The sequence below is a fragment of the Manis javanica genome, chromosome X (genome assembly GCF_040802235.1).
Source record: "Manis javanica isolate MJ-LG chromosome X, MJ_LKY, whole genome shotgun sequence".
Lineage (NCBI taxonomy): Eukaryota > Metazoa > Chordata > Mammalia > Pholidota > Manidae > Manis > Manis javanica.
Window position 1 is genome coordinate 4318793 of NC_133174.1, and position 72089 is coordinate 4390881.

Below are 72089 nucleotides of genomic sequence, written 5' to 3' on the forward strand. Positions count from 1 at the left end.
CTGCTCCAGACAGACGCATGATCAGCAAAGCAATTCACACGCAGGAGAAGGAACAGTTCTTTGAGCTTCTATCTAAAAGGAGAAAAAAAACAAAAGTCCTCTAAGAAATCCTATTCATGCTCTGCACTTTGTGAAGGGATGGCTGTTGTACTTGGTTGGGTACAATTTCAAAGCTTTCTGGTGTGTGACGTACAGTCTTGAATGGTTAAACCATTAACCTCTATCCCCCATGGGGTACATCACTTGAAAAAAAAAGAGTTGCTACCCTGGAAATGTGACTCTTAAGAAAATCTCTAATTTCAAACAGACTCTTCTCTGACTGTAAGGAGGGTAAATAAGAGGAATTAAAAATACAAACCAAGGTTAATGTGTACAGTCTCCAGTCCTATTAGCTATGCATTTATAACCGTTAGGTGTGGACCCGCATGAAATATGCATTAGATTCATTCTGTGTGGATAGGGATGTTTAACAGGAGAGCCCCACTATCACCGACTTAATTCTCCCTGGGTTTATCAGGTAGTCAGGAGACGCAGGAGATCCTCTGGATCTGAAGGAAGCGCAGTTTGGACTGAACCCCAGCAGCGGTAAGGAGGGACGGCAGGGAATAGGGGGCAACATGTGGGAAGGCGTCGCCCTTCCTTAGTGAGCATCAGCCCTCCAGGCAGGGACAGAGCAAACCCCACGTCCCCACCCAGGTTTTTGTCTTAAGGAATCTAAAAAAGATTTTTGATGAGAAACTGCCATTTTCTTCTAACACTGTTGAAAGTAGGAGGTCATTTAAAAAGTGAATATATTGCAAGCAAATTTAGACTTAGTGCTTTAAAAATACTGCATCATGTTGCATTGGATAATATCACCCCAAAATGCATGGCTGCTGGGACCTATGAGTGTGATCTTATTTGGAAACAAGATGTCCACGGACATAGTCAAGTTCAGGTGAGGGCTTGGTGGGCTATGGTGGGCCCCAATCCAGTGCCTGGTGTGTTTGTAAGAAGAGGGAAACGTGGACAGTCACCAGAGGAGGCAGCCAGGTGACACCAGAGACAGAGGCCAGAGGGGTGCCTGTGCCCGCCGAGGACCGCGGAGCATTGCCAGCAGCAGCAGAATCAGGTGCGCGTCCTCTCCTTTCTGAACAGCTTCCTGTAATGAAGAGCGCGCATGAGCACACGGCCCGCTGAAGCCTGTAAACGGACACACATGGGGAGCTGGCCTCCAGAACACGGGGCTGCTCCCACTGCCCCATCCCTTCCTCCATCCCTTCCTGGTGCAACACCGTTTCCCTGTCTAAAGGTCACACCGTCTCAGGGTGAATTGCTGACCCCTATTAGCCCACAGAGTCTGGCTTCATTTCCTGCTAATTCCTTTTGTTCAATGGTAAAACCAAACCAGCCCCTGAGTGCCCAGACTGGTCCCTAGGCCTCTCCCCTCTCTGCCCCTCTCTCCACCCCTGCAGCACACCCTGCTGTCATTCTTGGCAATTCCTGTGATGGCTTGACTTTTTTTTTCTTCTCTTCTTTTGCTACCATTAATGTACACTTACATGAACAACACCGTGGTTACTGGATTTCCCCCCATTATCAAGTCCCCCCCACATGCCACATTACAGTCACTGTCCGTCAGCGTAGTAAGATGCTACAGAGTCACTACTTGTCTTCTTTGTGCTGTACTGCCTTCCCCGTGCCTTCCTGCTGCATTATGTGTGCTAATCGTAATGCCCCTTACTCCCCTTCTCCCTCCCTTCCCACCCCCACCCCCTACCCCCAGTCCCTTTCCCGTTGGCAACTGTCAGTCCATTCTTGGGTTCTGTGAGTCTGCTGCTGTTTTATTCCTTCAGTTTTTCCTCTGTTCTTATATTCTACATGAGTGAAATGATTTGGTACTTGTCTTTTTCCACCTGGCTCATTTCACTGAGCATAATACCCTCTAGCTCCGTCCATGTGGTAGCAAATGGTAGGATTTGTTTTCTTCTTCTTATGGCTGAGTAGTATTCCATTGTGTATATGTACCACATCTTCTTTATCCATTCATCTACTGATGGACACTTAGGTTGCTTCCATTTCTTGGCTATTATAAATAGTGCTGCAATAAATATAGGGGTGCATATGCCTTTTCGAGATTGGCTCCTGCATTCTTGGAGTAAATTCCTAGGAGTGGAATTCCTGGGTCAAATGGTATTTCTATTTTGAGCATTCTGAGGAACCTCCATACTGCTTTCCACAATGGTTGAACTAATTTACATTCCCACCAGCAGTGTAGGAGGGCTCCCCTTTCTCCACAGCCTCGCCAACATTTGTTGTTGTTTGTCTTTTGGATGGTGGCCATCCTTACTGGTGTGAGGTGATATCTCACTGTGGTTTTAATTTGCATTTCCCTGATGATTAGTGATGCGGAGCATCTTTTCATGTGTCTGTTGACCATCTGAACTCCTTCTTTGGAGAAGTGTCTGTGCAGATCCTCTGCCCATGTTTTAACTGGATTATTTGCTTTTTGTTTGTTGAGGTGCATGAGCTCTTTATATACTTTGGATGTCAACCCCTTATTGGATATGTCATTTATGAATATATTCTCCCATACTGTAGGGTACCTTTTTGTTCTATTGATGGTGTCCTTTGCTGTACAGAAGCCTTTCAGCTTGATATAGTCCCACTTGTTCATTTTTGCTTTTGTTTCCCTTGCCCGGGGAGATATGTTCATGAAGAAGTTGCTCATGTTTATGTCCAAGAGAGTTTGTCCTATGTTCTCTTCTAAGTTTTATGGTTTCATGACTTACATTCAGGGCTTTGATCCATTTGGAGTTTACTTATGTGTATGGGGTTAGACAGTGATCCAGTTTCATTCTCTTGCATGTAGCTGTCCAGTTTTACTAACACCAGCTGTTGAAGAGGCTGTCGTTTCCCCATTGTATGTCCATGGCTCCTTTATCATATATTAACCAACCATATATGCTTGGGGTAATATCTGGGCTCTCTATTCTGTTCCACTGGTCTGTGGCTCTGTTCTTGTGCCAGTACCAAATTGTCTTGATTAGTGTGGCTTTGTAGTCGAGCGTGAAGTTGGGAACCTTTGATGGCTTTTCAAAGACAAGGTTTGTGTGGTTTTGTTAGCCTCCAGCGTCTGGCAGCATACAGACCAGAGAACGATATATATTCGTGTATGCATATACCCAAGAAGGTATCACATATCACATTCTCTAACTATATAAAATGCTAAACATAAATATAGGACTCTGCATAGGAATGTGTCCGTCCTTGTGGAGTGAATCAATGGAACATAGACGAAGGTCTCAGTTTTGACTGCCCGCGTCACCCTAACGTGCCAAGATTATGAGTGTGAAGTACAGCTTCCAAGTCGTGCTTCTTCTTGGTACTTACCAGTTGGGCAGCAGCGTCCAGAGCTCTGTGCATAAAGAAATATCCAGGCTGAAAACGGTGCTAGTGATTCAGCGTGCCACACAGGTTGAGGGCTGTGACTGCCCATCTTCCTTGCATCAAGACACCCACCCAGTGGCAGGAGCTGGTGCATGGCTGGTCTGCGGCTTAGCATGCCAAAGACTTTGCTGGACATGAGCAGCTGCCTCGCACAAATGGCCTTCAGTCCCCGCCACGGCCTCCTACTAGTCAGTCGCTGTGGGTGCCACCTTGGCACGCCTGATTTCTTACAACCCCATTGGCTGGTGCCCTGGGGCACCCTGCAGGGTGGTAAGGTTCTCCTGCAGCCTCTGCGTGCACTCGTGGGGCATCCCCGGGCTGCACCGATGCCCTACACACCTTATGCATCCCCTGCACCGTGTGCGGCTGATCCTCGAGCCTCTGGGCACCCCCGCTGGCCTGGCCGCTGTGCCCTGCCCCCCAGCACCGGGATTGGTTCCTGGCCGGAGACTAGGGCGTCTGGATCTCAGCCCGCAGCCTGCCGCGGACGCAACAGATGGGCGCGTTCTGTTGCATGAGGCCTGCCTGCGCCGGTAACAGAGACCCAAGGGATGGGACAGAGGTGACCTCCGTTCTGTGGGGCCTGCGCAGGTAACCGAGACCTGGGGACAGGACAGACAAGTGTGCTCTGTCCGTGGGGCCCACGCAGGTAACTGAGACCTGGGAACGGGACAGACAGGTGCACTCTGTCCGTGGAGCCCGTGCAGGTAACTGAGACCTGGGGATGGGACAGATGGGTGTGCCCTGTCCGTGGGGTCTGCGCAGGTTTCGGAGACCTGGGGACAGGACAGACAGGTGCGCTCTGTTGTGGGGCCTGCGCAGGTAACCGAGACCCGGGGACGGGATAGACGGGTGTAGTCTGTCCGTGGGGCATGCGCAGGTCACGGAGTCCTGGGCAGCACTTCCCCCACAGGCAGGGGCCTCGCCTGCTCTGCGCAGCTGCGGGCTGTGCCCTGGCTTACCGTGGTGACCCCAGAACACCCGTGCCTACCTCCTGTGCTTGGTGCTCACTGGGGCTCAAAAAGTAATTATTTAAACACGTACATGGGTACAAAACAGGATAAAGATAGTAGCTGAAGGATAAGCAGATGCAGCCATGTGAAGAGTTGGAGGGAAAGCAGTCGGAGGAGAGGTGAACAGTGTCCCTGGAAGCCAACTCTGGCTGCCTGTTGGGTTGCAGGAGGAGGGCCGGGCGAAGGAGCCCTACTGGACGTCCTTAAAATACTCTATGAGCACACACTCCTTCCTTCACCACTCGTACGTTCATTTGGCTTCATCTACAATGACATATCCTTAAAAGAGTCTGATACAAAGACATCTGCTTAAAAGGCTTCTCTCTTGTGTCCTAATTTTTTTTCACTGAGAGATGAAGAAATTTTCAATTTTCCTCCCACCCGTAAAATTGTATATGACAAGGATTTCTGCCTTGCTTTTGGCCAAGAAAAGACAGTGAATATTTTTGTAAAACTCCTCTATGTCAGGCACAGACAGGAATGATTTCTGTGGGCTTTATCAAACTAACCTCAGAAATCATTGTTCAAACTTCGGGCAAACTGTGTTTCTTAAAACCAGAAATAGTTTGTCCTGATGTGTGTGTGTGTGTGTGTGTGTGTGTGTGTAAACTATACATGCAAAATTCTAAAGAAGGCAGGAGATTCATCTTGTGTATGTCCCTGTGCATGAATAATAGTTTGATTTGACAGGGTCTTGTTTGCTGTAATAGTGAACTCACATGATGTTTCAATCCACTGTAAATTAATGTCCCCGGGGAATTAGGACTGTATCACCCGTGGGAGCGGACTGTGTTCTGAGTTCTCAAAGCCACCCAGTCAATCCTTCAGCATACCTCGAGCTTAGACATATCACCAAATTTGATATTACCCTCTTCTGTATGAGTGTCATGTGAGTACATTCATTAAAAGATTTTTTTTTTAATTACCTCTGGCATTTGAACAATTAAGAATCTGGGAAGTTGTAATTCTCTGTTTCAACCAGTTTTTCCCATATACTCTTCCTTTTCACCAAGCGCTTCAGACAAACTCCGTGATGTATGGTGACTACTGGTACCGATTTGCGTGTTGGCTGAATAATTAATTCATCCCTCAGTCATCTGTTTTATCCTTCAGTGTGGACGCATGCAAGGGAAACCCCGAGCTTTGAAGGGGGCATTTGTGCTGCACAGACTCAGGACCACATGTGTGGTTCTCATCCCTAATTCATCGTGAGAAGGCACGGCCTGCCCCCGGGCACATCGGGGCACGGCAACCTGCTCACACAAGATCAGACAAGGTTGTTAAGTCACAGTTTGTTTTTCTGAGAACCGGAATCATCCCCCGGGCTCTCCAGGCTGCCGTGTGTTTATTTGTGCCTTCAACATCTAAGCCTCCAACTTGGGGAAATAGTAAAGCTGCTGGTGAACTCCAAAGTATGAAATTAGTTTAGTTGAATAGAGAAAAAAAAGCAGCGCTGGAAATCGAAGAGTCTTTCATCACAGGAAATATTTCTGTGATTATTACTGTGTAATGGGAACATAAACACAAGGGTGAAACTGAACTAAATCCTGAGGATTGACGATGAGGGTACCAGCTGGGAGAGTTTAGGCAGGGCCAGACTCCAGCCACAAGAGTCGCCCCTGCGTCCCTGGCTTTGTGCCAGCTTCTGCAGCATTGTGAGGAGTGCTGGACGGTCGTCCGGGAAATCAGGGTACCCATCCTGGCCACGACCCTGATTGGGTGAATGTAGGAGAGTCTCCATTACCTGGAACTCAGGGGCAATGCCCATGAAATGAGAAGTCCACTTAGGAGCTCTGCAAAGTCCTGTTCAGTCCTACAAGTCTCCGGTTTCTGTGCCCTTCCCCTCTCCAGAGCAGGCGTCTCCGAGCCTGGGAGTCTTCCCTGTCCCAGACTTCAGCTCATCTTCCATTGCAGGCTCATCGCCATGATGTTGTCCCTTGCTCACTGGCTGGATCTCCTCTGCTTGAGTCAGTACGTACCTGCGGGCTGCCCACAATGGGCACCACGGAAAAGGAGCTGAGGAAATGTGCCGTAACCATATGGAGGCCCGCCTCTCTGTACCACAGACCCGGTCCTGATGCAGGATGCATGCTGCATCCCCCCTAGACTCTCCTGCCTAGGAAGTGACCAGAGGCCTCCACACAAGCACCTGGCCAGCACGTAAAGTGAGGGCTTTCCTGCACCGACAGCACGGTTTCTGTGATCAAGGCGGCAGCTGCCTTCCAAGCAGCCATCTCCACCTTCCACCCACTGTTGGTATCATAAACCTTGATGGGTGCAGAGGGCACTGTGGAAACTTCTAGGCGAAACCCCTATATCGGGGCCTTGCTCCTCAAAGTGTGGTCCCTAGACCAGCAGCATCATCCCCGCCAGGAGCTTCTCAGCGCCTCCTGCCTGGCAGGTTCCATTTTACACCAGCTGCTGCCGGAAAGGTAGGGTCAGTGCCTGGCTTCCAACCAAGCCTGCAATCAATTTTTGTGATTTTAATTGTTTGAGGATCAACTTTCAGAAATTTCTCAGGCCAGCTCTCCCTTCTGCTTTCTTTGGAGGAGAGTAACTGCGTGGGAAGGGCGATTGTGTGGGTGGGTGGGTGTAGGCGTGCATTTGGAACCAGAGAGGCTTTGGGGAGTAACTGGTTCTTACAGGAACCGGACAGCTTTAGGGTCCGTTTGCAAAGGTGCTGGCTTGCCCCCCGCCCTCCTTCAGCAGACACGTCAGGGAGCCCAGCTCCCACGTGCAGGTGGGCTGGCTGGCAGACCCACAGGTCACAGTGCCCATGCAGCACCAGGCAGGAATACATACACTACCAGGGGCCCCACTTTCCTGGGGGCTTCTGTGCAGGAAAACCCACTGCCTTCCGCATACTTGTGCTCAGGAATGCCTTGCTCAGTCACAGTAAACGCACTTACAGGGTGCTACCGTATGAACCTATGCAAACTATTTTAATGACCGAGTATTTAGAGACAAGAGGAAGCCTTTTCTGGTACCCACAAAAAGGATATAGGTCCCTGTTAAATATGCACACAAATACCAAGTGCCTACTTTTTAATTTCATCTTTCTTCCACATTAAAAAAAAATCTTGCAATTATCTTTCTATGTTCCTATTTTGTCTACTAGATGATGAAGTCTGGAAAGGCAGTGATCATGTCTGCTTCTCTTTCCAGGTGTCGCATTACCAGATTTAGCAAATAAAAAGCACAGGACTCCCATAAATCAGAAGGTCAGAAAACCAATGATTTGATTTGACTTTAGTAGATGTATGTACCATGCAACATTGAAATCATGCTTATATTAAAAAGAAAACAAACACTTATTATCTCTGACCTGGACATCTAACTCAGCATCTTGCATTTTATGGTCACCCTACCTGGACCTTAGCCCTCCAGTTAGGACCCAGTGCAGATCATATGTTCAGTAAATTTTGAACATTCACCTAACGAGTCAGAGAACCAAATATGCAGATGAGTGGAAAAGAGCGTTGGGCCATGAGCAGGCAGAACCCAGCTTGGTTAACCAAGTGGGCCACCTTCAGGAGTAGCTTTTCAAGCATGAAGGGCGCGTTGCTTCAGGGAGGAAGGGGAGCGTTGCCCCCGGGCTGCTGACTGTGGCTCTGCGCCCATCCATGCACCGGACTGCAGGGATGTGCCAGTACCAGACGGAGCACAGATTAGCTCGGGAAGTACTTGCTGGCTGCTTAGGTGACAATGAAATCGTTCAGTGGCAGTAGCGGGAGACACTAATTCCATGTGTACCTGTTTCTTTGGTGAGCCCAGGAAAGTTAGGCTTAAAAGGAGGGAAAGTTGAGACAGAATTAAAGTTTAAAAAAAAAACAGAAAGGCAACCATCCGATCGTGTGTAATTATTTCTTCTTCAAGCCACGTGTTGTGGATTGCATCATCGTCCCCCATTCCTCACCCTGCTTCCCGTGTTGATCGTGTCACTGCCTGGCACCTTCTCCTGTGGTCAGGGGGTTCCTCCCCACCCCGGACTCTGGTCTCACCCACGTGACTTGCTTTGACCCATGTGATGTAATCAGACTTGAAGCAAAGGGAAGACCAGGAAATGCCCACCTGGCTGAGCCCCACTGACGTCAGACGTGTGTAATAAACGTGTGTCCTTACCCACCTCTGGGGCTGTGGTTGTCGTGACGCAGTGATATCCTGGCAGGACGTCACTGATGCAGGAACCATAGCAGCCTGTAAAGGAGTTCAGGAACCCAAGAACAATTACAGAGTCTTCTTTTTCTGGTCGTTTCACGTCCCTTTCTGCAGGAAGTCTAGTTCCTGTCAAATATTACCCAATGGTTCTGGTGATCCCGAGTGTGCGTGCAGTGTCGGTAAATGAGTCCTGCCGTCGGAGCACTTGGAGCTGCTCTGACCCTCCTGCTTGAGGCCGCGGTGGTGAGGTTTCCTAAGGGAGACCCCGTACTCTCCTGGGATGGCACCATCATCCCTGCTGATTCGAATGCCCTTGGCCAAGCCGCCCCTCCGGGGTACTGGGTGCCCTGAGGCCACAGGGCCTGGCCTGCCAAGGGTCTCTGCATCCCTCCCAGGGTCCGGGAGTCCTCACAGAGCCGCTCAAGATTGCAAACAGCTATTTGTTTATAGTTTTCTCTTGAGAAAAACAAGAATGAAGTGGTCCGTTTCAAGTCCCTCCTTCATATGTGGCAGTCATTATACGGTCTGTGACCTTGTATCAGTTTCCAGCGGCTGCTGTAACAAATCCCCACACACTTGGTGGTGTAGAACAGGGCACACTTATTTTGTCACAGTTTCAGAGATGTCAAGTACAAAATCAGTACACTGAGTTGAAATGAAGGTGTGGGTCGGCATGGCTGCGCTCCCTCCGAAGGCTCTGGGGTGCAGCGCGTGTGGCCCCTCCAGATTCCTGCAGCTGCTGGTGACCCTCTGCTTGTGGCCCTGTTCCTCCACCCCTCTGCCATCATTGCCTTCTCCTCCCTGTACGTGTGCCAAATCTCTGCCTCTCTCTTATAAAGACACCAGTGACTGCCTGTAGGGCCCACCGGGATAATCCCCCACAACCTCCCCGACCCCAGGATCCCGAAGCACATCTGCAAAGTCTTTGTCATATGCTGGAACATTCAGGGCTCCGGGGTTAGGACATGAAGGCTTTGGGGGCCGTTGTTCAGGCCTCTCCGAGTCCTGATGGTGCATATGGTGTTTATTGCCCCCTTCCGTAGCTCCACCCAGGTTCACACTGCAGCTTAGGTTTCGCCTAATAATGTGCAGTTGAAATAACAAGATGCTCCTTGCATTGAGTGAACAATCAAATAAGGAACCTAAAAGAAGGCCACAGAAGGATCACGATTGATAGTTCTTTTGGATGAAGGGATATAATTAATCCAGATGAACTGGTATGATCCAAGAATATTTTCATCTTATCTGGTTTTACTGTTAACAAAATACCATCTCAAATGTACATTTCCATACTGCCTGGCTCATCTGTCAAACTGAATATAGTTAGTTGTACTTGTTTTGATTTCTGTTAGACCATACCAACTTCAGACAAAGTGACATAAAATGAATGGAAAGTCAGTTTTACCTGAGTCGTAACTAAGAATCTTTGATAAGCACATGCATTATGAAGATAAATACAGCATGAAAGTAAGTGATTAGCCAGTGAACCTGCCACACTGCAGGGTTGCATTCTGATACAAAATAGAGCCCACATGGCACTGTAATTTATCCTCATGACCCACTTTGTTTGGTGTGTACTGACCACTAGTCTTAAGGAGAAAAACTAAGAACCACCGATTAAATTATTAAAATAATTACATCATGTTTCCCAGCAGGACTTGTTTGTAAAACAATTCCTAAATGCCTCCTGCTACACCTCACAGTGCCATCAAATGAGCACAAGCTTTATGGATCAGTAAAAGCAGGCTTCGTGTCCCACCTACCCCCCTTATTTATTTGCTGAATTTGGGGGACCATTCTGTAAATTCAGTGTCCGCATGTGTAAAATGGTCATGAAGTTACCTATACCCATGGTGCTAGGCCTTAAGTGTGCATACAGGGCTTGTGCACTGCCCGGGGCCTCCACCCGGGGTCTGTGTGCACGGTCTGCAAGTGTGGACCACCTGTGAGAAGAGTTCTGAAGCCTGGATAGGGAGTCTTCTACCCCGGGGATGCTGGTCACATGGACCCGGAGTGGCTGCCAGGGCAGTGGGGTGTTATATTGTAGGCTGAAAAACCAGTTCTGCAGAAAGCTGTGGGCTTCCTGGGTGCTGATTTGCGTGACTCAGTCTGTGTTCTATTTCTTTGCACCTGCATTTGTTTTAATTCTACATTCATAGTTAACTATTTTAAGTACCAGAATGACCCTGAGGTAGTCAAACAGGTGTTTGCTTGCTTGTAGAGAGACTGCATACGTTTCAGCCTTAACTAAGTGACTTTAAGTCCCATCTCCCTGCAGAGTTCAGGCTGATTGTCTAGGTTAATGGACTGTCTTTTCCCACCTGTTGTCCCTGTGGGCCTACTTTATGGATCATTTCAGGGCTAGAGTTGGGTGAAGGTCGTCTGCAGACCTAAATAAAACCATTTATTGTGATTTGGGTTGGAGTTCTAGGATAAACCCTTTTTTATTTAAGACCTTATCTTTACAAATGTTTCACATTTATCATAAATGCAAGATTTGTGAGTCTGATCACCCTTTGCATAAGCATCAAATTGCACTCAAAATTTATGCAAATAGACAAACAGAGGGCTTCAGAACCAGAAAGAAACAAGCTTTCTCAACTATTACCCACTCTTAAAATTGTAAACAATTCTCTAAGGCTGGCCCAGTCCTATTTCCTTAAAATGTGAAGAAATCCTCAGCCTTAAGGGAATAAACAAAGATTTTGCACTACTTTTTGCATTAAAAAAAATTGGAAGGAGCCTTTTCTTGTCATCGATAATTATAGGAAGGGGATCTGGTTCTAAATGGTTTTCAAAGATACAATGCCTAGAATAGTAATTCAGCATGCTTTTTTTAGTTTTGGCTATTCAATGCAACCCCGAAAGAGTGGAGAGTCAGTAGGATTGAAAAAACAGAATAACAGGAAAAGAGGAAGATTGAAAACTTGGGGGAAAACCTAGCTTAGAGCTCAAGAGTTCTCAAAAATTATCTATTAACAGCCTTTTTTTTTTTAAACAGGTGAGAGGATTTGGGGAATCAAGGAAAGGGGTCCAATCTGGTCTTCCATGGACAAGATGGTCTTGTATTCCCATAGGAGAAATTCCTGCCTGTGATAGTGGACACCTTGAGAAGTTCTCACTGAATAATTGATTAGTTAATGCAGTTAACTAGCGGGCAGAAGTTAACGAGCAAAACGTGGCGGCAGAAAGTAGGTTCCACTTCCCATGGAGGACTCTGGGGTGGGGCCGTGGGCTGTGGGGCCATGCGTGCTGACGGACCAGAGAAGGCTGATGAGGTATTGACAGGAGTGGGGTGTCACGGATCTTCTAAGACAAGCTCTCAGGCCCCCTAGGCCAGTTCATTTAGAATAAAATATCAAGACAGGAGACCCTGGTGGCAGGCAGTCTGGTGAAGGCATGTGGGGCCAGTGTAGCCAAACAGGAACCTGACGGAGACCTCAGGGAATTGGACTGGGGCGTCTTGAATCCCCCAGGTGTGAAGTCTGAATTAGTACTATGCCCCAGGGCAGTGGACGTGCAGAGCGCTGTCCAGGCTTCAAACTGGAGGAGAGAAGAGTGTGGGCAGCTGGCAGGGCCACATGGACTTTCCGTATTGGATGTATTCTATAAAGAAGACATAAACCTCATGGGTCAAAGTGGCAGAAGTCAATATTAACTCAAAATACACAATCGCTTTCTTATATATTGGCTCATAAAATACTAATCTCCTCAAGCGGTAAGGCTATAATAACTTTTCATGTAAAAGAATTGCCAGACCACAAGCTCACAGCAGGAGTATACCACCTGAGGGGTCTCAGAGACCCTGGCAGTCCGCCTGTATATTTCAGCATGATCCGGGGACCAGGCCCAATACCCATCTCTACCATTTAGAGCAGCCTGCAGAGAAGCAGGGCTAATGTGAGAGGGGGGTACCCCCTACACCATGTTTCAGCAAGCCCCCCACATCATCTTGTTTACACTGGGGAAGGAGTTCATTGCCCAAGGGAAAATCAGAGCACTTTTAGGAAGACCTGAGGCAGGGGCAAGATGGAAACGGCAGCAGGAATGAACGTGCGTCCACAACCCACCAGCCTAAGGTGAGGTGTGCAGGCAGATGTCCTGGATTCTGTCACTTGATGTCCTAGCCATCAAAGACAGGCAATCGGAGGCCACCACCGCCATGCATCAGCAGCCAGGACCATCTACACACCTCTCTTGGCTGGGACTGATCCAACTATTTGTGGTTTAAAAGACCTGTGACCCAATTGTAGTCACCTAATGCCACGCCCATGGCCACCTGATTGCTGCAGACAGAATCAGCATCTAATTCGCAGAACGATTGACCTGTAACTAAAAAGATACAGTCTTGGGTGGCCAGGAAATGATTTTAAATGGAATGTATAGTTGATCATTAAGGCATTACTGGGGAATTTTGTATTAACATTGAAATGATTAGTATCACCATAGAACTTTATGTTTCATTAGAAGACAGAATGCAAAATTGTATTCTTTCCTAATGTTTGAGTGAATGAATCTTCCTAGGGAGTATTAAATCAATATTACTGGATTTGGTAATATTCATTGGATTTGGTGGCACAAAATTATTGTACTAAACATTCGAGTTCTGTGAGAGACCGAATCAAGTGACAAGAATTCCTTGAAATGAACAAATGGTAAAAAACAGGTTATACTATGTGCTGTACTTCAGTTGGATCATTTGTAAAAAGTGTTTACTCATATGAGCAAAGACAAGATGGGCATTTTTTTTTTATTTAAAAAAGGAATATATTACAGCGGAAAGACTGTGGGTGGATTTTTTTTCTCTCCAGAAGTCTTATGTTGTTGTTAGAATGACATTTTGGCAAATTTTAAAAGAAAATGTGTTTCTAAAATCAGTGGCTCACACCTAGTTTAGCAGCATCCACAGAGTTTGACACAAGGAGGGATGTAGTGACATGAAGGCACAGAAAGGAGAAACCTTTCCTCCACTCTGCGTCTGTCACCATATAGTGCATCTGCTTCCAGAACTTCCTTAGGAAACAGAGAAAACTCATCCAAAGGTGTACGCAGTGAGGAATAGCATAGACATGTCATCAGTGTGGCAAAATTGGGTTCCTTCCAATGTGGAGGAAACAGGCTGTTTTCTTCATATATATAAACGATTGTCCTTTGCTTGAGCTCCAAATTAATACATGGTGGCGTGTATTGTTCATCTCTTAAATGTATTCTTGGTACCAAATTCTTCTTCCTAAAGCAACTTTTCTCAAACTAAGAGGAGTGGGGAGAAGAGATCTCTCTATTTCAGGAACAGGACCAGATTCCCATCCTGCTTGTAACTCAACTGAAACTTTCCCAAGCAGAACAAAAATAGCCTCTATAGAATTTCAACAGATGAGAATCAAGCCCAGATGGTCCAGACTGAAAATGTTCAATCTGATGCTATTACTTTGGTCAAGTGAGATGATATATTTGCATTTTTCTAATTCTATTTATAATTAGTCTTTTTAGGATGCCCGTCTGCTTCACAATATCTTTCCCACTGCCCTGCCAGGGCATGAAGTTTCCATCTGAAGTCATGCGGCCGGGTTAAGGAACTGAATGTTTCCAAGTCCCTTGTGAACTGGTAAATGTGCCTGTCGAGTAGCTCTGACTGTCACCCCAAGATGCCCCCATACTCCATCCATATGCAGTGCCTATTGGCTGGCCAGGGCGTGCCGAGAGGTTGGTGTTTAGGGCAGTAGGTAGACTTGGGAAGCAGGGAAGAGAAAGCCTTCTCCACTGTGAAAGCATCAGTTTTCTGGGGTGGAATATCAGCTACATTCTGTCTCTGCTTCCTTCCCCACATCCAGGGTACCTCCTGAATCTATAAGGAGTCATCCTCCATTGCAGTAAAGCCTAGTGAGGTCACATCTCTGTGTAGGGCCAGTAATACGTCTTTCTCCAGTCTTTTCTTACTCTGAACCTAATTCTTGGCACTCCAGACAAGGATTCCATGTTCACATTGCAATGCCACTATTCAAATTTCCTTTAAAGAAGAGTCTCCCCGTTCTTCCTCGACTGAGGAATGGAGAGATGTAGATCCACATTTATTCACTGTTTTTCTTCTTCTCAGAACTTTTAGTGAATAAGATCTTTCTTTGGCTCTAGAGGCAGAAGGGTGAGTAGAAATAAAGTGAGTCTACTGCGGCCCAGGAGAGGTAGACCTCCTGTGGACATGGCAGAGTGCTGACCTGGACAGAGCTGGTCACGCCAGCAGCATGCACCTGTCCCCGCACACCCCACAGGAGACCGCCTCGTTAGCACAGGGACACTAATCATCCTCTGCACTTCCTGATTCATAACAGGTGATTGGCTTTGGAACACATTTGGGGTCTCACCTCCATTCGTCATGTGCTCTTCAGTCAGAAAATCAGCAGCCCGTATCTGTGTAGTGTCCAGAAGACTGAAGAGAATTACTTCAAATAGTTATTGACAGCTTGGCTAGCTCTAATAAGCTACTTTTGCAAAATGAAGAAACCCATTATGGAAAAAATTAGCAACAGACCACAGAGGTTTGATATCAGTAATTAAGTATAAGAATCCAGTAATGCTGAGCAGGGGGGATTTACCGTCTGTCTGTCCATGTCATCTCTCCCTGGGTGTCCGACCACACTGTTATAGTACTGAGACCACACACACTGGTGGGTATGAGTCTGGCTGGAGTTGAATGCATTGAAGAATGGTGCTGGGCTCAGTTGCTTGTAGCCACAGCCGACCTCCCTGTCCCCAGAAGGCATCCCAGGTGCTTGTCAGTAAGCATGAAGCTCTACTTCTGTCAGCTGGACACCGTGTCAAGACTAGACCCACAGGTCAGGGTTCCAGGACAGACAGGAGGCAGGAGATGGACCGATGCCCATCATCTCCCCGTGGGCCAAGCCCTCTGACTTCACAAACACCCTCAAAGCAAGCTAGAGATTGAGGAGTCTATTTTTAGTAAGTATTATTAGCTAATAGAGAAAATATTCACACAGATGAAGATGACTTGGTATAAATTAATACGCTGGGTCTAAAAACTTATGTACTGTAAATACCTACCCACTAAAAAAAAAAAGCAGTAACATCAAGAAAGAGAAAACAGAGCAAGCAGGGTTAGAATGGGAACTTAGGCCCACCGGGAGTGTGTGATCAAATGTAGGGTCACTGTGAAACTTAAAATCACTCCAGTTATCCAGGACCAGCTTATGCAGGATTCCAGACACTCATTAACCACATTGCTGCCCACGCTCTCTTGCTTGGGTTAAGAACAGCACAATATGGTGAACCCAGAAATGAAGCTAGGTCTCATCAAAGGTTTATTTTTGCCCCAGTGTGCAATAGTATTTCTTGGATAGCTCGACAGAGATATAGACACACCATAAAATTCACCTCTTTCATGGGTGCATTTCAGTCCACAGGGTTGTGCACCCTTCATCATCATGTCATTTTAGGGTGTTTTCATCACCCCAAAAGAAGGCCTTCCCTGTGAGCACACAGTCCCCGTCCCCCTCACCCCCGCCCAGGACTCTCTGTCTCTACGCATTTGCCTTTCTGGGTATTTTATGAAAATGGGGTCCTACACTCTGTGTGTTTTTTCGTGACGCCTGTTCCACCCCGCCTACCTTTGCATTTCATCCATACTGTGGAAGGCAGCAGCGGCACAATTTTTTATTTTTTATTGCAGGGTAGAGTTTTTGTCGGCCGTCAGTTTATTCCCACTCTGCACCGCCGAGGCGGCCCTCCGGAGGTGTTCTGTGAGGAATGTGGAATCCCACTGAGCGTGCGCCCCATTGAAGAGTTTGCTCAGTGTGGGGTGCTGGGGGGACATTGCAAGACGAAGAATTGCCCATGATTTCCAGTGCAGGTTGGGGGTGGGGGATAAGAAGAGTGGATGTGAGGCCTTCCAGGAAGGCGGCCCCAGCCTTCCGTGCAGGGTTCTGAGCAGCCCTGACATGGGGGTCTGGGAGCACTCTCCCAGCACTAGCAGCTCAGAAGCCAGTCCCCACAGAGGGCCACACACCAAGGGGTCATCTGCTGAAGTTCCCACACGGCCTTGGGCAGGGTGCTGACCACCTGCTCGCCACCTGCGTTCCCTGGGATGGCCTGCAGTTGGCCCGGCAGCTCCAGCCTGCTCAAACCCGCAGACACCTCCACGCTCCAGTCACAGGTCCACACGCCCTCCAGGAAGTTCTAAAACCCTTTTATAGTTTGTCCATCTGGGCCCTCTTCCTGAGGCCAAAGGTAGCATGCGGCATTTCCATACACCTTTACGGTTCCTCATTCATCACAGTTTCTACTTCTTTACATTGAACTTCCTGTTTCACCTACTGCACAGTTTCTGTCTCTGATGGGCCCAGACTGCTGCAGTATTTCACGGAATGCATGTGCCACATGTTGTTTTGCCGGTTCATCAACAGATGGGCATTTGAGCGGTTTCTGTTCGTGAATGCCGCCGTGAACATGCGTGTGCTGGACTTTGCGCGGACACGTTTCCATGTCTCCTGAGTAGCACCTAGGATCGCATGGCACACTGACCTTTGACTTTTCCAGGAACTGTCAAAATGCTGTCCACAGTGGCTGCACAATTTCCTTCCCACCAGCAATGTGTGAGGGCTCCGGTTTCTCTACATCCTCCTCGGCAGCGTTTCTTATCACCAATCCTTTTTGATTATGGCTATTCTAGTGTCTTTTACATTAGAAAATCAAGATATTAAAGACAAAAATGAAAATAGACTCAAACAATCAGAATTGTGTCCAGCATTCAGAAAGTAGTGAGGTCTTACCTGTTATTTTGTTCACGTGCTTACGAAAAGTTCAGGGCCCAGTTCCTTCTAGGCTGCGGCAGAGCAGATGAGAGTAAATTCACTTTGTTTTTGGAGCCAAACAGAACATTTTACTGTAAGAATGGCTAAACATAAGCTTGAATAAGAAGAATGTGAAGAAAAATTTGAGCCAAAAGACAATTTGATTTTTGTGTCTTGTTATGTGAGAGTAATTTTTTTCTTTCTTTTTTTATGGTGGGAGCTTTAAAACTAACTCGCCAGTTGGTCCAAAAACAACATTTAATCATTATTTTCGAGGCTGCACATTTAGGCCCAGGACAAATTCAAGGAATGGAGAAATGCTGTTTCCATTTGGAATTCAGAGAATCTCTCTGGCTGTGGGACAGACTTCTTCTTTTTGCTCAAGGATGGTTGAAATGTGGGCAGTTCAACGAGGTCCAAATTGCGAAATTATGTTAGAATAGCATTTGTATTCCAGAAGCCACTTCAGGCTTTGCATTCCCACCCAGTCCTTCTTGGCTTGAACCTCCATCCTCATCAGTCTGAAGAGATTTAAAGCTTTTCAACAAGACTAAGACGAAGGGAAGGTCGGGTTGAGAGAGAGAAACAGAGAAATTTTCCTGTTTCAGTTAGATTTTCCTCAGATGTTCAGGTCACATGTCATCTCTGCCCCTCTCCGGCGTGAGCTTCCCCTGAGTAAAATGTGCAGCTACCAGTTGACCGTAATCAATTAGGAGGGGTTGTAGACTAAAGAAACGCACATGTACATACTCTGGAAGCTGTTCCTTCAAGCCCACTGGATTTCTAGGTGGTCTAAATATTAGATGCCAAGTGTACATACCAAGACATGAAGTTTTGGGATGGTGGGAAGTACTCAAGGCACCACTATACGCATTCATTGGGCTGTTTGGACTTTAGCATGTACGCATGCCAATAGTATTTAAGGTCGTTTACAATATTATAATTCTTAACAAAGTACCTAGTGAGTTATTATAACCACATCTAGAGGTAGAACCATCAGATTCCAAAAAGTAATGGCATTTTATGTCACTAATTTGTCACTTAAAGTAAGTCCCTTGAAGAGGGTCTTGTAAGATATACGGTTTATTTGACATATTCCTATAAACAAAAGAAAATGTTAAATATGAAATGTGGATTTTAGTGGAAATAGTGTGCTGATCTGAAAACGGCGTGCTTCATTCAGATTAATTTCATGTACATAATGTACCTGAAAAACTCTGTGTAGGTATCACTGATGTTCAGTAAAAAAGTATTATCTTGAGTATTTTTTATTAGTTTCTACATTAAACAACTCAGGTGTTGGGGCAAAGGGTACACCACTGTTTGAATACAGGATTTTGGTTCAGTGGCCCATAAAATGGACACATTTGATGTATAATTGGCTGGTCTGGCAATGTGCATGTGTATTTTAAATAGTTCTCTTTCAAAACAGTATGGCTTCTGCAGGTTTTCATGTATTTTTCTAGGCAGAACGGTCTTTGGGAAAGTTGCGACGTCAGAGAGAGAGGAATGCAAGGACCCTGTTCAGAGACCAGTTTCTAAGCAGGGAGGAGTACCTCAGGCAGCATGCTTTTACCCATTTCCATGGTTTTCCATATGTCATTGCCAAATTGTATCATCTCCTCTTTATGAAAGCAGAAAATGAAAGATGCTCAGATTTCACGTGTTTTGTCCTTTGGGGCAAACAATATTATTATTGTAGGAGGAAGGTTTAGATCTAAAGCTCTAATGTAAACAAAACAAGGGTGTAGCAAGGAAGGCTCGGCTTCTGGGAAGCGGCCTGCCACTCATCAGGTGCCTTAGAGGTACTCTCATGTTTGGCTTACTGACCCCATATCTGGGAGTCGGGCCCTACTACACAATGAAAAGTGTACACCCAAGATGCAATGCAAAGATACCCTCTACATAACGACTTAGGTTTCTAAAACTTACGTCGAGAGAATTACTTAATATTATTCAGTTAATTAAGTAAATCATGGAAATAAGTTTACACAATGCTGTGAACTTTTAAGTACTAGGGAAATAAAACATTGCCAGGACAGAATTCATGTTAGTGTGTAGAGGCCCTCACTCCAGACTTGTTTCAGCACGGATACCAGAGTATGCAGCTAGACAGAGATGCAGGTAGAAATGTTTTTTAAGGATATAACCGTTAGTAAATGCATTTTTCCTGAATGGAGCTCTACAAAAGGAAATGGAAATGATACCCAAGGATTGGTGACTTTCAAATCTTCGACATGAAATGTCTGGGAACACAGTGGGGCATGGATCCTTAAAGGTGAGATGGGGTCAATTGCATGGATTTTGCATGTCATCAATCCACATATGTATCATTGGGAACACAATATTTTATAAAACCAACAGGCGCTTACCAAATGCAGTATGAACTTCAGTTAAAGTAGAAACTTTGCTGTCCTTCTGTCTATATCCATTCCCCTTCTGGTACCCCAAGTCCTAGGTATCTAACTATCCTGTCCCCTCAACTCATCCTCCCCTTACCTTGAAAACTATCTGGGAAGACGGAACAATCGACCGTTGTCAGCCCTCGTTCCGAGACGGGAGGACCAGACCAGACAGGACTAACTTTCCCGATTAGGTAAAGGGAGCTGCAGATGGCAGGGGCTGCCTGCCCATCAGCCAGAGAGACAAAAGGCCAAAGTCCAAGATGTGAAATGTATGCTTATTAAGACAAGCAAACAAGAACAAGCCTTCCATATGATTCATGGGATCCTGAAGTTCAGATCGATAACTGATGGTTAATTCTGGACATTCATTTGTGTTTATTCATCTTCATTGATGAGTTCAGTGTCCGTTCATAACTAATAATTTATCACAAAAACATTGGTGAATAAACTCTTCTTTACCAAGAAAGTTGTTTCCTGAAATAAAAATATTGGGAGCATTTCTCATATACTTTGAAATTCTTTAGGATAAAAAGAAGCAGTGAGGATCTTATTCCAAAAGTAACTTCATTAAAAGTTTTCCAAGCAAGTGGGATAGAAAGAGAAATGAAGGTAGCTGGGTCAGTCTCCTTCTGTTCTATGTAATGAGACTGTAGAGAAAAAAGCTGCGCCGATCCATTTGTTTTGAAATAAAATTTACAACGTCGTTACAGTAGGAAGCTGCCCTCCCAGCTGCACATTTGTGCAGCTAAATGCCCAGATGCCAGGACTCTGTTTCGGCTCTGTTACTGCCGTCGCCATTCGCCGGCCGCCCGTGGTCCCAGTGGAGATGTGACGGGCTGTATTTCCCTACTAACTTTTGTAAATGAGACCTCAGTGGAGCTCGTTTCAGTGACAGAACAAACTCAGTAAACCTTCCCCACTATTGCATCGCCAAGTAACAGGCTGTTCTAAGGAAATGCAAAAAAATATTCCACATGGCGCCGTCGCTTGGTGTATTCCAATTCTAACTTTGGGCAATAATTCCCGAGACAATGAATTTTTCCTTCGGTAGAGAGAGACAAAGTGGGAGAGTTAATGTGAAAACAAAAGGTAGAAACTGGTGGGACAGAAAAAGAAAGATGAAGGATAAAAATGATAAAGAAGGGGCCTCCCTGTGCTGTGGACACAACCCTCAATTCAGCATCAATACAGCACTACCCCGAATGTCAGCCTTGCTCCCACCTTGAAACTGAGAGGACTGTCCCTCAGCAGGTGACCTTTTCCAGAGCCGTATTTCGTGATGCCAGCATGAGCAGGAGGGGCTGAGAACGATCCAGGACCACACTGTCCGACAGAACATTCTTCAGTGGTGGTGATGCTCTGTTATCCTGCTCTGTCCACTACGGTGGCCACTAGCCTCACGTGGCTTCTGAGCCTTGCAAATGTGGCCAGTGTGACGGGGGAATGAGCTGCTCATTGTCTTTTGTTCTAATTAATTTGAGGGTAATGGTTGCCGGCGTGGGTACTCGCAGGGAAATGGACCAGAGTGCCAGTGGGTGCTGGGATATTCCACAGCTAAGCCCCTTCAGGGTCTCTCTGTCGCCACCAGAGGAGGGTTTATCTCCTCAGTCCTCGTGGTCTTCAAGAGGATGATCGCTAGAAAATACAAGAAAGATCAGGCACACACACAGATACACACACACACTTTCCAGGGGTCTGCAGTTGTTAAAGATGATGCAATCTAGATCCATGTTCAGGAAGAGAAAACTGTGTCCTAACTGGTGGTAACCTCCCTCCCCTTGAGGAGGTACCATGTACATTCTCAAACTACGCAGGCGTTCCTTGTAAGCCGTTACTCTTCACTTCTAGTCAGAGCAGAATTCCTGAGAGTTAGGCATTTCTTTCAGTTTATAATGATTCTGTTAGAGGAAAATATTTTGATCAAGCAAAGACAAAGCATGAACTGTTGCCCAGTGGCGTTGGAAACACATTAAAGTAGAATAAACTAAAACAAAAAAACCTCAAGTATAAAAAACAAAAATAAGACATTTTCCTTCCTCTGTTGGTTTTTTAGCAGTAGTGATATTGTATTAAGTGGTAATAGAACCTCTTGAGTAGTGTGCATACTAAATGTCTAATAAAAATTGAGTACCATGAATATATGTCAAATGTAGAAGAAAATACGTAGAGTTATAAAAAAAATTATAGGGTTAATAAGAGGTGAAAAAATCTGTTTTTCTGTTTGTGGTCAGATGGGAATGTTCAATGCTTCGCATCCTCTGTGAGAACGAGTCAGCGAGCAGGAACTGTTGTCAAAGCATGAAGAAACCTGCGGTAGAGTTTACTATTCTCAGAAAGCGCGGCACATGTTCCATGAAAAGCGGCTATCCTAGCTTATCTTCCCACATTCCCTCGGGATTGTGACCTGAGGCAGGTAACAGAGGAGACCATGCCTGTAAGTGCCATCAGAGGGACTGTGACTTCCTTCGCTCATCAAGGAAAACTAACCTTGTCTTACCCTTGTGTTTTGAGAGGAACAGAGACTTAAGTTAGACAGTCAGGCTCCGGTCCAAGCCAAGTGACTTACAACAGCTGTCAGAAAGTGTCGTGAGTGAAAACATAAAGAGTGAGTGAGCTTTGCTGGGCCCATTGGTCGTGACTGGATGACTGGATGGCCACTCAGCCAGGAGACAGCCGCGCAGTAGGGCAGACAAGGACATGAGTGTTGTAGCAAGAGGTGTTTGTGTTTCTGGAAGGGGACCGTTAGCACGTGCACCGGGCTCCCCTTCAGTGTCGCTGTGTTGACCAGTTGTCTCTGAGATCCATGCTTGGAGCACTGGCAGGGTGTCCCTGCAAGGCTTCCAGGAGTGGGGTGATGTGCCAGAACAAACCGGAGGGGAAATGCACGGAAAACAGCGAATTCTAAAATTATTTGACACACTCAGAATGCTAAAAAAAAAAAAAAAAAAAAAAAGGCATGGTAAAATAAGCCAAGAAAATTTGGTTTGAAAGATAAAGATTTTCATGTGTTGATTTTTTTCCTGTCTTTGGTTAGGAATTCACAGCCTCGGCACTGTCGGTATTTGGGAACCTGATCATTGTCTATTGTGGGGGTGTCCCATGCAGTGTAAGTGCTGGTCCCCGTCCTGACCTCTGCCCACTAGACGCCATTAGCATCCCCACCCTGTAGCTGTGACAGCAGGTCTTTCTCCAGCACTGCCGAATGTCCCCGGGGTGAGAGAGGAGGCAAATCTCCCCCAGCCCAGGCATTTAAAGGAGTGGAGGTGTATTTTACAGCAGAAACCATCCCCCAAACACATCATATATTAAGATACCATGATTTTACCTCGTGTCCATACGAGGCAACTTCCAACAGAGGATTCTGCCTTAGCCATCAAGTGCATAAGGGTCACAGAAGTAAGTGTAATTTCTGTAATGTTAACAAAAAATGAAGTCTCATGAAGCAAGGTGTGGGCAAGATTCCCAATAAAGGAAGCTCTGCCTGTGCGCAAGTGGCACCCTCCTTTGTGGAGAACGGTCGCCTGAGGTCTGCTGGGGGAGGTGACTTAGCTTGGCAATCTGTGTCACATGGAGTATATACTCTTTATAGGCTTATACTGTATATAGAGGCTGTATTAGCAGATGGAAACTCCCACTACAAGAAAGAAGTGAAATGAGATCCCTGTTTTCGATAGGTGAACATTTATACCCCATTTTAAAAATACAAATAAATGCTTGCTTTGGAAAGGTTCCGTCATTGGCTGTGAGGCTGACAAGCGTTGCAAAGGTAAGCAGGGTATTTCTGGCAGCCCTGCTGAGTTAGTTGTGACTACAGGACCATCACGGATTTGGGGAGGGAGAACAGAGGAGCAACACCCATCTATTTTATTTTTGGAAGTGCTGGAGTCAAAATCGCCAATGGTCAATATCCTGTGAATAAAAGATAGTCGTCTGACCCGTTTTCCCATGTATTCTTACATTTGACATCATGGATCTGCCGCTGTTTTTGTTTGCTTTAGGAGATTCTGCATCTCACGCTCAGGACCACCACAATGGAAGGATCTATACACTCCCGTGGTCACTGTGGGCCTTCTGAAACGTGTATTGAATTGACATAACGGAGGGAGTGAGGTGGAGAGACTGGGAGGGCATAAAGTGGATGTAGATCTCTGGGGATCGGAAACAAATGTGTTCCACAGGGTTCCTCGTCTAGCTGAGGCACTGGGAGGTGGGAGGACGCTCCCAAGATAATTCAATTAGGCAGAAACGTCTTTACATTCTTCTGAAATCATTCCTGTGTTGCAATTGTTCAACCAATTAACCAGATAGTTCCAGGAAAAACTGTGCTCCAAGAATTGCAAATCAAATCAGTTCATCCATCTAATGGGAAGCCAGAAATTTAAAAATCCACCAGGAAGAGGACCAAATTTTGATCATATGACTGTGTCCAACGATGAAGACGTGCAAAGTTCTTTCCGTCACTTACCCCAGCCACGCGTTCAGTGCCCTGAGCAGTCAGTCGCTTGTGCTGTGCACGCTGTTCTTTCGATCACCTGATGGCCTCTTAGAATTGCAAACTGGAATAATTCACACGATTTTGTTTAAAAAAAAAAATGCTTGAGACTCTGCTCTGACCGAAGCTACAAAAAACATGGAAACGGTATTTCTTTCTCAATACATTTTTGGTCAAAATTCTGTGTTTCTCCCTTTTCAGTGAGTGCAGGATAACAGAAAGAAATACGTGGGTGGGGTGGGAGATGAGATGAAGGCCTTGCAGAAGTGAAACAGGAGGTCTATGGAGGCACCTTTCCCGAGCTTCATCTCAGTCCTTGAGGTGGGAATGATGGGGTTCTGAGGGTCAGCAGGGAGGGGAGAAGGCGGACTGTGCAGAAGGTGCAACGGGCAGCAAGTCACAATCACAGGGCGCCTGCTGTTGAACGTGGGCCCCGGAGCCCCAAGATGACTGAGGCATGTTGAGCCCAGCTTACGGTGGGCGGGTGGACAGGAGGCGCTTACTGTCTACGATGGAGCCGTCTCCAGTGAGACGCTGCAGGGTTAGGGCCCGCGCTTCTGCAGCGGCAATGCTTAGCCCGGAACTTAAAATTCTGGTGGGATCTGTGTTTCATTTGTATCGAGATTTCGTAGGTACTTGTCGCCGTGGATCATGCCTGCCACAAATGTGTCCTGAGAGCCTCTTCTGGGCCTGGTACAGCTCTCGGCGGTCCCCAGCAGGTCCTTGGTCCCAGAAATTCCTCGGCTGGGGCAGAAACCAGCAAAGCTGTGATGTGTCTGGTGGTGATGAGAACCGCGCAGGCGAAGGCAGGCCGGCTAGATAGTGGAGGGGGTAGGGGTGCGGGCACTGAGGAATTTACAGTTTTCCAGGAATAGCAGAGGTGCGCCAGAGTGGAGGAGGTCCAGGCAGGAAAGAGACCACCGAGAGATGCATGCACGGCTTGCCCGGGGCAGGGTGCGGCCACTGTAAGGGCTTCGGCTTTCACACTAAGCTGGTTGAGAAGGTGGGAGGTGTGGAGCACAGAAAGAAAACGACTTGGCTTACATTTTAACAGGTTTGCTCTGACTTCAGGCCGGGGATGGCTGAGTGACGCAAGAATAATCGACCAGTCAAAAGACCTCTGTCTCACTCCAATGGAAAGGTAGGGATGGCCTGGACCCACCTCGATGGGAAGCCCTCCCAGTGGCACAGGAATTACCATGAGAGCCAGAAAAATCACATCAATCTGGATTAAGCTCTCTTGAGCATATTGCAAACACTGAGACAGAAAGCTTAGTTATTCCTAGTGTTGTATATTTTGGCTGTATCTCCTCTTATACAAATACAGTCACACACACACACACAGTTTAAACATAAACTATATTACTTTATATATAGATTAAATATAAACTCTCCAATAGCTTAAATATAAATTATGGAATGCAGCATGCCTACAAATGTCTTGAGTTCCATCGTTTTAATCCACTTAACTCTTTATTAACTGCCATACATCCTCTGGGTGGCTCTGAAAGGCAGCTATGCTCACCACTATCTGGGTGGCTTTTATGCTTCTGGAATACACTTGATTTCTCTCTTTGTATTAGGAGATACTGGAGATAAAGGTGCTGGAACACCACTTACAGGAAGTGACAGCTTTTTAGAACAAATGCCACCTCCAACCAGAGCCACATTCTTCTAGCTGAACTGCCCAGAGAGCATAATGTGAGCCGGGTGGGCATAGAAATATGGTTGCAGTTGGACCTGAGAGAGGCCATTCTTCCCATCCTCCCCAAGCCCTGTGCCCTGGCTGACACTGACCCCTTCCCACCTACAAATCTTAACGGTACAGCTCGTGATCCTGGCCGTAGTGGTTTGTCTTCATACACTTAAAGGAAAACATAGACAATGAGGCTGATTTTTGCAGGACAGGTAAAAGGAGGCAACCAAGAACTGTGCCCGTTAACCAAGAAGAACCTGAGTGTAGTCGTGTTCGTGCTGAGGCTGCTGGGGATGGGGAAACGCGGGCTTTACAGCCTGGAGATGAAGCCTGCTTCCCTCGCCACGGGGCCTCCCACCAGCTGTTCAGCCACTGGGAAGCTCAATTCTTCTGTGTCAGGTGCAGGTAACACGAGTACCCACATCATAGGCTCTTTGTGAGGCGTAACGGAAATAGTCCATGCCCAGCATGTAGCACGACCCGGATCCTGTGCGCACCTATTAAACAGCATCCCACTTGGTTTTCCTGAGGCAGTGCACACCCTTCCAGTTGTGTGCTCATTTGCAAGTTTTTAGGATAAACCCTCAAAGAAGAGAAGGCTGTACAGACTATCATATATGTTCATAGTAGGAAGCCACAAACATATCACTGCTTCTACCTAAGTATTAATATGTGAACCATTTTCTAATATTTAGCAAAATATCATCTTTTTAATGGAAAATAAGTTTCAACTATGAAATACAAATACTGGCGTCCCCTGCTTCATTGAGAGTTTATTTCCTGTCACAGATGCCACGTTTTTTACAAACGAAGGTTTGTGGCAGCCCCGTGTCGAACAAGTCTTTCAGCATTGTTTTTCCAACAGCATTTGCTGCCTTTGTGTCGGTGTCACATTTGGGTAATTCTGCAATATTTGAAACTTTTTCGCTATTGCATTTGTTGTAGGGATCTGTGATCAGTGATTAGGACTCACTGAAAACTCCAAGGATGGTTAGCATATTTTAGCAATAAAATATTTTTCAGTTAAGGTATGCACATTGTTTATTTAGACATTGTGCTGTTGTACTCTTCACAGACGATGGGAGAGTGTGAACGCAATGAGTGTATGCACTGGGAAACCAAAACACTTATTTGACTCACTTTATTGTGATATCGCAATGGTCTGGAACCGAACCCACAATGTTTCGGAGGTGTGCCTGTATGTGAAATGGTACAGTCTATCACTGCAAAAACTGTGACAGCGGAGGGTTCTTTTGTAAGGCATGCTGACATTCCTGAATAGTGTCTAGATCAGTGGTCCCTAAACTGCTGGCACGTTGGACACGTTGAGGGGTGTGTTCATGGCACAGCACCAGCCTCACCCCAGGGCTCCTGACTTCATGGAGCACAATCATCTTCATTTTTCAAAGGTCTCCAGGGCCACATGTTCAGAATCATTCATCTAAGGAAATGGTTCACTAGTATTACTACAGTATCAGTACGTGCAGTGATTAAAAACTAAACTTCATCAAGTACAAAAATGGTGTCGTTTGAACTGTACTTCCTCACTAATTCAGTTGTCTGCATTTCCTAAACTGCAAGAAGAAAAAATTAAAAAGCCAGAGAGACATTGGGAGCATCAGAAAAATAGTGCCCCTGATATCCAGGAAGTCCAGCCAGTACCACCACCGCCATCAGTCTTCAAGCGAACACGTAGGCCGACGTCAGCGGCACCCTGAAGGCTCAAGATGTGGGCAGGTCTCTAAGTTATGAAGTTCCCGTCTTGCGCAGAAGTGGATGAATGTCTGTTTTGAGGGCCATGCTTTATCCCTCTAAGCAGACATTAGAAATCACGAGATAACTGAGTACTATCCCTTTCGAGGTGATTTATTTTCCTCAATAAGTGGTGGGGTGGGAGAGGGGATCTCAACTGCCTGTCGATGTATTTGATGTTCTTTATTAAAGACAAGGCTTTAAGATTCCGGGAGGTATTAGCCAAACCGAGAAAGATTTAAACACATCTGCTCTAAGTTAAGGATCCTTCGTCTGTAGATAACCTTCTTGGTGACTGTTTACTTTGGAGGCAAGAAGAGTCCTCTACTGACAGAAAGGGAAGTGTTACCTAATTTGCTAAAAGTCCAGAAATTGGAAAATAATAGACAGCAAACAGGCTGAACTGAGGCCAGGACATTTTTATCCTGAGTTCTTCATTTTCACAGTTTCACGCATAGCCAAGGCCCGCGTGAGAGCGGATGATGAGGAAACCGTGTTCATTTAAACTGCTTTGTGACCTAATTCAGTTTTCTTCCCCCTGTTTTGTAGCATCTGCTGCTTCTGTGAGCTATTGCAATTCTACTGGAGTAAAGAGCAGTGAATGAATTCATGGACCTGAGAACTTTGGGTCTGAAAGAATTAAATGGTACCTTAAATGCGCTTAATGAAGTTGTACTTGTCTTGGGGAAAACATCTCCATTTTCCTCTATTAATCTCCTCAGACTGTTCACATGGAAGGAGACATTGTAACCTGTTATACATTACAAAGAAGCTAAACTACTGTAACAAACACATTGCAAAAACATTCAAAAGGTAAAAAGTAGCAATAGGAAAGGAAAGACGTTTTTCTCCCTTCTGTATCTCTTTGTCTCTCCTGCCTGTTCCCCCTCAATATGTGCCATTTTGAGAATCTTTTCACTGAAAATGTTTTATTCTTCCTCTTTTAGTCTCTGTGTTTAGCGATACCTTCTGTTTCATCTCTGAAAACCACACCATTTTATGAATGCCCTAATGTTATTTAGTCACAGCATTTCTGTTATTTCCAATGTTCAGTTATTACCACCAGCATGGATGTGGGAATACCAGAATGTACTCAGACAGCAAATTAATTCTGTAAAATAAAGTTAAAGAGGTGGACTAGCGTATTCCAAGTGTTTCACACATTTCAGTTTCTGATTGCTAGTTTTACATCACCCATCTGTGGAAAGAGAATTCCCACTTGACTCCTAGGGTGATGTCTGTATTCCAGTGGACATGGTACACTGCCTGATTTTTCTGTACAGAAATTACAGTCAGACTGATACATGTGTGGATATGCAAGTAATCCCTGCTGTACACGTTAAGGAAGGTTCATTAACATTTGAAGGGCCTTTATCAGGAAATCTCAATTCAGGGTGATTGGCAGTGAAAGCCGCCAGTTAGGAATCCCCAGTCCGGAGGTGGTTACTTAGCACCTAGATGTTGGTATTGTAAATCATTTCAAATTACACCAGTCCGTTTGTTAAATAGCATCCGGCATGACGGGGACAGTGATCGTGGTGCCTGGCTGAATGGTGTCACGGTGAATCTTTGAGGCAACGTGTTGCTTAGAGTTCCTAAAAGCAGAAAGTGGTGCCTCCCCCAGGCTATGAGAACAGCTTGGTGGATTTCATGTCCGCTCGCTAGAAAATGTGTGTATGTGTGGCAGACATTGGTCTAAAGCTTGTTTTTGTCTCACCGTATCCCGAAGGAGTGAAGTTATGAGGAGACACCCAGCTTCTTTCAGCCCCATGACTGTGAGAGGTGAACAACTGCACAATTGCCCAATTGCTAAGATCACTTACTAAAACTGAAAAGGGTTGAAATTATTGAATTTATGCAGGGCATGTGGTTATTCTGAAAGTTCTAGTACCTCGGTATATGTGGCAGCCAATGAACAAGCTACTTTATTTAAAATAAAGGGATGCTGACTAGATTCAGCTCTTTTCTCTTTTTTTTCCCCCTAAACCCCGGGAAAATTCTGCTACATGTAAGTTAATGTTAGAAAACTCATTCATTCGTGAGTTCCTGTCCACCAGTAGTTATGACTGTGTAATAGATTTCCCACTCTCTCTTCTTTTTTAAATATTTTTATTTTTAATGAATTATAATGGATATACAATATTCTACTCTCTGTCATTTTAATCCTCAATTCAGAAATAATATCAATCTACAGTAGCTTAGGAGGCAATTTCTATTAAAATAAAAACCACATCTCTGGGATTCATATTCTCACATTTTAAGTAAAGACTTCAAATGTAATTAAATATTTTCACACATCTTGTCATACATGTGTTACACTTATTGATGTGAGAAGAAAATTAAAAAGAAATGTGCTCACTTAAGAATATGTCCATTAAGGAACAGAAAATTAGTTCCATTCCAGAATAGTAAGTGAAGAGAGAATGGCTAGTTTATCTAAACCAAATCGTTCAAAAGACAACTCTTTTTGATGTTGCTTTTATTTCCTGCTTTGAAAATTTTTGAATACAACTCAAGATAAACCAAATCACTTAACATTTTTCTAACATTAAAGATGTTCACAGGAATAGTTGAGAATTAACGAGGAACTTTCATCAGTCCACAAAGGACCTGTAAAGATTCCCATGTTATATAGACATGAACGTAATAACAGTCCATCTTTATCAAGGTGCAGGCTTCTTACAGAATCAGAGCACAGAGAAACCTGAACTTCAGCTGCCCAGTTAGTGGCTGATTTTGGGATTGAAGAGAATAAGCCTCTTTACAAGGAGCACAATATGCTATTCCTGAAAACAATTAGTTCATCTGTCCGAAAGATAAAGTAGAATTCCCCTGAAGGACGCTCCAGAGAAATGAACCTTTTCAGTAGTGTGTCCATTCCCGGTTACAGCAGGCTGTTCCCCGTATGGATACACAACTGAAGTGCCCCTTTAAAATGTAAACACACTAAGAAAGCAAATGATGGGATCAGTATGCTCACTTCCGGCTCTGTTCCTTCCAAGTTACCTATGCAATTTAGAAGGCTTCTTGAGGTGAGATACATGTAGGAAATGCTTGTCTTTGGGAATCCTAGAAGTGCATGTCAAACCCTCACCTTTATCAGCTCCTCTGATCCCAGGCATGCTGGGTCAGTGCACTGTAACCGGGCTCAGAGAACAGAATTAATCTATTTGCTTAAAGAAAGCAGGGGTTCTCGGTGGGGGGTGATTTAGCACCCCTTCCTTGTGGACAATGTCTGGAGACATTTCTGCTTTTGAGGAGCGGGGGGGTTTCCTGGCATCTACTGGGTGGAGGCCTGCGCTACTATAAACACCCTGCAGGACACAGGACAGGCCCCCACATCAAGGAATGAGCCAACGTCAAATGTCATCAGTGCCAAGGACCAGAAACTCAAGACATGAGGTAGGCTGGTGTTTTACCTTCTAAAGCTTTGAATTTTTATTGGCAAGGCACTGCTCTGGCTGGGACTTGATCTCTCAACTTCCCAGGAAAAAATCTTGTCTGAGTCCAGACCTACCTGCTATTCAGCTTAATCATAACAAAAAAATGCCCAGCATGCTTCAGTGTAACCTGTGACTGATGTCGCGCCAACCGGCCCCATAAATCCGTGCCGGGAAGCCACCTGTGTGGGCCTCCTTTCTGCACACTGACCTGTTCCTGGGTTGTGGGCCTGTGTTTTCACTTAGGCCTTTATTTTAAAGCATTGGCCATTTGTGCAGTCCTGCCAAAAGATGGTAAACTACTTAGATGGATAGAAATGCAACCGTGTCTACTGTTACCATATAATTTTTATAGAGATATTGTTGCTAGCTAAACAAGTTTTCTGGGCAGGCCAGATTTGAGGATTTCTTTTTTTTAATGGGGATAGTTAAAGGTCTCTCCCAAAGTGACATGGGTGTTGGCAACGACGGTAAAACACACCCTAAATTTCTTGCAGTCTCTGCAGGAACCCCATCATGTTTCCGTGCAAGCACCCAGCGTGGTTTGTTAGATTATCTATAGCTGTGTGACCAATCACCACAAATTACTAGGAATTACTGAGCCTCATAGGTGATTAAGTAACCCACTAAGGATTTGGGATTTGAAGCTAGCTCTTCAGAGAGGAAATCTGTCTTTTCACATGGTCCGTATAGTAGGCAGAATCCCCAGGCCCTCTTGCAGATGCCCTGGGAAATCCCATTGTCTTGAGTAGGGTCAGGGCGTGGCCTGTGAGAAGATGACACTTCCTGTGGAAACTGAGTGGTAGTAAGTGTAGGTTCTTAGAAGCCACTAAATGATTCTGGTAATCTGTTGAGCCTCCGCTGCCCGGTGATGCCTGCCCCCAAAGGTTTCTGTGAGCATCGAGGGAGACGGTGCGTGAGAGCGCGGCATCGAGTGGCCACTCAGTACCTGCTAGCCCCTTGCTGTCTCCCCCGACCACAGTACCTGTTAATACTGTGTCCTTCCAGGGGGGCAGGGGGATGATAGTAACAATGTGACAGGAAAGCTCTGTCTCAAAATTCTGAATTGCAACATTGTGCATTAAGGTGTAATAAAATTGTTCCTGGATGCTAAACTGTCATGCAGTTGCCTAGGCAGATCATTCTTGCATTTTTTATTCATTTGTTTATTACATTATTGATTGATTACTTCCCTGGACTGTATCTGTAATGGGATTTAAAAAGCAAACAGTAATCACGTGCCCAGCATGCGGTCACGGAGCTCAGTCTGGGAAGGGCACTGGGCGAGTACGCAGCCCGGTGGAACGGGGTGGGCGTCAGACAGGTGGCCCAACGGGGAAGCCTTTCACGGGGCCAGAGTGGCTTGGGAAAGCTTCCTTGGTAAGGGGTGAGGTGCAGGGTTGCACTGGGCAGGAGGAAGGAGTGGAGAGGTAGGGTGAGGTGGAGGGCACCCAGGCGGAAGGACCACCCAGGGCAGAGCCCCAGGGGGACGCACAGATGGCCCTTCATTTGCAGCTGTAAGGAAACAGGTGGCTAGGTGATGAGAGGTTAGGAAAAGGGGGAGATGATGTAAGCAAGCAGGGGCCAGAATCGAGCAGGGGTCACATCATAGGTCTCTGGAGTTTGAACATCATCGTGACGATATGGAAATGTGTTGAGCTGTAAAGGTGTCTGCGAGGCGTGGGCAGGCAGGAACTCCGCAGGCAGGAACTCCAGCAGGGGCGCTTGAGTCGCTTTTGGACTAATGACTGTTCAAAACTGGTTGGAAGTCAGGATGTCCCCTGGAAGGTGTGTGCTCCCTGGAGGAGAGGCGGAGGCAGCCAGAGGGCGGGCAGACGTGGCAGGAGAGGAGGCTGTGCACCAACAAGGAGTCTCTGAGTGGCTTGGCGCTGGGCTTGATGAGGGTGAGAGACACCCCGGGGTGTCCTGCCTGGGGGACCTGAGTGGGTGGTGTGCCCTCTGCGAGGTCGGGATCCTGGGGGAGCTCAGACAGACAGCTGGGGTAGAAGGTGAGCTCAGCGTGGGGAATGAATGGTGAGCTTACATTCCTGTGGTTTTGGGGTGTCTGTGTGGAATAATCAAGGAGGACTGGAGAATCTGACGCACAGGAGAAAGGTCTGGGCTGGGAAGATAAATGCAAGAACGTTTAGTTATGGATTATAATGTAGATATTGGTTAAAGGGATGGACACTGTGAAATGGTGGTGCTCAACCAGGGGTGATTTTACTCCCAGGGGACACCTGGCAATGCCTGGAGACACCCAAAGTCTCAGCCAGAGGAAGGGGAGTTCCAGGGCCCAACAGGAGAGAGCAGGGGAGCTGCAGACACCCTATGGTGTCCAGGGCGCCCCCAGCACAGAGACATGCAGCCCGAAGGGTCAGGCAGCCCCTCGGAAGCTGAGGCACCCCATGCACAGCCGTGGGAGGGGCAGATGGTTGAGTGCAGCGTGCTGTGTGCTCTGACATGGAAATGGACAGAACCGGGATAGGACCCCACAAAGGACAGTGTAGGGACACAGCCAGGAACACAGAAAGTCAAGACATTGTGATGTCATAGAAGCCAGGGAAAGACAGACAGACGACGGGCCCCAATGCCACAGAGAGATCAAGTATAAAAAGACGAAGAAAGTGCTCATTGGGTCACACAGTTGGAAGGTCAGTGGGGGTCCATGGGGGCCTGCGTAGGAAGAGTTGGGCTGGCATAGTGGTGGCACAGCCGTGTGACAGTGGGCTTAGGACATCACGTGAGGATGGAGAGATGGAAAAGGAGACAAGTCTTGTTAGAAATGTAACCCTGAAGGATGGGAAAGACACTGTTGGGTGCATCTCAGAGAAGTCAGGATGGAGAGATTTTCTTTTTTAGTGGAAAATACTTTCTTTGTGGATAGTCCTAGAAAGGGAGAGAGTGGTGTGATGGTGAAGGTGCAGGAGCAGTGACTCTGTCCCCATAGGGCTTGGATGGGAAAGGATCCCAGCCGCGACAGACAAATGCGTCTTAGACCAGAGTGGAGCATCTTCTCCGCTGAGGCGAGAGGGAGTTAGAGGCTGCGTGCAGTGGAAGCGCGCGGACGAGGAGGCGAGGAGGCCCTTGGCCTTCCATCCCGGCCCCACCCGTTCCCCTCTGTGAGCCTCAGGAGCTCACCCTGGCTCTAGCTCCCTTTCTTTAGCCACATAGCAGAATGCGAATAACTCGTATGGTTGGAATAATGATCGAATGTGGAAACAGATTTAAAATGTTTAGAACGGCCCTTGGCACTTGCTGAGAACTCAACACATGGTAGCTCATTCCTTTTAAGCTGAGGCTGAGGAAGCGCTTAGGGATAGAAAATTTAAAGAGAGGAGAACAGTTTCAAAACAGCCTGTGGAGTGAGTGGGGTGGGCGAGTTGAACAAGGCAAACCAAAGCAAATGATGGGGTGACTGGCAGCCGGACGCAAGACCCTCGCCACCAGGTCCATGCACCGGTGCGCTGTCCTGCCCCCTCTCCTGAGTCGCTTCCTGCTGCTCCAGTTCATCCTCTGGGTCTGCAGTCACGTAGAAGGATCCTGGGTCCTGGGTCCTGGGTCCCAGTCACTATTCCAAGAGGAACACAGGGTTGCAGGTTTGAGACGTCGCTTTGCCACTTTGTATAAATGGGTCAGTGAACGGCCTGTTCCTTTTCCTAAGTAGGCTGACAGCACCTGTTCTGTCCCAGGCAGAGGAAGAAAAGTGGTGGTCCATACAATATTCCTGATACCACATTTTCCACCGAGTGCTGAGCAGACGGGTGGGCAGTGGGGGAGGAGGACGGGGTGCTACCGGTTGTAATGATGGGCGATGTGTATAGAGTCTTAGGGAGGTGGTTTCAGCCTCACTGGCCCTGCAGACTGAGGAGAATCTGGCCAGATGGTGGATGTGTGAGGGCTGGGCACAGGCTAAAGCTTTATAAGGGTGCCAGTTAAGGAGATGCGTGGGGCACAGGCTGGCTGTCAGCTGTCCTCGCCACCACGCCCTCATGTAGGTGAGCCTGCCAGGACCTCCCAGACATTCCCGTCCTGAGGGGTCATCGTGATGTTGCCCCTCTGCCCCTAGTACTCCTCCTCCCGCCCCCCAGCCCCATGCACATCACTGCCACTCCGACCCTCTGAGTGCGCTGACTCTGCCCACTGGCAGACCTCCAACCCCAGTGCCCATCCTCTGGAGGTGTTTAGGCTCAGGTCCAGACAGATGAGGGGGGGTCTAGGTTTAGGGTTTGCAGCTTCGGGCTAGAGGAGCCAGGGGTATAAAATATGTATTTATAGGGGCATTTGACGAACAGGATGACACCGACACTGTGCAGAAATTAGACTTCTGGCCCAGTTTATCTCCTAACCTTGGTTCAGGGAATCAGGCCATTGCTCTCCAATATTATGCTATTTGAATAGAGTCATTCATTTATATTTACCACATACTGGTAAGTTTAAAATACAGACATGTGGGCCTCGTAGAAAGAAAAATACCAGAGATGTGAGGTCACGTTCAGAAAGAAACCTCGAGTGTCATGAAATTGCCTGTGGTTTTGTCTCCAACACGAGCAGGTAGATACCTATTGAATGTTTGTATCCAGCGACCCAGTGGACAGTCGGTAAATACCGTTTCTCTGACAGCTTCCGTATTTCTTAAGATTGAAATAACAGTTACAGATCTGCACCATGGGTTCAGCTTTCACCGTAAACATATTTGCTCTTCAGCAACACATGGTGGTATTTCATTGGCAAATTAGGATGATATATTGGCACTGATGTCATTGGTCTGGGAGTTGAATCCAGACACAGTATATAAAGTAATAGCATACACACGTGGGTGCAAGGAGTGGATTTTTAACGATTATTTATTGTTTTTATGTTTGTGACCAAGTCATCCAAGTGTGCAGATTTTGCTGGTAATAATTACCAAAAGTCAAGCTTCGTGGTCCGATCCTCTGAGCTGTTGATTTAGTTTATGCATTAGCTCTGCATCACATTGAAAGTCTTTCTTCTCTGCTGGTGGATCTCAGCAGGTTCTGGGTTCGCTACTCCGGACAAAGCCTTTTTTAACAATCCATGCTCTCTGTGGAAGGGAACCATTCCATTGCCCCAGTGTCCAATTTAATAAAAACTTGCTCATAGCAATTCATGCAAGGTGGGATAAACACAGGTAGAGCTCCCTTTAAACTGGAGGTGGTGAGCTGCGTTTTTCAAAAAAATATATATATATATATATGCACACAGATCAATATATATATACACACATCTCTCAGTATTGATATGTATCTGGATGAGTACCTAGATAGCTCTATATATATCACATGCATGCACACAGCATAGTTTTCCGTCCTTGTCAGGATGCCCCTTCAGGGCATCAGCCTGGAGGCCCCTTCAGGAGTCTTGCTTTGGAAACCATGCCCCGTGTCGCGAGGAAGCCCAGGGCGCGTGAAGAGGGCCACGTGGAGAAGAGTCAGTTCCCAGGTGTCCCCTCAGCTTCGCCAACACACAACCTGCTCCCATGAGTCGTTGTGAGAGACGTGCCCTCAGTCAACGCACTCCAGCCGATAACAGCGTGTGGAGCAGAGCCCACCCTTGTGCACCGTGTCCTGCCTAAATCGCACCCTCAGGAGGCCCCGTAGGTTTTTCTGGCAGGCAGAGCTGTCACGCAGGGCAGAGAGAGGCGTGTGCCATGCCGGAGGCCCTGGGGGAGGGCAGTCAGACAGGCAGCTGGGGAACCAGTGCAGCTGACTTCCTTGGGGATCGCTGGCCTCGTTCCCAGGGTCGTCCTTTCACAGTGGAAGAATTGAAAAGCCGGTGTCAGAGCCCACGCTGTGACCCCATGCAGGAACCCCAGCCTTCACACATGATCGGGGGAAGCCGGACCACCTCACAGGGTTTCTGTCTGCTTGAACCAGTCATTGCGGGACACAGAGTTCTCAGCATTGTCATTATCATTCTTAGGTGCCACCAGCTTCCACAATGCCTCTTTGGAATAGCTGGGACCTCGCACACCTTTACACTGGGTTGTGTGTAAAGAACCACATTTGTTTGGAGACCTCCGAAGAACATCATTTTCAATACGATATTTCTAAGAAGACATAGGGAGTGATTTTTGAAAATATATTCCATTCTTATGCATGAATGGAAGCAAAGTGGATTTAAATAGAAAATGCAGGTTATACAGTACGAAGCACGACAACAGTAAAGTGAAATTGTCTGCTATGTGAGGTCTTCCAAATGAATCCGAATGATACACTGCAGACACTAAAAATACGAATTGGTCTGCAAGCACAAGTGGAGGGGGCCTTTGGCAGAAAGCATGGCATTTGGCCAAAATTTCAAACCAAACGACGTAACTGTTATGATCATCCTCTGCCTGGGGTCTCGCTGGAGCAGCAAATGCTGCCTTTGTGCATCACGTGAGCCTTCCCGTCCCGGGGCGGGGAAGTGGCTTGACTGGGCTGATGACCATCTCTCCTGCATTCAGCCCAGGGCTGTCCTGTTTTAGTGCCACGGGTTGTAACACAGGCGAAACTTTTTTTTTTAGGGCTCCTTCTTCAACCAAATGTTTTTGGTCTAAGACTGAATCCCAGACACTGAAAAACATGAGCAAGGACTTAATATGGACATCAAGAGTTAGTCTCTTTGTCTATCCCTAAAATAGAACTTTAGTCATATTCACTTTAATGTCATTTCTGTGCTTCCTGGTGCAGCGAGGATTAAGGGCCATCAGGATGACTGCACAACCTCCCCGACTTAATTTTGTCAGAATAGAGAGCATTCATCAAGGAAAAAATAAAACTATCATTAAGTTATGAAAAACACACAAGGAAAACGTTAAAGGATTATATTTTATAGCCTCAGGGCATCGAATATTATTCCTTAAAAAATGCGTTCCAGGGTATTATTCCCTGGAATGCTCAGAGGTTTTTTGTTTTTGTGTTTGTGTTAATTACCCAGTGACTAAACCACAAACATGCAGGTCGTACAAGCTGCAGAGACAATATGTCGGTATTCTCCCCTGATCAGGTTTACCTGTGGCCTCTAGCACGGTTAGCATGAAGTGTCACATCCGAACAAATGAGCTCTCAAATAAAAGTGCCATTCAAAGTATGTAAAATACTGTGTAACCTCCGCACGGGTGATAGCCCTTCCACAACTCTGGGAAATGGGTACGAGCTCACTGCTTGAAATACAAGTAAAGATCCACTGTCAAACAGAGAATGTTCCTGCATGAACCAGAAGTGGGTTCCAAAGCATTGTCTTCCTCTCTGTGTTTCTACTTCCTAACAGATGCTTTTTCAAAACTAAAAACCCCATGGTGGTTCCTGGCCAGTGACGATAACGGAGTCTCTGCCCTTAAGATGCATTTTCACATCCGTGCCCAGGTTTGGCTGGGGGCTGTCACCCCTGTGCATGCTGAGCACCGTCTCTGATCTGCACCAAGCAGTGGAAGCCGAACCAGTGGGGTTCGTGGTGTGCAGTGCATTTCGGAGTACACGCATTTCCTGAGGCCGGGCAGCACTGCCTCCTAGCGTCTCCCTGGTGAGGAGTCTGGACTGCCCGCAGTGGCGGTGATATTCTGGTGCAGGAGTGACCCAAAGAGATGGGGGACACATGGGCGGACAAAACTGACATCCCTCAGCCTTAGGGGTAAGAAGAGTGACTCGGGTGGGAAAGACCCAAACTTTCCTTGAAAATATCAAGCCTCCAACATGCAGTGTGATGTATAGGATCACCTGGTAACCAAAACAAGAAAAGTGTTCTCTTAGTTTAAATTGGCCTGAGGCACTAAGGAGACTCTCCATATCCTGAGAAGCAAATGCAATGAATTAATTAGAAATTGCCTATTTATTTTCTATGTACTGTGGTGCAGAAGAAGCAAAGGGAATTAGGCTTCTGGTACCTTCCTCATGGGTGTTTATAGGGCAGAAAGCAGACGCCGTTTTCACAGTTGTTACTTTAAATGCTTGGGCTTGTCTCGTCTTCGGTTTTCTTTTATTGAAACAACTTGTTTATTGGTTTGCTGCAGAAGTTTGATTCCTTCCCCAAGAAAAGGCAACTCGCCTGAACCATTCTGAATTTACATGTCCCAAAGCAGCAAGACATCAGGCTTCCTCTTTCACATGGGCGTGGGATTCTGGAATATAAGATGCCATTTAACTGGAAGAATTGATGTAGATGTAGGTATAGATGCACTTATGTCAAAGCACTCACCTTTCAATGCTTTGACATAAGGAAGGGACACCATGTCCACGGACTTAGCTTAACTCCTGGAATTCCTTACCTGATTTTGCCCTCACACAACTCTGTCCTGGATTTAAAGGAAGGGACATCAGTGCGCCAGTTACGAGCACAAACTACGGGACAAGATTGTATTTGCTTCGTATTCACTGTGTTACCTCGGGCGAGTTTCTTAACCTCTCTGTGCCTCATTTGTCTCATTGGCAAAACGGGGCTGATGAGAACACTCCCATGCATGGGATTGTGGAGAGAAATAAACGCATAAATGAGAGGTTACTGGGACAGTCCGCAGCATATAGTCAGAGCTATAGAGGGTTACCTACTCCTCTATTACAGACGAGAACAGTAGTCTAAGATTCTAATTAGGGTCCCTGGGTCCGCAACCGCAGGATGTGGCTTAAATGCAGGTCAGGTTCCGTATTCCTTCCCGTAAGGACAGCTTTGCTGAGGGGTGGAGTGCGATGCTCTGGATTCTTGTTCCTGCTCTGTGGAGCCTGCTCTTCATGAGCTGACTCACGCGTGGTCCTCTTAGACCGGATTTCCACACCTGTGGATCACAGGACTTGCCTGATAGAATCCCGAAGCCCCTCAGTGTTAGGGTGAAATCAGACAATCTACAAGCAGTTAAAAATTGCAGAGGGCTAGAAAGGGTTCCGTGGTATTATGACTTCCCAGTTTTAAGTTAAAAGGGTCCTCAGTATACAGATGCAAACATGTGATGCAAACATTGACCGAATTTAGGTCCTTAAGACAAGGAAATTGGACATCCAAGGAGATCCCTCAGAGGGGGGTCCCAAAGTTATTAGCTGTGTTCTGCTTATTTGTCCCTTACCTTGTATTCTTACAGGAATGTCTGTTTCTGGATTGGTTTGCTATTCTGCTCATGTTATTTTGCTTGTGTTGTTCACCGAAGTTACAGATCACATGAACAGACTGCTAGCTACCTAGAAAAGGTTTTGAAGACAAGCAGAATTGATAAAAAAAATAATGGAGGGACAACATCAAATTTGCCAAGCAGGTAGACTTTGTATAATTTGACATATTCCTGGCAAACATGGTCTTGTGTCTGTAAAATCAGACATGAACAATTTTTGGACACTAAGTAGCTTATAGAGGAAAATATTTGATGCGTTGAGTAAAACAGCCATACGATTCAAATTTCCTGGGGATCCTCTGGAGTGTAAAGTAAAAGGAATTCTGAGTTTGGCACCATACAGCTCGGAGTTGGCTGAAACAAACATATTTCTGAGACAGTTTGAGCTCTCATTTGAGCCTCAAACATGTCTTTTTCCACAAGCCCTAAAACCATGAATTATTGTATCCAGAAATGGCGGTTCCTTACATCCTGAGGGAAAATGTGCATTTGGATGCACACGGCACAGGCACGGCGTGTCCAGTGCCAGGTGTTCAGGGACCGTGGGGGTCAGCACTGGAAGGACACTGAGGGGCCTGTTTCCAGGGCCCCCCCCCCCCTGTGCTTCTCTCCCTCCTTGTCTCAGGGTTGGTCCATGTGACTGGAGGAACGGTCTCTTTTTTCACGTTTCCCTGTTCTGTTCTGGAGGGAAGCTAGTGTCCATGTTGTGGGGAAACGTTTCCACATCCGAGCTCACAGTACCGGATTCCTGCTCTGTGGTCGAAATGCCAGAGACTGCATATAGAGAAGAAAGACAGAAACCAGCCCTTTGACTAAAACAAAAAGAGTTTGACAACCTTATTCTTGCGCAGACTCATGCACAGCACATGAAATTTCAACATTTGAAAAGTGCGATCTGCCTAAATCTGTCGCTCCTCTTGGACAAATGTTAGAGAACACCACCCCTTAAAGTGGATATTCCTTTCCGCATCCTTTATGTTTGTTAAGTTGGGGAAGATGTAAAGACGCATACGTAGCGAAACAGTGTTTCGTCAGAAGAAACAAGAGGGAAGTCCGAGGTTTCTGTTCATAAATACTGCCTAGTGTCTCATAATCACTCCATCTGAAACAATCTTCTATGGAAATATTTTATTTGGTAGAACTTGAATAAACAGTGCAAAAGTCTTAATCCACTTCTGGATAATGGGGATCATATTATTTGCTACGCAGTCCATCATTTTCAAGTTACTGGCTGGCAGCAAGATGAAAAGGTAACATTTTAACTTAAACGACTCTTTGTAGAAGTGAATATAGCCATTGTCTTCTAGACTTCAAACACATGGCATAGTTTTTCTCTGCCTTTGAAGTCAGACTAATTTTTGGCACCGTTTAATTTACAACGTAGCCACTGGAAAAGTTTTCAAGGTCCTATAGACACAACTATAATATTTGAAATCATGGTTTTCAGCAGACCCGATTTTCTGGGAACTACGCTCCCACAGCCTCCTTCAAGAAAAGATTGTGAGTACCTGCATCTCTCGTTTCCTGACAGTATTCTCCCCGTGTGTCCCAGTTGCTGTGAGCTCTTAGGCAAGGGTAGTCTCTTGCCGCCGTCTCTGTTCTCATTTGATAGGACACTCTGTTGACGCCCTTCATTAATGACACCCAAGTATTTCACTTTTACTCTGGCAAAACTCATTCACCTAACTTGCTCATCATAAAACTTGCATCAAAGAAAATCTCATTTAAGACAGTTAAAGGTTATATACATTTTAAGAGGTGGCAGGAAGAATTAAACACAGAATCAAGTATCAGTATTTCAAGGATACTCAATTTAAAGTGCCTGCTTTATTTGCTTATTAGGTGAATAATTGAAACTCTATCCTACACAATTTTATTATCTTTTAGGCTAAGAGGACACTTGCAGGCTCCGCATGATACCAGATTTACCACACTAATAATGTCCTTCCCAGCAGGTGAAAGCTTCTCAGATTTACATATTCAGGTACTTTATTTTCAGCATCAAACAAATAGCTTATATCCCATCACTGTAAAATATGTATGTGAGGTAATTTAACTAATAGATATTCGCATGATTTTTACATAAAGGTCCCAGCAAAGATTTTAAAACTTACCCTGCTGGAAACCCACCAACATGATAATCTGGAAATAAATTATGTTGCTCTTCAGACAACATTATCCTAATTTGTCAATTTGTGGCCATTGAGCCAAACTTAATAATGCCACTGTTTTTGACATCTGTCGGTCTCCAGGCAGAGGAATTTCTCCTGAAAATACAGAAACAGTCTGGCAAGGTAGATACTGACATTTCTTACAATACTTATTTCCCAATCGCATATTGGAGAAATATTTTTAAAGCTTTTTTTTTTCAGACACGCAATTATATTTTGAATATATATTTATGTCACTAACCAGTCTTTTTGTTTGTTAGTTTACATCATTAGAAGTACTTTCCTTCTGCCCCCTTGATGCATGGCTTATGCAGAAATACGTGGAAGGTTCTGTTTGTTTCTCTGCTGACTGCCCTGCTCCTTCAGCTCGAGACTGAAGTGGGGCGGAATGTCATAGACTGTAGTTCAGTCTCTGAAGTGGCAGGCGGCAGGTTAGACACACCCACCTGAGGGTGTTTAGATGCCTCTGTTGGACGGTATCCCTGTGGCCCCAAGGACATTCTCATCAGACTGATATTTGTACCGTTTCTTCAAGAAACTTCTGTAGTGCAGCTGCCCCACGTTCGTTAGACTGCCCCATGGGGTCTCTCCGTCGTGCCGTGCGATTCCAGCTTCTCTCCCTCAGTGTAAATGCACACACCTGGTCACTTCATCATGAAACTTTAGGCTTTGTGTTTCGGGAGGAAGAACTACAGGCGTTTGAATATGCAGCTTTGCCTAGCATGCGCTTTGCATCAGTGTGTGACCAGTGAAATTATGTGTCATGAACAGATCATTATGATGGCTGTGGTGTCCTTTTAAAAATCCATCTAGTGTGCTCTGCAAAGCACTCTTTCGGCACAAAACTCTTGTCAGTAAATTTCATTATAGTAAACCAATGTTTAATATCACCCATTACAAAGTGTCGGAAGGCACATTTTTCCAGACGCTGATGTTCTTGTTGGAAAGCTGCTTTGAATAGAACCCGCATCCCACTTCACTCGTCACCAGCACGTCATCATAAGTGCAGTTTCTGAGGCAAAACCAGTCTTAGAAAACAGAAGGTCAGTCGACCAAGAGAAAGAAAGCGTCCCTTCAACCTGGCGTTGTGAAACAGATTGCTTCCTGCAGAACCTAGCATGCCGTTCTGCACAAAGCATGATTCTAGACCAAACAATTCGAAGTTTGGATGGATGTGTCACACTGTAAATGTTCATTTCTCTTCGTGCTCTTTGGGGCAGAGCCAGAAGGCACAGTACCTGCAGCGTGTGGCCCACCGAGGGAAGAAGATCTGGAGACGCGGGGAAAGGGGCATTTGTGGGGAGGTCTGCACGTGGCTTGACAGACGCAAAAGACCCTGTGGATCCATAGTTTGGGGAAGCCTCTCTGAAATCATCCGTTGTATTCGAGACGTCTCACTTTTCCAGAATAGGAAATTGAAGAACGATGGCAAATTTGTAACCAAAAAGCTAATGAGCAGAAGAGACTACCGAGAATTAAGTGGAATAAATATTGCTAATAGTTCTCTTGTCCTTTTCTCGTGCTCAGATGCTGTACTACGTTTATAATAAGGAAAACACACCGGGAATCCCATTTAGCAGACAATTTAATGTTTTTTTAAACTCAGGGTTTAGGCTGATTTAAGCACTTTGTTTTAAAGAAAGAGCACATAGCTTATTGATGTTTTTATCAAATTGAGAAATGCTATGCATAACGTGTAATTCACCCTTTAAAAGTACAGAGCAATGTTTTTAGGTCTATTCAGAAAGCTGCGTGTCCGTCACCCTATCCAATGCTGGCACATTTGCATTACCCTAAAAAGAAACCTGCCCTTTTTAGCTGTTGTCCCCCCACAGCCCCCCACCTCCGGCCGCTGCTCTGTGCGTGTGTCCCAGACCTTCCTCGTTAAGGGAGTCATACAACATGTGACCTTCCACGCTTGCTTCTGGAGAAAAGCGAGTCTGTATCTAAAGCCAGGTAAGAAGGCCACGTTAGAAAGCGTGAGAATTACTCTGCCTGTTTTGAAAAGCAGCTGCCTTGTGGATTCCAGCAGGCAAATGTTCAGTGCGACACTCACTGCCCTTCTCCCGGAATCTCATTATTTCCATAATGAAAGAAAGGATGCATGAGGTGTCAGTGAGTCAAAAAGCTGCTTGTTAATATCAAGCTGAAAGAAAAATTGGTAGACTTCCTGCTTTCTTAGGTGAGGTTGACTTGTAAATACAGCAGTTGGGAGGTGACAGTAGCCACCGTGGTGGACTTTCCTGAGGGCACCGTGCTCCGGTTGATGTGCCAGGAGTGGAATTTACTGATTAACTGTTGTGGTATTGCTATACACATAGACTGGAATTGAGCAACACAGTAAATGGATGGTTTACTGTTAATGGATGGTTTACTGCAAATGGATAGACTCATGTACAGGTTAATGCAGATCCAGACGTTTACATGTGCAAGTAATTCTAGGTATATTCATGGGTTACGATGCTTCAGAAACATTTATATAAAATTTAGATTTGATCTAAACTAATCTGTAATGCTACAAGTAAAAATAGAGGATGTCTTTGGTGCTGGAAATAGGTGAAGAAAGGACCTCACTGAGATGAAGAAAATGATCTGTCGTGATGTAGGTGGTGTTCACACAGGGATATACGTGGGTAAAGAACCTAGAGCTGTACACGTAAGATCTGTACAGTTTAAGTGAAATACTGCCTCTATTTTTAAAAAGATGATTGTCATTTCAAACTGCAGAAAGAATATTTGCAGATTTCATAGCATGTGGAATGTTGTCTGAAGTGTAGAATTCTTAGCAGATCTTAAAGGCTCCTTGCATCCTTGATCATTTATGGTGTGAGGCAGGGATTGAGCCAAATCATCTTCTTCTCACCCTTCTGAGCTGCCTAGAAAAAAATGTGATTTGAGAAATGCTTTCCTTTACTGGGTGATGTTTCAGTTAGCCCTCAACATGTAAAAAGGAAGCATGGATATAAAAAACTGTGCTTCTGCCATTCCTTGCTGGGATTTGGGGCTTCGTTTACCTACAATCATGTGCTGGGGCTGCACTCTACATCCCCTGCCTGACTTCCGTTCACCACTAGTGATGGGTGAAAAATAAATCCTAGCGGAATTGTGCCTTTCACTGTTGCTACAATCAGGAAAAGTCCTTCCTATCATTTAGTTTATTCTTAAATTGTGTGCATTGAAATTCAAACTAAGCTCTCTGAGTGGTAACCCTGACAGTAAAGCCCATGTGTGGAGGACAGGAGGTTGAATTTATTTCAGGTTGCACACCTGGCTTTTGTTCACAAACAGCGTAACGGCCAGGCCCCAGCAAGTTTGCCCTCAGCTTACGCACAGATGTGTTCTCGAATGTTCCCTCTATAGCCTCCATCCTTTGGTCTGAAACTGAGGTGCCCTTGTAAGAAGAGAAAACAAAACAGCAAAAAGTCCTCACTTGAAAAATACGAAGTACTAGCTTCCTTCAAAGGTTCCAAATTTCATCTCAAAATTCTTCCAACACAGAACCATGAGCCAAGGCCTGAGAGAATAGATTGAAGCTTGGGGGGAACTGAACAACGGAGTTGGAAAGGAAAGTCTGAAAGAGAGGGTGCAGTGTAGACCTCAGTGAAGGACAACCTTGCCTGGTGACGAGAAAATGCAGAATTCCAAACTTTAGGATTGGAAATGACTGGCAGTATTTCTGCACAGACGGGGCAGTAGGGGTACTAAAAATGTTATGGCGGGGGCTGCTCTGCGTTCTCATTTCTCATGTAACAATTTGGCCCTTATTTTAAAACAGTTTTGTTGACAAATGAAAGTTTAAACAATATACTTTTCATAGCTGCACAAAGTTCCGTGATATGCAAAGCTCAGATTTTGATATTATTCTTTTCCCGTTGAGCCCAGTGCTGTGGCCTCTGTAGAGGAAAGTGTGAATTAATTGTTTTTTTGAGTGACGGGACTCTCTCATCACTGCAGCATGCCGTCAGAGTAGAGTGCCGAAGGGCCCTCTGAGTGTATGGATTTTCCAAAGTGCCTTTGGGCGCCTGCCCCTGCTCTAGGACAGATACAAAATTCATGTCCAGAAGAAAATACTGACTGGCACTTGGTTATTATTTCTGCCTCTCAGCTGTCCGACCAATACTCCAAATCTCCAATCAGTATAAGACAGAGATCAGACGTGTGGGTTCTAACAAAAGTCATGCATTATGTACGAGCTTGATAGGGGAAGACGTTGTGTATCATAGGGGAGGCGTTTTAAAATTATATTCTACCATCAGCTAACTCTGTCAATTTTAACTCTAAATTTAATCATTCAAATGCAATTCCTATCCAACTTCCTGTCTACCCCCACTTGGCAAATAATTTCTCGGATCCCATTCCGCCCCATTTTGCAATCCTAATGATTTTTTAAACAGAGCTATTTTTAGAGCAGTTTTAGGTTTATAATAAGACTGAGGGGAAAGAGGGGAAAGTCCAGAGATTCCCCTGTCCCCACACATGCACAGCCTCCCCCATTATCGGCATCCCCAGCAGATGACCCATTTTTTCACCAAAGATAACCTATGTGACACGTCATTACCGCCCAGAGTTCATAGTTTACATTGGGGCTCACTATTGGTGTGGTATGATTGATCAGTTTGGCCAAATGTGCAATGGCATATATCCATCATTACTTTATTACAGAGAGTATTTTCATTGCCCTAAAATCCTCTGTATTCCTCTGTATTCTTCTGTATTCATGTCTCTCTCTCCCGACAACTCCTGAAACTGCTGGTCTTTTTACTGTTCCCACGGTTTAGTCTTTTCCAGAACGTCACATAACTTCAGTCATGTAGCATGTAGCCTTTTCAGATTCGCCTCTTTCACTTGGGAATAGTCATTTAAAGTTCCCCCATGTCCCTACTCTTCTAAAAGCGTTCATCAGAATATATGACCCCTGCCATTTTAAATTAGCTATTAAATGCTGTTGAAAACTTGATAGTATGGCCTCAGAATCTTGCAGCTTCTTTCCCAGACAATCTTGTCCTGTCAGACCAGACCCTAGCATTACTGGTCACCACAGTGTATCCCACATTAGAAAAATGTGGGATTTTTAAAAAATTGCTTGGAACTCAAACACTTGTAAGGTTCTAACCCAAACAGGAAGATCTTGCTTTTATGTGTAGAATTTATTATGTAGTGTTTATATGTCCAGACAACATATGGACCCCTTATAGACCCTTCAAATGCCTGTGAAGCTAAACTTATCTCCACATTCCTCTTTTATCATGTTTTCTCTTTATGGCAGCAGCCACTGTATTAAATTTCTGTGCTTTTTATCTTAAAAAAATGGAATTTTATTACATGTGTACTTGTCCCTAAATAGATTTTATTTTGTGGGTTTTTCAAATCAATTCCATGTATTTTGGGGTTTTTTGAGTTTTGTTGAGGTGATTTCTTGTATAATGAAATGCATCTAGTTTTAAGTTTTTTTGAGGTATCACTGATAAGCAATCTTGTGTTGGTTTCAAATACACAACAAGGGTTTAACAGTTCCCCGTATTATTAAATCATCACCACCGCTAGGGCGGTTACCATCTGTCAACATAGGAAGATGTTACAGAACCACTGACTGTTCTCTCCCTGCTGTATTACTGTCCTGTGACCAACTTATGCTACGGTTGAGAAATTTTGTGTCCCTTTAACCCCTTCACCCTCACCACCCATCCCCCCAACTCCTCCCCCATAGTAACCACCAGTCACTTCTCAGTGTCTGTTTTGTTCATTCTGTTTTGCTTTGTATTTATATTCCACAAATAAGTTAAGTCACTTAATGAGCCAGTGGTATTTGTCTTTCTCCACCTGCCTTATTTCACTGAGAATAATACCCTCTAGGTCCATCCATATTGTGGCAAATGGTAGGATTTCTTTTTTTATGGCTGAGTAGTATTCCATTGTGTATATGTACCACATCTTCTTTATCCGTTCATCTACTGATAGACACTTAGGTTGCTTCCATACCATGGCTATTGTAAATAATGTAGTGATAAACATAGAGGGCCATGTATCTTTTCAAATCGGGATTTGTTTTGTTCAGGTAAATTCCTAGGAGTGGAATTATTGGGTCAAATGGTTTTCTCTTTCTAGTTTTTTGAGGAACCACCATACTGCTTTCCAAAGTGGCTACATCAATGGACATTCCCACCAGCAGTGTAGGAGGGCTCCCATTTCTCCGCATCCTCACCAACGCTTGTTATCTCTTGTCTTTTGGATGGTGGCCATTCTGACTGGTGTGAGGTGATATTTCACTGTGGCTCTTATTTGCATTTCCCTGATGATTAGCGATGTGGAGCATCTTTTCATGTGCCTGTTGGCCATTTGTACTTCTCTATAGAAATGTCTGTTCAGGTCCTCTGCCCATTTTCTAATTGGGTTATTTGCCTCTGGGTATGAGCTCTTTATATATTTTAGATGTTAACCTCTTATTGGATAAATTATTTATGCATATATTCTACCACATGGTAGGTTGCCTTTTTGTTCTGCTGATGGTGTCCTTTGCTGTACAGAAGCTTTTTAGTTTGATATAGTCCCCACGTGTTCATTTTTTCATTTGTTTCCCTTGATCAAGGAGATGTGTCCAGGAAAAAATTGCTCATGCTTTCGTTCATGAGGTTTTTACCTGTAATTCCTTCTAAGAGTCATGGATTCATGACTTACATTCAGGTCTTTGATCCATTTCAAGTTTACTTTTGTGTTTGGAGTTAAACAATAATCCAGTTTCATTCTCTTACATGTAGCTGCCCAGTTTTGCAAACACAAGTTGTTGAAGAGGCTGTCTTTTCCCCATTGTATATCCATGGCTTCTTTATTGTGTATTAATTGACCATGTATGTGTGGGTTCCTATCTGGCTCTCCATTCTGTTCCATTGGTCTGTGGGTCTGTTCTTGTGCCAGTACCAAATTGTCTGGATTACTGTGGCTTAGTAGTAGAGCTTGAAGTTAGGGAGCATAATCTCCTCAGCTTTTTCTTCTTTTTCAGGATTTTTTTGGCTATTTGGGGTCTTTTGTGTTTCCATATGAATGTTAGAACTGTTTGTTCTAGTTCATTGAAAAATGCCATTGGTATTTTGATAGGGATTGCATTGAATCTATTGCTTTAGGTAGGATGGCCTTTTTGACAATATTAATTCTTCCTAACCATGAGCATGGGATAGATTTCCATTTAATGGTGTCTTTAATTTCTCTCATGTTGTCTTCAGTTTTCAGGGTATAGGTTTTTCACCTCCTTGGCTAGGTTTATTCCTAGATGTTTTATTCTTTTTGATGCAATTGTAAGTGGAATTGTTTTCCTGATTTCTCTTTCTGCTAGTGGTATATAGGAATTGCTGTGTGTTGCTGTGTGTTAATTTTGTATACTACAACTTGGCTGAATCCATTTGTTTTTAACTTTGATGGCTATACACTCATATAACAACCACCATAATGAGATGGAGCATATTACTACAAAATATTATTTCACCCACCTTTTGGAATTAGTTGCCAGGATTCCCCTCTTACCTCCAGGAAACTGTTGACTGAAAAATCTCATTCTCATGAGTCAGTAGAAAACGCAAATTAAAAACCATAGTCAGATATCAATGCACTTTGATGAAAATGATCAAAATTTAGAAGACGGACCATAGCAAGTGTTGGCAAAGTTATGGGGCAGCTAGACCCAAACTGGAAGTGACAATGTAGCAACAAGAGAAAAGAAAGAAACTAACAAACATTGATGGATACTCAGAATAAAACTGAAGAAACTGTTATTACAATGCAACGATATGCATGAATCTCAAAATTAGAATGCAGAGTGGAAGACACCAGATAAAAAACAACAGCACATACTAAATGATTCCATTTGTGTTAAATTCTACAATAGGAAAGACTAATGTATGGTAACACCAAAGCACATCAGTTTTATGTGCTTCTGTGCTTTATAAAAAACAAAAGAGATGCTCAAGATGCAGTATTTAATGTTTTAATTTTTTTCATTTAGTATCATTTCTAAAATATTGCTACATGTTGCTTTTGTTCACTCTAGTTCACTTATTCTCCTTGTTGTGTAACAGTTCAGTGGGTGAACTGATGAGGATTGGTCCAAGGGTTTTGGTGGCTAGTCCCTGCTTTGATCTATTATTCAGTTGCTTAGGACCCCAGACTCTAGATACCTGGACAACATCAGCTTCTAGAACAGGGGTCAACAAACCACAGTCTTTGGGCCAGAACTGGCCCACCACTTGCTTTCTAAAGAAAGCTGTATCGGGACACAGTCAGATTCATTTGATTATGTATTGTTTATGGCTGCTTTCATGCTACAGTGGCAGAGATGGGTAGTTGTGACAGAGACCCCATGTCCTGCAGGACCTAAACTGTTCACCGTCTAGCACTTCATAGGAACATTCTGCAGAAAAACCCCTGGACTAAGGTATGAATAAAGATCTTAACTTAAAAGTCTGAGCTGAACAAATGTAAGCAGAGACCCTTTATGAGACTAGCTCAAAAAAGCAAAAGAAAAATAAATGACTTAAGTTATTTAAAAGTGAAGCTATTGGAAATAGCCAAAACTGAGACTACAGGCCACATTGAAAAACATTGCACCATATTAAAATAATTAGATCTCTTCAGCCTATTCGGCCCGGGTGTTGGGGCATTGTGACATTCACACCTTTCCTGGGCCAAGCATAGTCTTGACATGAGCTGCAACATGTGATGGTTTTGCCTGTCAGCTCAGGGTAACTTGTGGCATGGATGAAGTCAGAAGACCCCACATAGACCTTCATTGGTCTTGAGATTGGCTTCCAGGAAGGGATGTGTTCCAGGGTTCAGGCACAGAGATGCACCCCCAACCCCAATGTGGTCATATTCAATGCTTAAGTTTGCTGGCAGACGATTAACTTATCCAGACCATGCTTTTCTTTTCTCTTTAACTTAATTTTTACACACTGTCTTCTGCCTACCACTGAACATTTCCATGTTCTGGGGCCATCTTCCTGGAATGGGACACTGTGCACATTTGTTAAGGTGTAAGGGGGATTTACTTTAAGCTCAGCACACTGGCCTCTTTCATTTCCTTAAACCTTTTAAAGTTATCCTTAAAACACCCTCTTTTTTTCTAGCATAATAGAAAACCACCTTCTACCCACTCTTTCCGCTGCCCCAAAAGAGGCTCCATTCTCTAAGAAACTAGGCGGCTGGCATTTTGCCAGAAAAGTCCTCAAATACGGACCAACCACCCCAAAGACATTCTTCTCAAAATTGCAAGTCCGTGGGCCACTGTCTCCTAGGAAATATTTAGAAGTAGCATCTTTCTATTCAGGAATCCTTTCCTTGAACATAACCCGAAGAGATAGCCTCTGAAACAAATAATATTTTGACAAAAAAAAAGAAGATGTAGGCTCTTGTTTGAAAACCCCTCTCCTTCACACTCTGCCAAGCCCAAAGTGTACAAAAATGCATATCTTGATTTAACTTTATCGCTACCAAGTGATTCCCATCTGCCCAGCATGGTGGAGCCTTACAGCCAGGAAAACTCTCAATTAAAGCAGCTGGCTGTGTTTGCTGAACGGAAAGGGAATGGAGATTAAGAGGCGAAATTATTCCAGACCTCCGTGCCAAGAAGACACGGAAGAATGTGTCCAAGTTTCTCGAGTCTCCTGATAACAGGGGGTGGAGGCCGGCACTGCTGAGCCTGTAAGCTGAGAATGGGGCGGCCACACAGCAGGCCACACAGCAGACTTGCTCACTGTTGCCGGCTGCCACTTGGATCCCAATAACAAAAATGCTGGCGGGTGTTGACATTCTCAAGTTATGGGCCACAGCTTTTTGAATTTTTATTAACCATCTCCTACAAGTTCCAAGGGTCACACCAATAAACATAGGAATCATCCCTCTCTGTTTGGATGGAGCTTTCTAGGTTGGCATTTTGGCCCCATTATCTGACCAGAAACTGGCAATGTAGCTATGAGTTTGGTAGGAGATTTATCTCTCACAAATGGAAAAAACAGACGTGGAGAAATGGAGAGCTTTTCCCCATGTCAAGAGCTGCAGAATAAAAATTGTCTCTTTAAAGCATTTTCATTACAGAGCTTGCCCTGTTATCATTTGGGGCTTTGAAATACAATAAAATCCACTAGCAAGAAATCTGCTCCAACACCTTCTAAATGTCCTCAGTTATCAACAGATTTTTTTATGTTTATATTTTTGTTACATCAAGGTCCAAAATCAGACCATGGCAGCATTTAAAAGGAGAATAATGTGTCCCCAAGGAAAGATGGTTGAGAAATGCAGATGTGAGGATTCGCTATTAAGAGACATGACACCAAGTTCCAGTGACTCTCTGCACCTCCTCAGATAACTCTTCTCAGCAAAGAACTGACTACCAGTTCATTGAAAGGAACTTCAAGATCCAAAAATATTCACAATCATCTCCGTAGGGTTCCCAACAGGAATTAAGCTCTCTGAGGCATTGAATGTTTAGAGACTTATCAAAGTGCTGAGCCAAGTAAAAGCCAAATTTTATGGAGGAATAATTCTATGTGTGTGCATTGAACTAGCGACACAGACATGAATGAGAGCATGTGGAGCTGGGGAGATCTGGATGAGGTTGGTGGACGCCCGTGTCCATACAGTGAGTTCTGCAGGGTGTTACCCCACGGGGAAATGGTGAAAGGGACCTGGGGTCTCTGCATTATTTCTTACACGTCTTGAACAAGGCACAAACCGAGCAGTGTTCCAGGGTGCTCATTCAGTTCCTATGAATCTGCCATGATCTTAAAAATGTAAATAAAAAATGTAATTAAAGAAGCAATATGGAGGAAGGCAGAAACACAGTAGAAGAAGCATGTTTCTAAAACCATTTGTAATTTTGCACAAGGGGAGGGAGGTGCGCAAGGTGGCTGTGATCTTTAGGGTCCAAAGAAAAAGGATATCAGCCAGTTCCCCCCTTGACACGAACACACAGACACACCATGGTGGCACCCGGACTGCCTAGAAGCCACCAGCAGCTGTCCTGGCTGTTAGCACCAGCACAAATGTGAAAGTATAGCCCCCGCCGTGCTTTCTTTTACCACCGTGGAAGCTGAAATCAGGCTTGTGAACTGATCGAAGCAATGTTCGAGGTTGCAGTTTGCCGTATAGTAGGAAGAACCCACCCTTGGGTTGAAATGCTCATCAGGCTTTATTTTAAATCATGAAAAACATGGGGCAAAAAAGAGACAGTCACCATAGCCGAGCTGACTAATTTATGTTCAGTGATATTTCACAGCCCGGCAGGAGCCTTGGGGAGTCTGACATCTTGTATCTCCTTTTTCTACCGAGCTTCCCTTTGTCCACAAAATCTGAGCGCTGGAGAACTGAGGTTTTTCTCCGGGCAGTGTCCACCTGCTCCCTCCCCGAGCGGGGCTACAAGAGCAGGTGCTCCTTCTAACAGGACGGTTTCGAGACTCGCCCCCTGCGCTGCTTCTGTCAGCTGTCCGTGTGTACTGTTGCCCTCCACGGCAGGAGCAGGGAGCACCTTTGGTTCAGACATTTTCCTCTGCATGGACACTTACATTGCATTTCAATTCTTAGGTATACGCTCAAGAGAAATGAGAGTGTGTGTATCCGGACAACTTGTATAAGAATGTCCCCACAAGCTCTCTTCATATATGTATGATAAAATAATAAGAGGATGCATGAGGGTTCATAAAGGAAGCATCCCTGGAGAAGAGAGAGGTACGAATTGTGGGAGGATGAGGCAGACACTTCGGAGCAGAGGCGCGAGAGGGGATGTCAGTGCGAGGAAGTATTTTGTACGAGGCAGGCTCTGTTCCCGTGCAGTGTAACGACCTTCCCCTCCCGAACTCCTCCTCCCTGCTAAGATTATGTATCAAACACTAGTATTCCTGGTGTTCAGAGCAGTTACTTGGATCAGTGCATGTGGCTGGGTTAAACTGGCTGACTCTAGTTTATAGAGTTAAATTACAGCCTATTCTAAATTATTTGTCGATAAAGAACACATTCCTGGCCCCCACTTCCAAAGTACTGATGGCAGGGGCATCCAGTGGTAGGCAGATTACTAGAAGCAGTGCAGCTGATAGAGATGATGCCAGGGTAGCAGGCAGCACCCCTGGTCCAGCTACAGCACCTTGAAAAAAACCCTTCGCCTCCTTATAGCAGTTCTGATTACAAAATAATGGCATTAGATTATGCGGCCTTAAGGTTCTTTCAGCTCCCCAAACCCTGCAAAGTATTTGAGGTTCTCATTGCATACATCAGTGCTTTTGTATCATTTTATTTCACTGTTTGTCCTGCTGTCTCTGGAAGGCCATCCCCAGGACTGATTGATTAACCTTTCCAGGATGGCATACGTCCCACTGAACCAAGTGGTCAGTTTCATCACACGTGTACCAGCTCTCCTCAGTGCGTGTTTGTAAGGAAAGACCCAAGGAGGCAGCCTGATTCTCTTTCCATGAGTCAAAGCAAAACGTGGGCTGCTGACATCTGACCTCTTGGGATGCCTGGCGACTGCAGTTGCACAGAGGAAATGCAGTGCTGAAGGCCACTTGCTGGGTGTTTAGGGTGAGTGTTCAATGATTCAGTGGTAAAATCTTTACTTCCCTGAAGACATTTTATGCACATTTACAGCTTCAGTATTGTTAAGCTCACCTATACAATATTAGATCTGCATAAATGATCATTCAAGCAGAGAAGCAGGACTCCCAGGATAGATGGATACTATGTTGTTATATTTATTATTGTTATATTTGCAAGGAACTTCAGATCTATTTTAGGCACAATTTTTACTTATCTTCACAATATTTCAAAGAAAGACAATAATCACCCTGCTGAGAAAATATAATAAATGAAGACTTTATACCAATTGAAAATATATTTATAAATTTCTTTGTCAATAAAAAAATGTAATTACAGACAAATGTAGTAAATTACTAGGATTGCAATAAAAACCTCCATTCTCAAGATAAAGGCTTACTTCTATCATGTTTTAACATGAATGATAAGATGCGTTTCCAAATTAGCAATTTCTCAATATTTTCAAATGCATTTATGAAGTTCAGTAAGTGGGATAATCGTCAAGGAGATGCAACATAAAACCAGTGAGATAACAGTTCACACCAGTTAGAATGGCCACCGTCCAAAAGACAAGAAATAACAAGCGTTGGCGAGGATGTGGACAAAAGGCAGCCCTCCTACACTGTTGGTGGGAAAGCAAATTGGTGCAGCCACTGTGGAAAGCAGTATGGAGGTTCCTCAAAAAACTCAAAATAGAAATGCCATTCGAGCCAGTAATTATACTTCTAGGAATTTATCTGAAGAAAACAAAATCCCTGATTTGAAAAGACATATGCACCCCTATGTTTATCACCACACTGTTTGCAGTAGCCAAGGCGGGGAGGCAACCTACTTATCTATCAATAGATGGATGGATAAAAAAGAGGTGGTACATATACATAAAGGAATATTATTCAGCCATAACAAGAAAGTAAATCCTGCCATTTGCAACAACACAGATGGGCCTAGAGAATATTATGCTCCGTGAAGTAAGACAGGCAGAGAAAGACAAATAACGTATGATTCACTTATTGTGGAGTATAAGAACAAAGCAAAACAGAAGGAACAAAATAGCAGTGAACTCATAGACACTGAGAAGTGAGTGACTGGTGGTTACTATGGGGGAGGAGTTGGGATGGGTGGCAAGGGTGAAGGGGATAAAGGGACACAACATTTCTCAATCATAGTATAAGTTGGTCACAGGATGGTAATACAGCAGGGAGAGAACAGTCAGTGATTCTGTAACATCTTCCTATGTTGACAGATAGTAACTGCATTAGAGGGGGTGAGGATTTAATAATGTGGGTAACTGTTGAACCACTGTGTTGTATATTTGAAACCAACATAAAATTGTTTATCAATGATACTTCAGTGTTTAAAAAGTGGAGCTTCACGTTGTGAAGCTCTAATGTAATACTATGTAGTCAACTGATAAACATCATGCATCTTCAAGATATATGGTACTATTCTAGAAAAATGAAATGTATATTAAATAGAAATGGTCACTTCTCTCAAAAGTTTAGACCCTGAAACATCCTATTCCTTGCACAATGACAGGTGGACGTGTATTGCCGTATGCGTACAGTGCCAGTGTGGAAAACTGCCAAGGTGGTTTGGGATTGATCTGAAATCCTACACGACGTAGATCTGCAGAGGTAGGGCCCTCGAGAAATAGATGACTGTACATGTGCTGGCTGCTGCCCCTACACCTCAAAAGGCCCAGGCGAGTGGCGTGAGGAGGGCTTTTCTAAGGAGAACTGTTTGTAAAGCTTGTTTTTGAATTCCTAAACTTGAACTCATAAAATCACTGCCATTTTTCTTCCCATCTGGGATGTTCTTGGCAGGAGGAACGCCATGCTGCTGGCTCACAGGGGCCATGTCCCTTCCTGTCCCTCAGTTCCCTGTCTCTCAGAGGTCCAGGCCTGACGGCAGGTAATACGTGCTGTGGTCACAAGGGACCATGAGATTTGTCCATGTTCAAATCCCTGTCACCAAGTTTCCCCAAGTCCTACCTTCTACTCTCACTGGGATTGAAATTCACACACAATCTATACTTTACAAATGTACACCTTGGAAAGGAAGGGATGGTGCTGAAACTGCCGTCTTCCCAGAATGTCTGACTCGCCCATCTACCAAAACATCACCCTTCTCCCCTTTGTTTGGTTTTGTACTATTTTTAGGTTCAGTAGGATAATCTCACTGGAAGGTGCAAGAGTGAGAAGCTGGGAATTTGGAGCAACAGACTGAAGGGAAGGTAGATCTCGTTGAGTCGTTCTGAGTTGCAGAACAGAGCAACAGCAGGGCCAGGATGGGGTCCCTCTGAGGGACAGACAGGTTCTCAGGAGCAGGGTTGGGGAGACAGGCTCCCTGAATGAGCGGTGCCAGGGCCCACAGCAGCCTGTGGGGTGCAGGAGCAAGGAAACATTGGCCAACAGTATTGAGTGCCTACTGTATGCCAAACATGCACACACACTTGCAATAGAGAAAAATGGAAAAAAGTTTCTAGATGATCAGGCTCATATCAACGTGGGGGACAGGGCTCAGAACTAGTCACCACAACACGGTGCCCTCAGTGGCATGACTGATACACAGGGCTGACCTGTGGTGGAGGCCACGTGATTGACAGTGTAGGCATGTGGAGCACCTGTGGGCTCCGGGGCCTCCCACACCCCCAGTAGGGAGGGGTGCGGACTTTGGGACTGACAGGCGGTGAGCTCTGACCTTCTTTTTCCAAGGCCTGTTTCCTTTCAATCTGTTACCCATGACAACATAACTAGCTCTCTAGTCTTTCTCCAAAGGCATTTATTTTAGCAGCGTGTATCTCCCAAGGCTGGAAAAATTACCTGAGATGTTAAAAATGCAGGGCTTCCTTCCAAACATGTTCCTGCTGACTTTTAAATAGCCGCAGAGGAACAGACTCATTTTAATTATGAGTCCCCTGTGTGCTAAATATCCAAAATAAATATGAAGATGCATCTTTCTCTCTTTAATTGCACAAAGCAACAGGATATAGGCTGTTTTTGTGACTGAGGAAGCAATATTAGATACCTCGGGCATGCCAATGAATAGTGCAGGTTCTCTTGATTTTTTCTCCTACCGGTCTGCTTTTTACTTCAAAATGTGTAAACACATTTGGCAATATTTTCTTCTGATATTAGCAAAATTAAAAACAGATCATTAAAGGTTTAAATTTTTTTCTCTTTCTAAAGGAACATAGGAACATGCCTTCAGGGTTTAAAAATCTTTTTTTTTTTTTTAAGTTATCATTGAAGACACGTAGATGCCTCATTGTAGACAAAGCTTCACGGTGGCTGATCCCCAAGCCTTGGAAGCCGATTCTGAATTCAGTTTAATGTTTAACATTTTATTTTAATACTTCTCCTAGAGTTTCCTTCTAGAATAATGTATCATTTTCTTACTGCTGCTGTCACAGCTTACTAGAAATTTCTTTGTTTGAACTTATGTTCTTGTGATTTCGAGGGGTTAAATCCAAAGCAATCTCACTGGGTTAAAATGGAGACCTTGGCAAGGTTGATCTCACAGAAAATCTAATTTCTTAGTTTCTCTGCTTCTGGAGGCTGCTTGCATGCCTGCATTCCTTGGCTTGTGGGCCCTTGTGGGTCACTCAAGCTCTGCTTTCCTGTTTGCATCCCCTGTTCTGACTCTGACCTTCCTGCCTCCCCCTTTGGAGGACCTTGTGATGACTCTGGACACGCCTGGACATCCGGGGCCATCCCTCCATCTCAGGGTCCTTAACTGAATCACACTTACACACTCCCTTTTGCCTTCCAAGGTGACACAACCACATGTTCTGGGAATCAGGATGTAGACCTATTTGGGGGCCATTATTCTACTACCACACTTAACATATATATGTAGACACCATATATGCATGAACTATATCTGTATCTATATCTCATTAAAATGTGTGCCTTTCATATATGACCAAAAAAGACAGCAGACTAAAGTTCCAAAATGACTATTTATTATAAAATCATATGTTTATAAAAATAAATATTTACCAAAAAATGTAGCTTTGTTGGGTTAACTATTTACCTAGTACTTAGGTAATTAAGGTTTTTCATTTCTTGCTGTGCTTAAAGGCAGCAAATAAAGCATTTTGGTAGATTTTTCTCCTGTTATAATGAAAAGGAAATGTTTGCTTTTCAAATAGAAAGTGCAAGATCATGTGACACTGGTGCTCATGTCCAGGAACGTCTGGAATGCAAACAATCCCGTGGCCAGGACTGTTACTCACCCAGGGGACACTTTGGAAATAGGTGGAAAAGAGTCCTAGGGAGTCACCAGTTTCTTGAACTGTGGCCTTCTCATTTCTGAACTTACAAGGTGGGAGTCAAAGTCACAGAACATATTTTATGAAAAGTTGGGTGCGTGAACGAGCTTCTCAACCACTCTACTGTGAGCCGTGCTTTTTGAGGTGTGTGTGGACGTTGTCTTGCAAAATGAAGACGTAGATGAGAAAAGAATCTTAAAATGTGCTTGCAATCCTCATGAGGAGGGCTCATGATATCGTGTGACGTGGAACTAGCTGTTTCATTATTGTTTACGATTCCAGTAGGTTAGCCTTATCAGTGTGTGTCAAAACATACAGCTTTTAATCAGCTTAATCAGAGTAACATTATATATTCGTACAGCGGGTTGCTGGCTCAGCAGGCAATTTGCTCTAGAGTAACATTTTGCAAACACGATAAAACCCCGAATTTCCATAAGTCTCTACAACATAATCACGGTTGCTAATAGGCTATGTCAGCAAGAGCAGAGAAAAATCTTGGAACTGATTACTGAAACAGAAAAGGTGGTTTCTTCCCCAAAGAGTTCTAGAGAAAAACCTTATGAGAGAACTGTGTTATGCTGCACATTTTTTTGTGGTGAACCTTGATTTATTGTCTCTTCTGCAGGATCTCACTTATTCTCATTGTTGCAAACAGCTTAGGCCAATGTCCACTAATTTGGGTAAAGCACCCCATACTAATTCTAGAGCTGTACGGAAGAACTGGCGACCAAGCTACTATAAGAAAAAGGAAATGATGAACCTCAGCAGCAAAATCACCCAGGAAGCTTAACAGGACATCCTATTTGTTCAAGTAAAACATAACTCTCGATATAGCAGCCGGTATATATTGCCGATCAGTCTTATTGGGTTGGTGGGGGAATAGATTAAATGGAAATTTATCAGGGTTCCAATAATGCAATCCTATAATTGAAGTCGCTTTTAAACCTCACAGAGGAGTAACAATTTATGGCATGGCCATTTAGGCATTGTCTTGCCAATTATGGATAAACTCTGCCCTCGGACTCACACTAGACTGTGGAAATGCCATGCTTCTGCATCGGCCAGCCAGAGTGAAGTGATGAGCTTGCCAAAGCCACACGCACGACTTACCAGAAAACAGACTGGTGGGCACATGATTGGAAGCTCCCAGAGCTTGTGGTTAAAATAGGGAATCTGCAGCAATGGTGGAAAGGAAATGAGTTGGTGGCCTCGAGTCAAAGGCTGGGCTTCCCCTGTGTGTCCCTGAACATCAGAGAGATCCCTGCACTGTCCTCCTCCTGACACGTGGGGGCCAGTGAGCGCCCACAGGGCAGCTGTCCCTACTGTGGTCTTAAGCAGTGATGGAGGCAGCCCCATTCCCTGCGCTGAGGAGAGACAGATGGGCATCTGTGCACCTGAGCTGACGTGGACCCCCTCCGAGTCCCAGGAGGCTCAGCTCTGCTCCACATATAGACAGAGCCTCAGTGGGACCTTTTCCACCACCTGCCTCACTGGGTTACCGAAGTGGCTCCATAACTGGCCACCGACTCTGTCCCCGCCGTTTCCTTCACACAGCACCCAGAGATGCCCCTCCTAGAGTGCACGGAGTAAGGTGAGGTCCGAGCCCGGCGCTCTCCATTCAGACTCAGCCATTTGCTTCCTGCCTCCCCTGCAGCAAAAGGCAGCTCCTTCCCACAGCCGCCGAGGCCCTGGAGGGATGGGTGCTCACGGAATTTATGGATATAACCCTAAGGGTTGGCTGGGAATATCTGTTGGAGACAAAGAAAATACTGTTGAGGTTAATGAAAGGGTGGCATTTGTATCATGGCAGCCTGAGTCTATCATCCTAGTATATATACTGTTACCGGCTTACTGGTGTCCCCCTAAAATTCCTATGTTGAAGCCCTACCCTCCAGTAGCTCAGAATGACACTGTATTTGGGGACAGGGCCTGTGAAGGGGTGATTAAGCTAAAATGAGGTCATGAGGGTAGGCTGTAATCCAGCGTGACCAGTGTCCTTATCAGAAGAGAGTAGGGGGCACATGGGAAGATGCCAGGGATGTGTGTTTACAGGGAACACAGCAAGAAAGAACATGTCCAGCCCCCCAACAGGATGGCGTAATAAATACGGCTTTCATTTATGGAGTGCTCGCTGGACACAGGGCCCTGTGCCACTGACCGGCCACGCGCCTGGCCCCCAGGATCTCGTGATGACTCAGCCAGGTTACCTGTGTTGCTGGCCCCGTTTGCACGAGGGGCCCAGGCTGAAGTCCACCTGAGGCCCCAGAGGTGGTGAGCGGCGGACCTGGGAACGACACCCGGGTTATTCTCCTTCCACGGCCTTGGAGCTTGACTGACATGCCATGCTGACTCTTGATGTTATTTCAGGGAGAAAAAGAACAAAAACCAAATAAAAAAATGACCGAGAGAGACATGTGTTTGAGTCTCAGCTCTGCTCCTAATACGAATGTTGGCCCACGGTCTGCTTGCATGAAGTGCCTGCACACAGGAAGCACTGCACACCATCTGCTTCTTTTAGTATCAAATTATTTTTGGTGACAATGTTAAGATGATGTTTCTCCATGGCTAAAGCTTTATGGAATGCACTTACCCAAAATCATTTGGAACCAAGAACTGCTGACCAATGGGAATTTTCAAAGGATGTGATGGCATTTTTTGCAGCCTTACTTACATGCTTTAGATTGGTGAAACCTGAATCATGGTCACATATGAGCCTTTAGGTCAGCCTGAAGCTTTCCATAAATGTCACTATACACATCATACACTGAATTTCCATTCCATTATACACCAGAATGGAGAAAAAAATGTATCTATTAAAATAAATGTCGACCTATGTATTGGAAACTTATGGCTGCTATTGTGAATTTATTCCAGTCAAAACTACCCATCTTTGCAAATTCAGCACAGAGTCTCATCTGTATTACCAAGTTATTTCTTTTAGACATAATTGGGTGATATATTAGAAATGAAACGAGAGAAGGAAATGGCCAGATACAGTGTAATTCTATTGGATAACATTTCTTTTGAAATACCGATACATAATATGATCAGGACAATCGTTTTATAAAAGAAGATAGTTTCTTTTTTACGCTTCCATCATTGCGACGCTTCTTAGAGCCTTGGGGATCCTTTTTCCCTAGTAAAGTGAAGAAAATGTATTTCTTCTCGTTGTTTTGCTGAAATGCATAATTTGTGAAATGGTATATGTGAATGGGATTCTGGGGGGAAAAAATGAACCAGAAATCTGTTTTCGCCTCCTTTCTGAAAAAAATGCCTTCACCATCATGTTATTTGTTAAAACTGAACATTTTACAGCATTGCAGGTGAGGGGGAAAATCAGAGTTTTTATAATTACCATCATGTTTCATGCATAATATACATATGATGTACATGTTGTTAAGTGTGAAATTCAGTGATATTTCACATATGGATACACGTGTGTTACCATCTACTCCTCCTCAGTCGGTTGACACCGCCAAATGGTTCTCCAGATTGGTTGCACCAGTTTGCACACCCACAGCCATATAGTTGGATTCTGTCACTTCCTTGCCATGTAAATACTTAAGGTGGTCAATCTTTCTTTTACAGTTTTGTCCATTCGAAGTGGCTGGATAGTGGCATATATTCTGGCTTTTATTTGTATTTTCCTGACAAGTAATGATGTGGAGTCACTTTATAAGCTTATTGACCTTCTGGCATCCTCATCTGGAAAGTGTTCAAGTCTTTTGAAAATGTTCAGTTCCGTTCTCTTTTTTGTATGGATTTGTAGGAGCTCCTTATGTATTCTGAATAGTGGTCCTTTGGGGACAATTATATCTAGATTTTCCTTTAACTTTCCTGCTGATAAAGAAAAGTCCTTAATTTCAATGAAAAACAATGTGTCTTGTTTTTTTTCCCTTTTATGCTTGTGATTTTTGTGCCCTGTTTTAAAAATGTTGAATAACCCAGGTTCATAAGCATATATTCCCCTGTTTTTTTCTACAGTTGTGCTATATACATTTTACAGGGGGTCTATGATCTATTTCATATGTACTTATTGGAGGTAGAGCTAAAGATTCCTTTTTTAAAATACTGATGTCAAATTGGAACCAAAATGACTTGTTTAATTGGCAGTCCTTTTCCCCAGGGAACTGATTGCAGCACCTTTTCACAAATATGTACACTTCATAAATGGGCCATTCCCCAGATTCTAGACTGTTTCCACAGATCTTTTTGTTGTTGAAACTGGTGCCTCTGTCTTTTGGTTTTTTTCTTATTGTATGTGTTCTAGAAACGCTGCGCTCGTGTCTCGGTTATTCATTGTTATGTGTTGATATCTGGTAAATTAAGTCCTTGATATTTGATCTTCTTCTCTAAGAAAATCTTGGCTAATTTAGGCTCTTGGCTTTCCATATAAATTTCAGGTGTCAACTGCTCGGCTGTCACCAAAAACCTGGTGAACTATTAATAGGAATTGCGTTGAACCTATAAATCAAGCTGGGGAGAATGAATCTCAAAATACTTAAATGTACTGAGTCCTTTGTATAAAATGGAGAGATTTCTCTGCTTGGGTCTTTAAATTCTCACCACAGTTTCTGTGTTCCTTGTGTACAATATTTACATAATTAGATTTATTTCTTGCTATTTGGTATCTTTGATGTCGCTGTCAGCTATATTTGTTTATTCACTTATTTACCTGTTTCCTTACATTTAACTGTCAAATTCCTTATTGTCTGTTTCGGTTTGGGTTTTACTAAATGATGGAAGAACTGTTTGACCTTAACCTTTGGTCAAGCCTATAGTCATTGAAGTAATCTTTGAACTCTTCACTGCACAAATATGTACCAAGATCTACAGACAACATTCTACATCCATTTTATTTTCTCTCTTACCTGTTCACTTGTTTTCAAGGCTGATGGCTCCTGTCGTACCTCCCGCCGGCCCAACCACACGCACCATTTGCGAATTAGTCACTATGAAGGAGAGCTCCTTGAATGATTGATCACAGCATTTTCTTAACAAGTCTTCATAGTATCATAATGTTTTAATTAACTGTCAGTGCTGCCTTTTATGAACTTTATCACTGTTTCTTCCTCTGTATATTAGTTCAGACAAAAAAAATCAAACCATCCACCTTAACACACCTTAGGTGGGACCTTACTCCTGAGGTCTTATGCTTGTGGAATCTCCATGCCTGTGCCCTCTGGCATCCATCCGTCAAGGTCACAGTTTGGTTTTAAATAAGATATTTTAAGAACCCTCAACCAGATAAAATCAAGGGCTTCTTTGAAATGAGGTAATACTTTTTGAAATCATGTACCCCAAGGTCCTTAGAATCCACAGACCACTAGATACATAGAGGAGATACTTTCCCCAAAACTTCTGACATTTTTAGTCCATCTTTGCATTCCTAGTAGTATTCAGTGTGGTCGGGCTCATGGTTTATACCCAATAAATATATATGTTGATTTAAGTTTAATTTTAATAAATTTAAGTAGAAAGCCATAATGTGTTGTGCTTTTCTGTTTGAGTTTTGTCAGCCATGGGATCCTTAACAAACATTATTTAGCAGTGCTGAAATGAAAAAGAGGCTAAACTCCCTCCTGCCCTGGCTAGAGTACACTAAAGAATTCTGAACCTTCTGTTTTTTCTAAAGCACATAATTTATGTGCATTACAAAACAACCCTTTGTTTTCACAAGTCAGTGTTCTGAATGCAGTCTATCCAAGCGCATTCTCGGTGAAGTGCTTTGATGAACATGCCGGGCCAGCCACTTTCTTTTAACAGGGAGAGAAGAAAGAAAGAGAAAAAAAAACTTTTACAGCAGCAAAAAAAAGAAAGTAAATAGAACAGGTCTAGACTTTGCTGCATATTTTTACATCCAAGGTTGCCGATAGTCTGGCTTCATGCTCTCTTGAGCTGGGATTCTGCCTGCACATTTGCAATTCAAAAGCTCTGTTTTTGTTTTATGACAGATACTCCGTGATGATTCCAGGTTCTCCACAAGAGTCCCCCGTTAACAGGTCCCGAGCATGCAGATAAGTGATATACTTTTAAATATACAGCTAAGAAAGCAACCCTCAGCTTGTGGGCCCAGGCCCTTCGAGGTCTGTAAATCTCTCCTTCCTAGAGACCCCCACAGCAAGACCTCACCCCGGAGATTTCAAAGGCTGGCTCCCACCAAGTCTGCAAGTGACTTTTCTGTAGGCAGCAGTTGGAACAGCTCACAGCACCTAGTAAAACTTGTGCATATATTTTCCTAAAATATCTAAAGCAAAATTCTAATGTTTCCCTCCACTACTAGACGTGGTGGTGTCTGTGTTAAAATAGAGCAGCAGACAGACCCATTTGCTGACTGTCTGAACAGGAGCTCTTGGTGAATAAAGCTTAGCCTAAAAAAGATATTGTCCCAATATGTGTCTTTATAAACGTGTCTGCCTGTCTGTCTGTCTGTCTGTGTGCACAAATATTCACTCCTAGAGAAGCATACATTTAGGGAAAATGATTTGCACCTGACTTGAGTACTAGCCAACTACAGAAAGGCTATCACCTCATCTATGTAGGTCCCATCTCGCCACAAAATGTGCTCAGGTTTCCAGCGACATTTCTTGTTTTGAAAATTCTCCACATGGCCTTTGAATTGTGAGTGGTCTCTCTTGGGACAGACAGATGAAAATAAGGTTTATTAAAGAAAGGGACAACATTCTTACATAACACGTTGTCAAACAGAGTGAAGGAAAATCATTTGTGACTATTTCTGTGTGTGCAAAATTTGTCACCCATGATTTTTTTTCTACTTCATATCTGGATATCAGCGTCAACCCAACATTCTCTATTTTTTTCCCCTCCAGGTTTCTCCAGGGAAAAAAATGCCCTTCCAGTAAAGGGGCTGTCAGAACGTCCTTGTTCTGGAAAGCCATCCGTCAGGCTTTCTTTCAAACTTGTAGGAAGTGGCAGCAGATTGATGCCCTCTGATCTGCTGCGTGTCAGGAGGAAATGTGGCGGGAAAAGGTGGTAACGTGGAATGCAGGAAGGAAGTGGAGGCCGTGGCCTCTGAGGGGCCGCTGGGGGCCCCACAAGAAAGGTCCGTCACACCTGGTATCGATTCTAATCTTCCACCGCTCTTTCCCATGAACAGGCTCTTCCACCAGCATGGTCAGCTCCCTGGAGCCGACTTTCTGGCCTCCAAGGCTGTTAGCATCGCATCCCATGTACACAGCGTGACTCCCACACCCCTACACCAAGCCCAAGCCCAGGGACTCCTCACCACACAGGGTAAGGGCCTCCTCTTTGAAGCCAGCTCACCCCACACCATGAGGGCCCCACTTTCATCTGAGGCCATCAGAGCATTTCCCAACTCTGCCCTCATTTGACAAGCCCACCTTTTCTATGTTATTTGAATTACACCTGTTCTATGAATATTTCCAGGCTAATGCTCAGTTCTCGAGACAGATAAGCCCAAAAGGCAGGATTTAGTCTGGCAGAGTAAATTGCAGGAACTGGCTGAGTCACAGCTATGTCATTCTGCAATGTGGATATTTTTTTTTTCAAGCGGATGTTGCTTTTCTCAATGTGAATATAAAATACATGGTGAATATAAAATGCAAGTGTTTGATTACTGCAGTCCAGCGGAGTGTGTCCCAGAATGAATGGTTACTTCCAAAGGTAAAGCTTGACAGGGACATACAAGACCAGGATCCCTTCCCCCTTTTGGCATTATGGAATTCAGTTGTGCAGACACAGACGTATTCCAAGGGAACTTTCCGGGGAGACAGTCGCCTCTTCTTGGCCATGTGCCGCCAGCTGCCGCTGTGATGAATAAAGATCGCTGGGCCAGTCTCACCACTTACCCAAAGACTAAGTTAGTCTCCAGAAAAGTAAGGTCTAGACACTCCAAATTCCTTTCCCTATGCCCAAGCCCCGTGCAGATTGACTCACGTCTGTCTGCGCTTTGTGTCACGTCCAGTTTATTAAAGCATCTTTAATGAGCCCCATCCTTCCTTAGACGCAGACCCCTAAAGGGGTCATGGTGTGCGCTCCGCAATGCCTAGTCCAGACAGACCTGCCTTAGCCACATTCATAGGTTCCTGTTTTTTTTTTTAATTTAGGTTTCATGGTTGGCGGGCCATGGGCCCCTTCTTCAATGAAATTAAGAAAACACGAAACTTCCTACATTGATATTCAGTTCACAACCAATATGTCAACACATGGCCAGGTAGGTCTCTGTTACTCGTTTCTCAAAATACACGTGGGTTACTTGGGCGCCTGTTTACCTAGACTCAATGTATCATCTGATGATTTGACATCTCAGTTCTAAGTAACTCTTCATGGGAATGCTAAGGCCAGATACAGTATGCCAGTAAAGCTCTGTCATAATCCCTTCCACAGGACGAGAAGGGAGCCCAGGGAGGGAGTGGTTCTCATTAGAAAAGGAATCTGTGGACCCTCTTCAAAGTCCACAGCCCTGGCATGAGTTTGGGGAGCCTCTATACCTTATTTGATATCACAGTCAAGTGGGGCTAATATTTATCTTCTTCAAGTTATGCTCTCTGACATGCTCCACATACTCATGTGTAATTAGTATTTGCAGCATGCTTTAAGTTCCTAAGATTCCTGCCCAAACCAGATTTGTAGCAAAGGATAGTTTGAATACAGTGAGCTTTGGAGGACTCTGCAGTTTTACATCTGGGGAACACTTCAAAGGCAAAGCTAAGAACGCACATGTCTACGGTGATCGGAAAGCTCTCTCTGTGTCTCCTTTTACCTCCATTTGCTGAGGATTTTGTGTACACATTGTGACTCATTCATTTCCAAGGGTCTCAGATCCTTAAAACTAGAAGGATTGAATGAGATTATCTTTAGTATTGCTCCCAGTTTATGGATTCATGACTTGATTGGGAGCATTGAAAAATTCTAAACTGATTTGGAATATAAAGCATTCATTCTTATCAGATAATACACCTCTCCTTCCAACCCCCATGGTTTCAAAAACTAATCTGAGTATTTCGTCTTTTGCAGAATATTTAAAAATGACATATGACTTTAGCAAATCCAATATGGTTGACATTTGATACTGCTATAATACGAAGATCTAAAGATGCATTTTTTTAATTGTCCCATTTAAAAATATTATTTTCCCAGCTGTTTAGATATAAGTAAGCGCTATTATTAAGTATGTAAACACAGGTTCCTACAAGCATTATCTTATATGGATATTTTGCCACCTCAAAAGATTATTCATGGAAGATTAGCTAGGGCTTCAGTAAGTATTCATAATAAAAAATGTATTATTTTGTAGATTTGTATTGAATGCCCAACCTTATTTTAGTTACTATAAAATAAATACTAAACACTTATCCCATGGAAAATTTTCTCTGTTAGACTCTGGCAATTGCTGGAAAGTTCAGGGCATCCCAGGGGACTTAATCACCATGATTTCATTTGAATGTGGTTTTGTTTGTTGCTCCAAAATATAATAATTAAGAGCCAAGTATACAAGGAACAAGATCTGGGAAATGTTTGTATTCGTGCATGAATAATGTTAAACATAAAAGATGCCAATAAAAGTAGATTACAGGCAAACATGTATGTGTGTGTGTGTGTGTGTATGAAATACCATTTTTACATAGGTATTTTATTTATATATAACATTTATCATCACTATATATTGTCATATGCATATAAATTTTATTTCTGGTGACCAGTGAAATAGAAAATAGACAAAACAAATGATCAGTGATTACTCAACGCAAGCTGATGGTTAGTAAAAGCCTGCTGCATTTTTTTCTCCAACACCTTGCTAAAATATCAGTAAGCCCAGCGTTTGTAACGACCGTCAGCACAGGTATAAGGTTCGATTTTCTGGGATTCCGGAGTCCGTGGTACAGCTCAGCAAGTTCTAGGCCACATCACATGCCAAGGACATGATAACATGCTTTATAGGGTGTGGTTTGCCAGTCAGATCCTCTCACATCCAAGATAAGTTAGCAAGGAATAAAAAGGTAAGCAAACAGGTTCTCACGGTTCCAAACCAATGTCAGGACATTGTATAAAGGTAGAGAAAAGAAGCGTGGTAATAGTAATCTTTAAAATTCTGACCTCCAAAAATATCCAGAAAGGTGAATGACAGCTTCAAAGGTTTGAATCACTTCCGTCACTAGAAAACACTAAAATGGCCGTTGACCAAGAACTAATTATTTCAGTTCTTTTAAAGACCGGAGCTAAATCACCATTGGATATCTGAGAGTATTGTTGAGGAAAGTAGTTGTAAAAAATTGCCTAGCGGCTTTTTTTCATATAGTCACCTGGTCTTGAAATTACAGAATGCTGTCAGGGAGAAAACCTGTTTAGGTAGGATAAAGTTTGACGAATAACCACAATAGGAATGGAAACCTCCTGGCAGTGTTTTCATCGTCCCTGAGCCTCATAATACTGTATGTTTTAGGAGGTTATGTGTCATGTCTTGCACCTGTCTGATGATTATATGCACGGGCTTTTCTGAGCCATAAGCGTCCGTGGTGATCTTGTTCATGCAGGCTGCTGGGCCACGATACCATGGGCTGGTGGCTTACATACAACAGAATCCATTCCCTACAGCCCTGGAGGCTGGAAGTCCAAGATCAGGGCGTCCACAGGCTCGTGTCTAAGGAGATCCCCCCGTCCTGGTTCACAGACGGCGTCTTCTCATTGATTTGGAGGAAGGTACGTGGGAGTGCTCTGGGCTTTCTTCCAAGGACACTACTCCCATCTACGAGGGTGCCACCTCGTGATCCGGTCCCTTCCTGAAGGACCCCAGCTTCTGACACCATCACGCTAAGGGTTAGGATTTCAACATATGAATGATAGGGGGGAGGGGCACACACAGTCAGTCACTAACAGTTACATACGGTGCTTTGAGAAAAAGTTCGTACACGTCATCACATTGTCGTTCTGGCAGACACAGACAGACTGGACCGTCCTTGGAAACACAAATATTAGCAGTTTGGACAATGAGACGTAGCACAAATGATGTTAATCATCCGAACGGAGACAGTGCAGGAGTTTCAACCAGGACAAAATCAAAAGCCCGTGACAGAAGAGATTGGCTCCCTCCTTTTGGTATTTCAAATGTCAGCACAGTGGCGAGATGTTCATTTTAAAAAAGTGTGTGACTGCCCTAGGTAAGAAGCGGAATGTTGGCAATCATCCGCACCTCAAAATAACAGATGCAGCGGTGCCCAAAGGGGATTTTTAAAAGTGGTCAATTGTCTGGGGAAATTTCCTCAACTTGAAAGAGGAGTGGCTTTAAACAGTTCGTATTCATTCATTCCTTATTCATTTTACAGTGGATATTTGGTAAGCATCTACTGTGTGCCACCGATCCGGTTAAGTGCTGGGCAAGAAGTAGTGGCCAAAACAAGAATCAAAAGAGTTCCTGGGTCCTGCCTCATGGAAGGTACAGTCTCCTGGTTAAGAAAGTGATTTTTTAAATGTGAATTACGTATGTAGTTGGTGATGGAAGGAAACTCCTGTGGTGCACCCTCGGGCCCGTGAGTCCCATGGGAGAAGCATTGGGGGGTGGGGGAGTCTGCCGCAGGTTTCTATGTCAAGACAAAGGCACATAAATTGATTTTTCCATCACACAGACGATGAATTGGAAGATCTCAGGCAGCTAAACTAGGTCTGCGCCTTGGGAACTGAAATTTCAACTCCTCCAGCACCAAGTCTGGCTAACTTTCCAGCTGTCACGTCACACTTTCTCTCCCAGTCCACTTAAGAAAAAAGGTTTATGAAATTGTCATTTCTTTGACTTAAGTTTTGGGAATTTCCCCTAGGTTTTCTTCTGTGTCATAAGTTCTTCTGATGTAGGTGTGGTTATCACTTGATTGAAGTACATTATTATTTCCTCAAAATGAATTAACCAAATCCATCAAATAGCTGTACATGATTTTACATTTTTTAAAAAAAAAGAATCTACCCTTTAAAATAGGAAAGGAAAACTGTACCATCCAATGAAAATCATGACTCAGAATGACTTTGACCTCCCCAAACACATTTCATAATACTTAAGTATGTGTGATAGCTATTTTTTCCCCTCACGAGAACAAAGACAGATTTATCTAGTGATTTATTAGCGTAACATGCTTTTGTGGCAAAATTAGCACGAGTCTAGCCTTTAAGATTTCCAAAAAACAAAACAAGACAAATAACTTGCCAGTTAACCTAACGTTCACAAGACAGAGCATTTTTTTAAAATAATTGCATACTAGAAACCGAGACATCTATTTAAATATTAGATGATTTACGGTTCTTCCATGAAAGGATTTTTAAGTCTACCTCAGAAATGAAAACAAATTTGAATTATAAATGCTGAATTCTTAAAAATAAAATTTATAGTTCTGCTTTTGATCCCTCTAGCCATGTAAATTGTCAGTTTGGAAGAATTTGAAAAGTAAAAAAAGGGTCTTTTTGCTAATCTCTTGAACACTTTTCAGAAACAGTGAATTGTTTAAGACTGGAGAATGTAGAGAAAGCAATGGCCTAATTTTCCTGTTTCTGGACTGACATTTTTAGTGTATGTAATGGTTCTTTGCTTAGCCTGGATTTTGTATCAAGGTAGAGCTGACATGAGGTACAGAGTGGGCTAACCTGGGTGTTACATGCAGGCAGTGCTGATAAGACGGTACAGAGCATGCTGACCTGTGTGTTACATGCAGGCAGCACTGATAGGAAGGTACAGAGCATGGTAACCTGGGTGTTACATGCAGGCGGTGCTGATAAGACGGTACAGAGCATGCTAACCTGGGTGTTACATGCAGGCAGCTCTGATAAGAC